General features: G+C 36.2%; 3 protein-coding genes and 2 non-coding genes across 6 annotated transcripts; 2 read left to right on the top strand and 3 right to left on the bottom strand.

Moving 5' to 3' along the window:
• The first annotated feature begins 18117 nt into the window (after window positions 1-18117).
• LOC113351214 (putative nuclease HARBI1) lies at window positions 18118-19768 on the top strand. Its single transcript, XM_026595241.1, has 2 exons — window positions 18118-18613; window positions 19311-19768. The coding sequence occupies exons 1-2, from the start codon at window positions 18118-18120 to the stop codon at window positions 19766-19768; spliced, it is 954 nt and encodes a 317-aa protein (XP_026451026.1).
• Window positions 19769-24449: 4681 nt separating this feature from the next.
• Window positions 24450-25670, top strand: LOC113347841 (NDR1/HIN1-like protein 6). Its single transcript, XM_026591522.1, has one exon. The coding sequence runs from the start codon at window positions 24625-24627 to the stop codon at window positions 25528-25530; it is 906 nt and encodes a 301-aa protein (XP_026447307.1). The 5' UTR covers window positions 24450-24624; the 3' UTR covers window positions 25531-25670.
• Window positions 25671-47031: 21361 nt separating this feature from the next.
• LOC113347840 (probable linoleate 9S-lipoxygenase 5) lies at window positions 47032-63509 on the bottom strand. Of its 2 annotated transcripts, none has more exons than XM_026591521.1 (9): window positions 63275-63509; window positions 62768-63057; window positions 49851-50070; window positions 49397-49729; window positions 49195-49280; window positions 49014-49121; window positions 48573-48880; window positions 48198-48461; window positions 47032-48109 (listed from the first exon to the last, which is right to left on the bottom strand). In XM_026591521.1, the coding sequence occupies exons 1-9, from the start codon at window positions 63459-63461 to the stop codon at window positions 47341-47343; spliced, it is 2565 nt and encodes an 854-aa protein (XP_026447306.1). In that variant the 5' UTR covers window positions 63462-63509; the 3' UTR covers window positions 47032-47340. The 2 variants fall into 2 exon arrangements, with proteins under 2 accessions (XP_026447306.1, XP_026447305.1); XM_026591520.1 differs by lacking the exons at window positions 62768-63057; window positions 63275-63509 and adding exons at window positions 50210-50499; window positions 50717-50952.
• Window positions 53387-53458, bottom strand: TRNAK-UUU. The gene has a single exon. It is a non-coding gene; the product is annotated as a tRNA-Lys (tRNA).
• Window positions 63510-65897: 2388 nt separating the features above from the next.
• Window positions 65898-65969, bottom strand: TRNAK-UUU. The gene has a single exon. It is a non-coding gene; the product is annotated as a tRNA-Lys (tRNA).
• Window positions 65970-72089: the final 6120 nt, after the last annotated feature.

Genomic DNA, 72089 nt, shown 5'->3' with positions numbered 1-72089 from the left:
CCCTGCCATTGTCGCCACCACCAGCTCGACCACACTCTGCCATCCCCACACCTCTGCCACCATCACCATAACCTCCACCATCACCCGACAGAACAATCCCCCTAAACCTAGCTGTTTTATCCTCTCTCATCAACTGCCCTAGGTGAGGTTGATAAAACATCTCGATTTAGGGAAATTAATGGTAGCAGAAGACTCAGGAGGGAGCATAAGGACGATTCAGAGCATGGGTTGAGTCCAATTGCATCAGAGGGTGAGTCAATTTCATTAATTTCTCGAAACCCTAATTTTCAAATTTGGGGATTTTCCAATTAGGGTTTGTAGAAATGTAGTTGCCTTGTAAAAACTATAAATGGATGATATGGGTGTGGTAGAAAAGCTCTCTGGACTAGCCAGTGAGCATTGTCGAATTTTTATTACTAACTTCAAATTCAAGTATTTTGAACTCAGTTGATTTTTGGGAATTATGTTTGCATTATTTATGTATGCTATTAGTAACATGTTAGCCATGAGCTAAGTCACATTAGCTAAGGGTTAGATGAAGCCTTAGTGCACAGTTGGGTGGTGGAGTGTAGGTTGTAATTCTTGTAAACTGAATTGATTGAGAAATGGGGGAGATTAGTGCTCAACTGTGCTTGTGATTGATTGTCCTGTTAAAAGACAGTCAATGCTAGGAGTGAATCAGTTGAGCAAGCTGATTATCCTTCCATTCCATGTTTGTATGCCCTGGAACTTAGGCAGGCTTGAATTATCACTTAGCTCCATTAGGGACAGGAATTTAACCTAGAACTACACTATCTGGCTAGGTCATTAGGTGGATTCAGAGCCTTAGTTTATCCCACAATCTCATTTTACAGTCACTTGTAACTCTCTCTCTGTTTTGCTTATTGCCTTCTTAAGTGTTTCTTTACTGTTTGGTTTAACTTGTGCAACTCCAATCCTGCTGTGCACTGGATATAGTGCACTGCTCTCCTCTGCCCTTGGCTCATAGCTTTGGTTTACTTCATTGCCATCTTTGTTTCACTTCCACTGTGACTTAGTGAACTTTTATCTTTGTTTTGCTGCCACTGTGACTTATTTTAACTTCAATTACATCCTCCTAATCCCTGTGGAACTGACCCTTCTTACCCACTAGCTACAACTTATCCCTGTATACTTGCAGGCAAGTTGTGAGCAGTCTTTTCTCTTCACACCAAGTTTTTGGCGCCGCTGCCGGGGATGTGGTTGTGCTGTTTTTGAAGTTCTCCTAACAGCATCTTAGCTCCTCTTGCATTTTAGCTGACTCTATTGTTGTTGCTGTGAACTAGAAGCTTCTTTCTCTTATTGCTTTGCCATTGTCCTCACCTGCCTTGCCTTGTATCTTCCTGCCTTGCCATAGTTGTGTGCTCATTGCTATTGTGGCCTTGCTGTGCTCATTGTCCACTCACCTGTTGCTGCTGCCAAGGCTGCTGCTGCTGTTGCTGCTGCTGCTGTTGCTGTTGCTGCTGCTGCTGGTGAACCAAAGCAACTGCTGCTGCCAAGTGAAGCTGCTGGGCTGCCAACTGAAGTGAAGCTGCTGGGCTCTGCCTTCTTCTGGTGGGCTTGTACTTTTCTGAATTGGGCTTCACCAAGTGCTGCTGGGTTTGTACTCCTCAACTAACTGGGTTCCTGGTCTCTTGTTACTGAGCTGAACCCAACTCAACTGGGCTTCACTACTGGTTCTGCCTTCTGCTGCTGGGCTTGAGCGAGAGCTGTGTAGGACGATCCTAAAGCCCAACTGGGCTGTGCAACTAAAAGGGAACAAAAGCCTAACTGGGCTTCCCTCCTTAACCAAGTAAGCCTAAAACCATGAGTAACCCACTTGGGCCTCATTAAATATTCAATTTGGGTATGTAATAATTATTTTATTTTTAATTTGGGCTTGTAATAATTATTTTTGTTTTTATTTTCTTTTTCTTTTTCTTTTATTTTCTTTTATGGGCTTGTAATTATTATTATTGTTTTTATTTTCTTTTATGGGTTGTGCTAATTTATGCTAGGTTTAGTTCAAAAACTCTTCCAAAGCCCAATTTTAGACCAAAAACAAAATCCTTATTTAAAACCAAAATTCCACTCCTTAAAACCAAATTCCACTTAACCCTTTCAAAACCAAATCCTTATGGGCCCTGTTTTCTTCCTTATCCGTGGGCTTGTTATTTCATGAGTGGGATATGATTGTAACCTTTAGAGACCAATCAAATAGACTAGTTAGAGTAAATCAAATAGACCCAATTGACATACCCACAACTTCTGAGGAAAACACACCGGACCAATCTGAAACAATGGGAGAACCCCGTACCCTCAAGGATTATATGTACCCAACTAGAGCCAGTCAACCTTCTTGTATTGTGCTACCCGAGGCTAATGGCCATTATGAGCTGAAATCAAGCACAATACAGATGCTCCCTATTTTTAGAGGTGTTGAGAATGAAAACCCTTACCACCACGTGAGAGAATTCGAGGAAATTTGTGGAACTCTGCGTTTCACTCAAATGTCCGACGAAACCCTAAAGTTAAGGCTCTTTCCTTTTTCCCTGAAAGATAAGGCAAAGGCCTGGCTGTATGCTTTACAGCCTCAATCCATCATGACATGGGATGACCTCATAAAGGAGTTTTTCAAAAAGTTTTTCCCGAATCACAAGACTGCGACAATTCGTCAAAGTCTGAATAGCTTTGTGCAATTAGAGGGTGAGACCTTAGCTAGATACCTGGAGAGATTCAATGAATTATTGCTCCAATGTCCCCATCATGGTTTTGAAAAATGGAGACTTGTGCAAATTTTGTATGAGGGTCTAGATGTGTCCACCCGAACAACGGTTGAGTCAATGTGTAATGGTCTATTCGTAGACAAAACCGCTGATGCGTCTTGGGACTTCTTGATTGAAGTGGCTGAAAAGACGCAACAGTGGGAATCCATCCGTGAACCCATAAAGACTACTTCCGAAGCTAGGGCTTTTAGGATTGAAGCGGATTTTGAGGGAAGAGCAAACATGGCATCAATAGTTAGGAGATTAGAAGAGTTAGAACTACATAAAAATTCAAAACCTTCCACCACTACTCTCCGAGAACATGTCGCTTCGTCTGTATGTGCCGCTTGTAACGATCCCAACCATCAATTCCAAAATTGTCCCGATTTGCTTGCAGTCCAGGAATCTAGGCTTGAACAGGCACAGGCCATGTTTCAAAAACAAGAGCATAACCCCTATTCACAGACCTACAATCCAGGATGGAGAAACCACCCTAACTTTTCATGGTCCAAAGGACCCACTCAGGGAGGACCATCTCAACCCAATCAGAGCTATCAAAACAATCAGGGATATCAGAACAATCAAGGTTATCAACACCCTAGGAACCCTCAACAACAATCAAACTCTCAACAATCTTATCCTCAACACCATACCGACAAGAGATTATCCGCCCTAGAGGAGATGTTCCAGACTCTGATGCAAAGTCAGAAAAATCTAGATCAAAAGATGGATCAAATATGTGAGAGGGAAAAGGGTAAACTTCCTAGCCAACCCCAACAAAATCCAAAGAGGATATTTCAAACAGGCACAACATCCTGCACCGAAACCTCACCTGATCAAATCCATGCCATTACCACCCTCCGAAGTGGTAAAATCATCGAGAACAACGTGGGCGAACCTAATGAATCTGATACAAATTCCACGTTGTCTCCACAACCCCAAAAAACCAAAGAATCTGAGCAAGTTGGAAAATCTGACAATTCTACTGCTGTGAATGTCCCTTTGCCAACTCATCTTCCTGTTGCTCCATTTCCTCAGAGATTGATCTATCAACAGAAAAGTACCCATTACAATGAGATGTTAGATCTGTTCAAGAGAGTCAACATCAACATTCCTTTTCTTGAAGCAATCAAGCAAATCCCTGCTTATGCCAAATTCCTCAAAGACTTGTGTACTCAAAAGCGCAAGCTCAATGTGCAAAAACGTGCTTTCTTAGCTGAGCAAGTGAGTTCCATCATTCTGAACAGAACTCCACCCAAGTTTAGGGATCCAGGATGTCCAACAATTTCTTGCACTATAGGAGAACACACGGTCAATAAAGCGTTGTTAGACCTAGGTGCAAGTGTTAACCTACTGCCATATTCTGTTTATGAGCAGTTAGGTCTTGGGGAGTTGAAACCAACATCTATCACTCTACAGCTGGCAGACCGATCTGTCAAGATTCCTCGTGGGGTGGTGGAAGATGTTTTGATCAAGGTTGACAAATTCTATTTTCCCGTAGACTTCATTGTCTTAGACACTCAACCTGTACAAAACCCAGACTGTCACATTCCTGTCATCTTAGGACGTCCTTTCTTGGCTACGTCCAACGCGATCATTAATTGTCGGAATGGAGTGTTGAAATTGTCTTTTGGTAACATGACGGTAGAATTGAATGTGTTCGATATTAGTCAACAACCTGTGAATCTTGATGATGATGATGTACATGAAGTTAATATGATTGAAGGATTAATGCAAGATTCGTTGACTAACATTCTATCCGTTGACCCCTTTCAAGCATGTATGGAGAACTTTAACCCTGATTTCTATGATGATGCATACTGTAGTGACGTCCTATCTCTGCTCGAATCTGTACCTCAAATGGACGTCACTGAAAGGAAATATGAAGTGGAACACCCTATTCTCTGATTCCAAGCTTATTCCATCCATTGTTGAGCCCAAGCTTGAATTGAAAACATTGCCTAGTACGTTGAAGTACGCATTCCTAGGTTCTTCTGATACTTTACCTGTCATTATTTCATCATGTTTAGACACGGAACAGGAAAGTAAGCTTTTAGAAGTACTTAAGGAACACAAAGAGGCCTTAGGATGGACCATCTCAGATCTCAAAGGAATTAGTCCCACCATTTGCATGCACCACATTAACCTTGAAGAGAATGCCAAACCATCGAGGGAAATGCAAAGGAGACTTAACCCTAACATGAGAGATGTAGTCAAAGGAGAATCCTGAAACTACTTGATGCAGGTATCATATACCCAATTCCCGATAGCAAATGGGTTAGTCCCATTCAAGTTGTGCCTAAGAAGTCAGGCATTACTGTTGTTCAGAACGACAAGAATGAATTAGTCCCTACTCGTACAATCACAGGATGGCGAGTATGCATCGACTACAGGAAGTTGAACACAGTAACAAGGAAGGATCACTTCCCGCTCCCTTTCTTGACCAAATGCTAGAACGTGTGTCTGGACACAGTCACTACTGTTTTCTAGATGGCTTTTCCGGTTATAACCCCATTTTGATTGTGGAGATTTTTGATGTTTGGGGGATAGACTTCATGGGTCCATTTCCCATTTGACGCAAGTTGTACATCCTAGTCGCAGTTGATTACGTTTCTAAGTGGGTAGAAGCCATAGCAACCAGAACAAATGACCACAAGGTGGTACTTTCATTTCTAAAGGAAACATATTTGCACGTTTTGGTACCCCTAGAGCTATCATCAGTGACGGCGGTTCACATTTTCGTAACAAGTACTTTGAGTCTTTAGTACGCAAGTATGGCATAACTCACAAGGTTGCTACTCCGTACCACCCTCAGACTAGTGGACAAGTGGAAGTGTCTAATAGGGAAATTAAGCACATTCTGGAGAAGACGGTCAACCCGTCCAGGAAAGATTGGTCATTGAGATTGAATGATGCTTTGTGGGCCTATAGAACAGCTTATAAGACACCAATTGGCATGTCCCCCTATCGTCTAGTGTATGGAAAGCCGTGCCATCTACCTGTGGAATTAGAACATCGTGCCTACTGGGCAATCAAGAGCTGAACTTCTCTCTGGACGAAGCTGGAATTCAAAGGAAACTTCAACTCAACGAGTTGGAAGAATTGAGAAATGAGGCTTATGACAGTGCCAAGTTATAAAGCAGAAGATGAAGATGTTTCATGATAAGCGTATTCTGCGCAAATCCTTCACTCCTGGTCAGAAAGTCTTGCTGTATGACTCCCGATTACATCTTTTTCCAGGAAAACTGCGTTCCAGATGGAAGGGTCCGTACCTAGTACGCACAGTTTTTCCTCATGGAGCTGTAGAGCTGGAGGATGTCTCCAACAAGAACGTTTTCAAAGTCAACGGGCAGAGATTAAAGCCATTCCTTGAGCCATTTCCACCCGACATTGAAACAACCACCTGGAGGACCCAGTCTATGTGGACTAAACTGGTCCACTCTTTCCCTAAATAACCAAAAGTTTTCCAAATGTTTCCCTAAAAACCAAAATTTTTCTTTTCCCATCAAAACCAAATGTCTCCCACAAACCAAATTTTTCCAAAAAGTCCAATCCCATTAAAAACCAAATTTTCTTGTAGATAATGTGTTAGTTAAATTTCCTTTTGTATATATTTTGTGCTCATCCATTGTGACTGCTATATGATGGATTTTTGCCTTGAAATAACGGAGTTTTAATCGAGCTACCACCGTACAATCGGGTATTCTCTCTCCTTTTACTCTACTCAGCATGTTCCTCTTCATATATTGTTTATAATTCTTTCCATATTTTGAAACATTGAGGACAATGTTTAGTTTAGGTTTGGGGGTATAGAGTAGATACCATGATAATGCTATAATTGAAAACAACTCCTCTTTTTGAAAAAATTGAAAAATTCCAAAAAAATTAAAAATCAAAATTCAAAAAAATTAAAAATGAAAAATCATAAAAATGGAGCTCATTTACCTTGAAATGTTGACTCTTGTGCAAATATGTATTTTTTAGGAGTCTTAGTCTAGATATTTAGGCACCCTGATTCTAGCACAATTCACATAGTGATAAGAAATTTGCACGCGCACGATCTACCAATACATGTATGGCCTCGATCTTCAAGGTGTTGGATAGGAAGTTACGATTGCCAATCACTTTAGAATACTGAACGAAACTGGACTAGCTTGTTCTTTGGTTGGTTGGGATAGAAGATGGAGGTTACATTAAGAAAACAACCATCGAATTTAACTGGGTGCATCAAAAAGGGCTACCTCTTGCAAAGTGTCATGTAATTTTTGTTTCTTTTGTTATGTATCAAAAGTGTATTGTAAAAACAATCAAAAAAAAAAAAAAAAAAAAAAAAAAAAAAAAAAATCAAAAAAAAAAAAAAAAAAAAAAAAAAAATCAAAAAAAAAAAAAAAATCAATCAAGTATTTATCAATTCCATCATCTCTTGTTCCAAAAATAAAAAGAGAATTGTCAATGTAAATAAGAGTCATGTAAATAGTCATCTTTGTGTTTTTGTGTTGTAAGCAAGGAGGGTGTATGCCATTGATGTACAACGCGAGCAATTGTGAAATACCTCCAACTCATTCACAATTCTCGTAAAGTCCGGACAGCTAGCTAGATTTCGACCTCAGTTCTTAGCCTGAGAAACTATCTCTTGGTGATTAGTAGTCATGACTTCAGATCTTTCTTTACACATGTGTAGATACACTTTACACTCTTATCACATGTCTTTATTTGTTATCAGTGCTAGGATTGTGCCTTCGATAGCTAGATTGACATCTCCATTTTGCTGTGAGCTTCTGTTTGCACATGTCACATTTGATGGAATCTGAGCTTATATTTTGACCTAGAACTTTGTAGGTACGTTCTAAGCAAACCTTCACGAGACTTCAACTCGTCCACTAGGGACACTTAGTGGTTTAAAAGGCTTAGTGCATACGCTAAATGCATTCGAGAGACCAGCGACAGTGGTATAGTTAGGATTTCCTTAGTTTTTTACTTGAGGACAAGTAAAATTCAGGTTTGGGGGTATTTGATGAGTGCCAAATATTGTATATATTTATCCCTTTTTGTTGGCATTTAACTCATCTTTGTGCATTAATTCTACATTTTATCCCATATTCTGTATTTTCATTGTTTTCAAGAATAAATATTTTTCTACTTAATTTTATATTTTTAGGTAATAAATAAAGTCTGGATGAATTGCGGAGCGGAATAGAGCAGAAAAGTAGTGAAAAGCCGGGAGGAATTACGCAAGGAAGCCGCGAAGAATGTTGTGCACAAGACCAAGAGGGTAGAAATGGGCTCAAGAAGGAAGAATTGTTCTTAAAGAAGTTATGGGCCTGGCATACCCAAGGCCCAAAACCCTTTCTCAAACCCATTTCCACTACCCAAGCCCATATCGGATTTCAGCCGTCAGATCGAAGCATTTCAGCATCCTACGGTCGCTCCATCATCGCACATCAAACTCCGAAGCTCCCGCTTTACATCGCAACGCCCATCTCCATCTTGGGCCGTCCTTTTCGTTGCATTCCTCCATCCGACGGTCGCTACCCACAGCCTCCCATCTCATCGTTGGATCCACCTACCATCGTCACATCCTACGGACCAGATCGCGAAACATCACCCCTCGCTGCAACCGCCCAACACTACAGTACCAAACACCCTACACCTCTACCAAACGCCCCCCTCTCCCAAAATCAGTCGACCACCTTCTTCCCCAAAAAAAACTCTGCAACCCCCTGCCATTGTCGCCACCACCAGCTCGACCACACTCTGCCATCCCCACACCTCTGCCACCATCACCATAACCTCCACCATCACCCGACAGAACAATCCCCCTAAACCTATAGCTGTTTTATCCTCTCTCATCAACTGCCCTAGGTGAGGTTGATAAAACATCTCGATTTAGGGAAATTAATGGTAGCAGAAGACTCAGGAGGGAGCATAAGGACGATTCAGAGCATGGGTTGAGTCCAATTGCATCAGAGGGTGAGTCAATTTCATTAATTTCTCGAAACCCTAATTTTCAAATTTGGGGATTTTCCAATTAGGGTTTGTAGAAATGTAGTTGCCTTGTAAAAACTATAAATGGATGATATGGGTGTGGTAGAAAAGCTCTCTGGACTAGCCAGTGAGCATTGTCGAATTTTTATTACTAACTTCAAATTCAAGTATTTTGAACTCAGTTGATTTTTGGGAATTATGTTTGCATTATTTATGTATGCTATTAGTAACATGTTAGCCATGAGCTAAGTCACATTAGCTAAGGGTTAGATGAAGCCTTAGTGCACAGTTGGGTGGTGGAGTGTAGGTTGTAATTCTTGTAAACTGAATTGATTGAGAAATGGGGGAGATTAGTGCTCAACTGTGCTTGTGATTGATTGTCCTGTTAAAAGACAGTCAATGCTAGGAGTGAATCAGTTGAGCAAGCTGATTATCCTTCCATTCCATGTTTGTATGCCCTGGAACTTAGGCAGGCTTGAATTATCACTTAGCTCCATTAGGGACAGGAATTTAACCTAGAACTACACTATCTGGCTAGGTCATTAGGTGGATTCAGAGCCTTAGTTTATCCCACAATCTCATTTTACAGTCACTTGTAACTCTCTCTCTGTTTTGCTTATTGCCTTCTTAAGTGTTTCTTTACTGTTTGGTTTAACTTGTGCAACTCCAATCCTGCTGTGCACTGGATATAGTGCACTGCTCTCCTCTGCCCTTGGCTCATAGCTTTGGTTTACTTCATTGCCATCTTTGTTTCACTTCCAATGTGACTTAGTGAACTTTTATCTTTGTTTTGCTGCCACTGTGACTTATTTTAACTTCAATTGCATCCTCCTAATCCCTGTGGAACTGACCCTTCTTACCCACTAGCTACAACTTATCCCTGTATACTTGCAGGCAAGTTGTGAGCAGTCTTTTCTCTTCACACCATAATGTCTTCAGTAGCGTGCGGCTTATCATCTTCCACTATAGGAAACCTCCCTAACCCGGGAACATCGACCTCCTCAATTTGACCGGTAGAGATTAAGTTGTAATCAGCTTCGGTATATTTTTGTCTCTTGTTGGTCTTTTGGCGACCACTAAACCTCGATATAAACTTGTTCATTCTACGCACAAACATGTTAAATACAATTTCATAATTAAAAGACCAATCCACGAACCATAATAGACATAAATTTAACCGAACAAAATTTCAACATCATAAAATTCCATAAACATAAATTTAACCAAAAAATAATTATCCAATTAACTATATTTATAACTAACAAAAAATTCAATTAAATTACGAAACTAAATTAACAAAAAGATAAATTAAATTAAATCACGTAACTAAATTAACAAAAAATAATTATCCAATTAACTATATTTATAACTATTTATAATTAACAAAAAAATAAATTAAATTACGAAATTAAATTAACAAAAAAATATATTAAATTAAATCACGTAACTAAATTAACAAAAAATAATTGTCCAATTATTAATATTTATAACTATTAAATAAAACAAAAAATTAAAATAAATTCCGAAACAGTAACAAAAGTAATAACATTAACATTAACATATTATTGGATTAAGATGTGATTAACCCAATTTTAATAAAATTTGATTAACCCAATATGAATATCCAATTAGTAATAAAGTCTGATTCAATTTTCAACGTAAAAACCCTAAATAAATTCGAACAAAAAATACAATACATGATATTATTATTACACAAATTGAATAAAGAAAGTAGAAAATACATACCTTATAATGGAGTTTTTAGGGTTTTTGTGGAGTTTTTAGGGTTTTTGTGCGGTTGGTAGATGGGAATGGAGAAGAAGAATATGAACTGAAGAGGGGCGGTGAAGAGAAGAAGAATATGAACTGTGGAAGAATATGAACTGAGAAGAAGAAGGCTCGTGTAGAAGATATGGGTTGTGGTTGGGAAGGAGAGGCGGTATTTGTGGAAGGGGCGGTTGAGAGTACGCCCGATTTCATCCGACGGACAGGGGAAGAGTACGCCCTAATGAAAACCTAATGGGCGGAAATTTTGGATACGCCCGTCTCAGGCGTAAAAATATTTTACGCCTGACAAATTCATCACGCGGACAGCAGATGTCCGTCCGTACAATTCATCACGCGGACACCAGATGTTCGCCCGTCTGATCTCACACGTGCTGTGTGACCGTGTTTAACTCGGGCGGAATTTATTTTTACGTTTCTTCGAGCGGTCATTTGGAATCCGTCTGATAATCGGGCGGAATTTAAGATTCCGCCCCATACGAAACGTAATTTATATTTACGCTCGATAACAGACGTGATTTATATTTACGCCCGTTTGAAACGTAATTTATAATTCCGCGCAGAAATGAAACGTAACTAATACTTCCGCCCGTCTTCATGCGTAAAATTGTTTTACGCGCGACCAAATTTGGTCTTCTCCCCATAACGTCACAATACAGATTAAACTCATATTTAGTCTTTTTTTTTGGTCTTTGATCTTTGAGTTTAGTCGTACCATTGCAGTCGCTCTAAGGTTACAAAACTTCCCATATCATACAGATATTCTATGTAATACAAGATATATAAAGATATTTACTTACAAGACAAGTATTATAACAAGGGAAAGTTATAAAGCCGTGACTAATTAAGCCACGTCTGTTATATCTCTAACAGAGACATTTATATGTGTAGGTTTTGGTAATGTTAAAAAGAAAGTCAGCCTATCGAGAATTTTTGATAAAACTTCAACTTCATTGATGATTTTTTTGGTGGAAATTGAGTTGCCTTTACAAGCCAGTACTTTTTCAGCTTTCAAAACCTACTAGAGATTATTGAATTTGACAAATGGTTTCCCCTAGGTATTGTCATCAATATGACAAATGCTTTTCTTCTACAAATATATATAAAATAAATGTTGTAATTTTTTTCGAACATTTACCATTTTATGCTCCTCTTAATTATTGTTTTCCCATTTTCTACTTGTTTGCTGCTAGTCATTTTCATTGCCAATTCAATGGAATAAGCTCCATTCAAGAAGCTAATTTCTTGTTCAAAGTATCAACTAAAAAAACTTGCTGTTTCAAGTAAAAAGCAAGGATGAATTGGGGGTCATGGAAACTAATTGAGGGTCATGACACATTTTATACCCACACCAAAAGATATATGGGGCTTCCAAAATGACGGTGAAATAACTATTTTACCCTTCTCTAATAACTTCTTCTTCTCCCATTCTTCTTCTCCTCCCATTCTTCTTCTCCTCCGCTCCCTCTCTCCCACTGTTTCCCATTCTATTAACAACTTCTAGAAAAAAGAATTCTCACCGATTCATTGTCGTAAGTGAACTAAAAAAATTTAGGTTTTCAACTGCAAAATTGTAGTTACAGTTCCAGGGTCGTTAACCACGTTTTTTTATTGCGTAACGATTTTTGATATGCATGTTGAATTGATAAAAAATCGTTAACCATTAGGGTGTAGTAGATAACGACCCTAAACCTGGTTTCTGCCCTAGAATAGTGTCGTCTATGGATTTCTAAATCGCTGACGACTCTATATGATACAAAATTTGTTCCCTGTTCAAAAAATAGGAAGGTTCGTCATGTCAAATGGTTATAGTCGTTAACTATGTTGAAGGGTCGTCATGTGAAGTCGTTAATGATGTTGAAGGGTCGTTTGGTTTTATAAATTTTGCTTGCCGATCATTGATCTATGAAATGGCTCGCTAGGGTCGTCAGTATATAGGAATGCCTAATTAACGACCCTAAGAGTAACATCTTCAGAGAGTAAAAAGTTTTATAGTCGTTGGATTCTAAACGTATTAAGTTAACGACTCTATATGACCTAACTAGCTGGAGTCGTCAATTATATCACACTTGGTTGACGATTTTTCATAACCTGCAAAAGTTGCAGGTTTGAGTCGTCAAAAGTTGTGTCAAGTAATTGACGACTCCTTAGAGTCGTTCGTTTATTACCCTCTCGACTTAACGACCCTCACTCTGAGGAGTTGCATAGTGTACATGAATCGACCACTTGGGGCATCATTCATACAATTTGAAGAGTATAGGAAGTTTACCTGATTGTTTTGAGCTTCGGGTTCTTCGTTTTGAGGATTGGTTCCTTCATTTTGAGCAATATGATTCCTCTACTGGAATCCCCCAAAAACTCAACTTCTTCCTCTCCACAACACAAAAACACAATTTTTTTTTTATGAAAATTTTATCCCTAAATCTGATTTTAATCTAATTAAACTAATTAACAATTAATTAACTTAATTACCACTAATGATTTGGGAGTAGTTTAGCCATTTAAAAAAATTGGGGATAAGGGATAACTTCCGATTACTATTTCATGACATTTTTGTCCTGTAGTTAGAGTCCCCAATTATTTTTCCAGGACCCCCAATTTAGCCTTCGTAAAAAGGGTCGTTGAATTTTGGGTGAGCCTTTCCTTTTTCTTTTTCTTTTCTGATCGTGATGCCAAGATCACTTTCACTGAAAAATCAGAAAAATGCGTCTAGCATATCAAAAAAGAAGATAATAAGCGTGTTTTCGTTTTCCAATTCATTCACAAGTGTCATCCGGAAAAGACTTGTATAAAAGCGTGTTTTCATTTTCCAAATTCATTCACAAGTGTTTTCATTTGCCCTTGTAAAGTTCTACACCCGGTTCCACTTGAGATACTCCCACACTTGAAATAAAACAAAGTACAGTCTTGGGTTATCATTAGTTGATCCCATACTACGACTTAAGTGTTTTAGAACTACTAGCTAGGGATCCCAAACACATTGAATTCAACAATAATTATCGTTAACTTTTATTACTACCAAATGGTACTTTGAAAATTAAGTGTTTTAGAACCACTGTTTAGATAATCTCTCTTCACTTAATTATTCTTTTTTCTTTTTGGCAGGATCATGCTTTTCAATTTTCATTCTTAACATCAAAATCAGCAGTATTCTTCGTGTTTCTTTAGTTTTCTACTAGTCAACCACATTTTACATCATCAATTACAAATTCAACAAACTAAAACCCTTTACAAGGATAAGTCTTATGTGCTAGATATCTAGTTGTTAGATTGGTCATCCACGTCAGTATGGACAACCTTTTAAGTTTTATGGGTTAGATATCTAGCAGCTAGATTGGTCATCCACGTCATCTGGGACCACTATAAAACGCTGTTTGGTTCGGCGTTGAGCGCTGTTTGGTTCAGCGTTTTAAATCTCATCCGTTAGATCATAAAATTTATCTCCCAGCGTTGAACCGTTCAGCGTTAAAAACACTTTTTGAGCGCTGAACCATTCAGCTTTCAATCTCGCTGATAGTTGAACTGCGAGCAACTGTTAGGAGAGAGAACTATCAAATGCTAGTGTTAACTTTTTTTTCATGATTTGCAACACTTTTTGGCCAATCTAACAGTTCAATCTAGCCCATAGGGATTAGCCTAAAGAAAGATATGCACTCTCCCCCACAAACTTTATTAAAGTGATTCCGATCTCATATAAACTTCAGTAATGCTAGGATGACCGTGGATTCTCCCGTGAGAAATCCCGTGACATTAATAAGGATGGGACCCACTGATGGTTATGGGACCCACCCATATTAGTGCCACGGGATTTTTCACGCAAGAAACCACGGTCAACAAATCATTTCCATATAAACCTTTCCCTAATCAAAATATACCGACATCTGCAAAAAAAAAAAAAAAAATAGTATAATGTACATTTTACTAAAACGACACCATGCGATACAAATTAAAAGTAAAAAGGAAAGAGAGAGAATAAAAATGAATTGTTTGGGCAGAAAAGGGTCAATAAGAGTATTTTGGTGATAATTCTTTATGAATTAAAAATTTACTTCCTCATGCCTAATCCAGTGAACGTGAACAACATAGTTTGCTGCTTTTGCATCCATTATGGATATGGCTAACGTGAATGTCAAATATATCACTTAGACATACGCAACAAAATCTCTTTAATGATCAATAAGGATTCCATCGCTTGATGATCCGCACATCACCAACACTTGATCGCCGGTTTAACCACCCCCACCCCATCCCACCCCCGTCATAAATACTAAATTTCGAAATTATTTCAACTCACACCAAATTTTCTAAATTTTTTACTATTTTTTAATCTAAAGCAAGATAAACCAACCACTTTCTCAACGCTTCTCAAATTTCTTGTGATATGGATTCTTAATCTCAATTTCACGGTAAACGTAAAGGTAAAAAAGTAACAAAATTCGGGGTCCAAATTTCACTGTCTCTGAAGATGAATGTATTTATCGTAATTATGTCTTTTTTACTCAAGATTGTATCGATAGTGCACATCAACATGGTAACACCATGTGGTATAACAAATTTATGAAATATCAAGAACAAACCATGAACACCAACGATTATGATATGACTGGGTTGTCACAACGCTTCATTATGATCAATAAGGAAGTCGCCTCTTATGTTTTGCTGCGATAATGCAAGTGAAGAGATGTAGGGAGAGTGGTGTTGTGGATGATGTGGAAAGACAGTGTCGTATAAATTCGCAATACAAGTATGAAATAAATTTCCAACTCGAAAGTTTCTAGCATATTTTAAAGGTGTTGAACAAATATAATTCGGATATATTAACAGCTAAACCACAAGTACCTGAAAGATCACCATGCAAATATAAAAAATACAATGTACATTTTTACTAAAACTACACCATGCTATAAAAATAAATAAAAAAAACTGTATGATCGCAGAAAAAGGAGCAACAAGCTTCATTTTGGTGTTAATTCTTTAAGAATTTAATAATTCACTCTCTTAGGAAAAATGCCTGATGACTTGTCAAGGAGATGGATGTGTAGTTTGACACTCACGTCCTAAATTGGAAGTTGAGGGTTCGATCCTTCTTGATGACCGATGCACAATGAAAATACTTATATCAGGTCATAGGGGAGGAGTCATCCCACTCTCCCAGCTTACAACTTGGTTGTTTGCAGCTGACTCGGCGTCTGGGTCTGAGTCAACTCCTGATTCCACCGAGTCAGCAGTCAGACTGTTTGTTTTTCATTTTCTATAACCCCTGACTCACAAGCTGACTCGCTGCCAACCCCTGACTCGGGACCTATAGAGTCAGGTGTGAAGATGTCACTGACTCAACCACTCAAACCACTGAGTCGTAAGAATATAAAAAAATATCCTTGATCCTTTAAATCAGAGATTTCATTTCATTTTTCATTTCCTCGTTTCTTCCGTCAAGTTTTTCCATCGAGAGCAGAAATGGAAGATTGGGAAAAACCTAAATCTCCTTCTTAGAGAGTTATCTTCTTCATCCCTCTCTTAACAGATCTACTAGTTTCTTACTGATCGTTTGCTTCATCACTCACAACTAATTTCTCAACTTATCACTTTCAACTCATCAGCTTGTTTTAGAAGAATCGACATCAGGTATAATTTCGACATCCATATACTTTCTATCATTTTCATATGGATTTTTGATGATTTTGGAATATTGGGTTTCTTTTTTGATATCCTAATTTGAGTATTTGATAGTTGTTTTTGTTAGCTTTTTGATGTTTGTGAAAATGCCAAAGAGAGAACTGTTTTACTTAATTATTATGCATGATAGAATATGTCATCTTATATGGTTTTTGATGTCATGTCCTACTTTTCAAAGATTATCGAGAGTTTTGAGTCAAGATCAGTTAGCTTTAACCAGAAATTGTTGATGTCATTTTTTATGACTTCCATTATTGGATTTGTTACATTTGTATATCTAGTTATAAGTTAAAAGCAATTGGAGTAGTATTTGCTATAATATTTAGTTTATATACAGGTGTATATGGACTTGAATAAGTGAAAAACTCTAAAATATACATGTTTGTGTTTCGCAGTAACATAAAAGAACATTTTAATTTGTTGCTACATAGTATTTGGTTTCGTGCATGAACACAATATAGCATCTAATTGTTGTGTCAATGATATCTAAGAAAGGGTGCTGGGTAAATGGTGTGCTAAAACCTTTTTTGCTTTCTGTCATGTCAGTTTCTTTATACATTATCAAGCTAGTAATTTCAGCAGACATATACTGTCAAAGTAGGAAGGAAAAACTAAGTTAATGGTCAGCAGTTGTGATTTTAGTTGCATTCTTTTGGCGAATCTCTCTTTTGATATCAGGACAGTAATGAGGATCTGGTGCCAACCATTGCTTTTACTTTTCGCTGTCAAATATTCTATCTTCATTTTGAAACCGTATATTCTGAATGCATAGAGATCATGCCTAGTGGTAAATTACTTTGTATGGTAATTCTCTAAAGTTAGCACACTCTTTTTGTTTCAAATTACCCACGTCTTGTATTTGTTTTACTTTATGCTAGTTCTCTATGGAGAAAAAGGAAGATGAGAAAGCAAATAAGATAACTTTTAGGAGCATCCCAGAATTTAGAGAGATATTTAATTTAGAGGGCTATTTATTGACCAGTGTTTGACACAAGCTACTGAGTATGGATTTTCTGGAATTTCTTTGAAGCAAACTTCGTGGGGAAATTTGTGCAAGTTCTTTTCTAAGAAGTATGACTGCACCATCACACAAAAAAAGTTGAGAAACCGCTGGGATTACTTGTGAACCCAATATGTCACTTGGTCCAGTCTCTTAGCAAGAACCGACCATGGGTATAACGCGGAGACGAACACTTTTGATTGGAGCGAAGAGAAATGGATTGAATTAGACAAGGTAAGAGACTATTTCAATTTTGTTTGGATTTTATGATTGAATTAAATTTATGTTTGTAAGCCCTGGTCTGGCTTACTTCTATCGTTGTTTTTCTTTAAATGCCGCTCTGCCATCAGGTTAAGTCAGTTAAGGCAATGTGTTTTGGCTTTAGAGACAGTTAGCCACTTCAATTAGACCAATTAGTTGTTAGTTCTCTTGATTAAGTATAAATTAAAATTATACCTTGTCCTTTGACTTTAGGTTTATGTGCTCCTTTAGATCATCAATAACAAGGGTATATCCATATATGTGAAAAGAGCTAATGTTTAAGGGGCTTTGCTTGTACTAATTTTATTTTGCGCATCTTCCGTGTTAAATGTTTGCATAACCTTAATGAACCGATAATATTCCGTTTGGTGCATCTAATTATAACTTTGATTGTATAAACAACTGAACATATTTATTGATTGTACTTTCTAATTGATGCAGACAATCAAAAACGCTAGTCAATTCAAGAAAAAGGGACTGGAAGATGCAGAGAAGTTGCAGAATTTATTTGATGGGAAATTCTCCACTGGAGCTAATAGAGATATGCCTGGAAGAGTGGAACCGCCTTGTTCAGCTGGAACTTCTACAACCGCAGGGGTTTAAAAAAATGGATCCGAATCTCGTACAAGTCATGGAAAAGAAAAAATCATGAGGATGACAACGAGGTTGATTCTAGTCTCAATGCAAAGGGGAGTGGCAATGTTTTTATACACAATTGGGCACAACTGTAGGAATCGTGTAATTTTGTATCACTTTCAACATTCGGGTGAAACGGTTAGTAAGTATTTTCATGAAGTGTTGGCTGCTATGAAGATTTGGTCTGCTAAAGTTTTAGTTCCTTCGTCTAATATATTTGACAAGCCAGCTATAACTAAAAGGCATAAACGTCTTAGAGAAGGTGCTTTCAAAGGTGTTGTTGGTGCATTGGATGTCACTCTAATTAGTGCGAGCATTCCAGTCGAGAAGAAAACAACGTATAGAGGAAGGGGAAGAGGAGAATGTACCCAAAACGTGCTTGCGATATGTGATTGGGATATGTACTTTTTGTATGTAGTGGTTGGATGGGAAGGCACTGCTTATGATTCGAGAGTGTTGAACGAGGCAGTGCGTGATCCATCTTTCAAGTTTCCTTTACCTCAACCAGGTAATATCTCTATTTAGATTCTTGTGCACTGCCATCTTATATATTTGAATTGTAGGAAAAATAAAATGTGCTTCCATTATAACTAGGAAATTGACCACAATATTGAACTCTACTTAGGAATTAGGATCATTCTTTTTGGGTTTGGAGAAGTAAGATGTAGAAAATGCGAGTTCGCTTTCATCAATTACGGTGCTGTAGAAAATGCGAGGGTGATCTAACATCTCATTTAAGAATAACTTTCTGTTTCTATCATCATCAGACTGGATTATTTTCGAAAACAACCAATTTAGAGATTTGTAAAGGCCATCCATTAGTAGGTAATTTTCAGCTTGCTTTATTCCTATCTGTGTATGCACTATTGTGTTGTTGAATTTTTAATATCAATATTGTGGTGTTTAGTATTTGTAACGATTGAAATCTTAAGACCCTAGTTTGAATTCAGTAAACATTACATTGGCCATGCCATGAATAAGTTAATATGAGGGTGTGAAGTCCCGGTTCCCCTCTTTTACCACATAATATTGCTCAATGTAGTGACATGGATTCTTGTTTTACACTTTGGTCATTCGCTTGTCATACCTTATTGATTTACGCTTCAGTTTAATTTTTCTTTCCTTACTTTGGACTAGCATATATGTTACCTCTTGCTGCAGTTTCATCAGCATGATTTCATAATGTTTTTGTTGAAAATATGCAGAAAAATACTATCTATGTGATGCTGCGTACTCTCATACACATGGGTTTATGTATCCGTATCGCAACATAAGGTATTGGATTGGTGATTACCGAAGAGTACCTCCAACGGCAAAAGAGGAGAAGTTTAATCAAGCCCATGCTCGATTGAGGAATGTGATTGAGAGAGCATTCGGGGTATTGAAAGTAAGATTTCCCGTCTTAAGTAAAATGCCTTCTTACTCATTCGAGACTCAAAGAGATATCGTCATTGCTTGCATGTCAATACATAACTTTCTACGTCGTAATGCATTGGATGATTGGCTATTTAAAGACTATGAGAATGAGACATTTGATATGAATGAGACACAGTTGGAAGTCGAAGTGGAAGCGGAAACGAAAGAAAATGCACCTCGTCTGTTTGGACGACAAGAGCAGATATATATGAACAACTTACTTGATGAGATAGCTAGTCTCCTTTAGATTTTGTTGCTTCTTTTATGTTTGTAGGAATGAAATCTTTAGATTTATTGTTTGGTAATGTTTAATTCCATCAAAAGGAAAGTTGTTTAGACTGGAATGGAACAATTTGTGATGTTTCAGTAGTGATAAATGTTATGGTTTGAAATGTGCACAAGGGAATTTTCTGTCCAAAAAAATCCAGTCAGCTGAGTCAGGTCTGACTCACAAAAAAAAATATTTTCTGACTCAGACCTTAGTGAGTCAGATTCAGATGAGTCAGGTCATTTCACTCAGATCCAGACGACTCAGATCCAGATGACTCAGATGAGTCAGCTGCAAACAAACAAGGTATTTGTTGTTTTCCAAGCCTATTTTCTGGTAAAAGGGCTCCTAAATATAGTAAGGTTTTGAAGAAAAAAAAATTATACCCGCATCCATAACCTTAGCTTCGCCCAGACGTGGTGGCATATGGAAGTAAAAGTCTAGTGCCAAGGAACTAATGAGGTATTCTAAGAGCAAGCATTATAGTTCACTCTAGCTAGATTATAGAGAGATTGAACCAGATTTCATCCAAGATCTAAGCTATGACTCTGAAAAACTACAAATTTTTGGCACTCGTAAGACATGGCTAAACGTTTCTACAATGTGTGAAAGCTCACCTTCCACCCCCCATAATCGTTCAAGCGAATACTAAGTATCTGTCTAAATATACAAAAAGGTTGATGGTTTTTTTTTTATTATTTTTGGTTTTTTTTTCAACTTTTTTAAGCACGGCCTTCAAAAGGCTAGTGGTCCTCCTCAACAATTGGCAGAAGCCAAATTAGAGGTATAGACCAGTACATAATAGAAATATTTGTTTTAGTCGATTATGATAATGCATGAGCAAAAGAATTACATTTGGAAAGTAAACATACAAACAACTAAACATGAAGAGTAAAATTGAATATCCTTAAACATAACATCTGATCTTGGATCGTCATCGAACCTTCCAACAAAAAAAATTTGTCAATGAGATCCTTAACATCACTCTCGATGATAATGTGAGTAAGGTTTTGATCCACAACTTTCTTCAGAACCGCCTAAATTGCTCTAGCTTCAGTTTCAGACTCAACATCAAACATTATTGATGCACAAAATGAAGCTTTATTTGAGAAATTACTCATCACATAGCCTGCACTATTATCCAAGAAATTAAGTTTCATCAAAGGCTTCATCAGTATTGCATTTTATCCATCCAAAAGGGGGGTGGGCGGATCTATTAATAACTGCAGGATGAGTTTCCTTAAGATTATTGAAGACAAGATTGTTTCTGCTACTCCAAATAGACCATAAAATAATAACAAAACAAAAAAAAACCAAAAAAAAACAATGATATTCGTCAGGCAGTCTAGTAAAAGGATCAGCCAAAACACATGCCAATCGGTTAGGGATTTATCCAAAAGAAATAATAGCGTTCATACAAAAAGAAGATAGTAACCAAACATGGATAATAAAAATACGTAAGATAAGAGCATGCATAACAGATTCATGGGGATCAAAGCATCTAGAACAATCAAAGGAATTCATGGGTATTCTGGAAAGAATAACAATTCTAGCAGGTATAACATTTCTAGAAGCTTTCCAAATAAAAATCTGTCACGATATGAAATCTTAAGTTTTCAAATGCACTTCCAAAGTTTACTATAACAAGAAGTAAAAAGAAGAGCATGCAATGAAAAATTCATGGGGATAAGAGCATCTAGAACAATCATAGGCATTCTGGAATGAAGAACATTTCTAGCAGCTTTCCAAATAAAAATCTAAACACGGTGTGGAACTCTAAGTTTCCAAATGCATTTCCAAAGTTTACTACAAGAGGAAGATCTAAGTCCTATATGTCCCAAGTAAGCATATTTAGGAAAAAATATGTCATTCTTTGAAATCTCTCAAGCCCTCCTCTCAGGAGAACACACTTGGCTTAAGGAATAGATATAATCTTCTTTTCATGAGAATTATCAAAATGAGTATTTAATTTACCAATATTCCAAGTTCTAGTCTGTTGGTTAAATACAGTAAGAGACTTTAACATTAGGGTCTTGAGGGCCAAAGGATTAGGTGAAGTAGAACCCAAATTTGGATGAATGTTCGGCTATTTGGTTCATCAGATATCTGTCAAGTCTCTCAAGAATAAGGTTAGGACCATGTTGCATATTACACCAAGTGAATCTATGACCAGAGAAGTCAGGATCTTGCAAATCAAAAAAATTACAGAATTTCGTAAGATAATTGAAATCAGTATCATCAACCTCCAAACCAGCATTCTTATCATCACTACCTAGCATGGCGTTGAAATTACCTACAAATAATGGTTCACTAGGGGGAGTACGTGGAAATTGACACTGACTATCCCGGAAGGCTTGTCTAATGCTTCTAATAGGTTCACCATGGATAAAGTAAAGTTTTGAGGGAATTATATCATTAATCGTGACATATATGTCCTTTGAGTTGGAGGATAAAATGTTAAGGTCAATATCTTTTTCCCTGGCGAAGCTCGGACCACAACTTCTTTCAATCCAAGGAACGTTAAAGTGCAAGGAAAACCCATGTTACACAATTTCCTAACAGAAGTATCTTTTTTCATTTTACTTTCAGATAGGAAAATAATGTCAATGTTGTTGTTTTTGGAAAGTAGGTTAAGATCTTTATTAGCATATTTGTTACATGACCCACGCATATTTCAGCAAAGCGTGTTCACATTATTGATAGGATAACTGGAAGCAAGAACAGACCATTCATTAGTAGAGTTGTTAGAAGGAGGTATACGATAGAAGAATTCACTTGACTGGTAGAATCAGAACTACCATTGAGTTGTTAGCAGTATCACCACCTAGATGAGTTTTTGAGCATCATTCAAATCAAGACTTGGCAGCCACATGAGGAGATTTACTGCAGACGTTATTGTTAGCTAGAGAATCACTGGTAGGGTCATTGAAATTACCATAAGGATTAACAAGGGTATGGGTATTGAAAGTACAATTGGTAAGGTTGGGGGTAGGGAGGTTCCTCAATTTTGTGATAAGGGGTATAAATTGTTATAGTGTGGTTCAAAACAATCAGGGTTTTCGGGTGGAATGACAACAATGCTAGCAAGAATAAAGCTATTGGCTCTAGTTCTTTTTACGAAGATCAAATCTAGGATTAATTTTATGTTTAAGGTTATTTAAGTTTTACTGGTTTCTGAGCAGGAATGAACGGAGTTTTAAAACGCCTAGACAAGAGAGAGGTAGGAATCAAACCCAAATTTGGTGACTCAGAGGATAAACAAGAGTCAGAATCGAGTCAGCTAGCTTATGTTTTTGATCGGAAATCCTCTTGAGAATAACTGGTATTATCCATTGTCCAGAATAAAAAATGAATGAGCTTGAACATGACCGACATCAAACAATTTCAAAGTACTAGATCTATCTTGAAAGGACACGTATGGAGATTTCTTCTCAATAACTCTTCATCCACTATTTTAGAGCTTTGCTCAACATAAACTTCTTTTTCCTTTATCATTGTTATTCTGATTAAGAGTTTCGTCTTGAGTATCCAAAACTACATCTTCCTAAACCATAATAAAATCTTCCAATATCAAAGCTGAAGTCGATTTATAAAGATGGATCCGAAGTTGTGGTGGCATCCATCTTGACACTTTTGGAAAAGAGTAATTAGTACCACATGAACTTTCTTATTTAATTGGCATTTGTCTAGCTATCCAGAATAAAAAATGAATGAGCTTGAACATGACCGACATCAAACAATTTCAAAGTACTAGATCTATCTTGAAAGGACACGTATGGAGATTTCTTCTCAATAACTCTTCATCCACTATTTTAGAGCTTTGCTCAACATCAACTTCTTTTTCCTTTATCATTGTTATTCTGATTAAGAGTTTCATCTTGAGTATCCAAAGCTACATCTTCCTAAACCATAATAAAATCTTCCAATATCAAAGCTAAGACGATTTATAAAGATGGATCCGAAATTGTGGTGGCATCCATCTTGACACTTTTGGAAAAGAGTAATTAGTACCACATGAACTTTCTTATTTAATTGGCATTTATCTAACTATCCATCTTGGACATACAATATCTTTATGATCAATAAACGGGGCAGGTAGTATTGAAATACCTTGGTACCGTAAAATATCTACATTCAGTGAAAAAGGGTTTAATTCTTATTCTAGTAACCAGAGGTATTCCGGTTAGTAGAGCATGTTGAACAGAAATACGAATACATACTTTACCTTTCTTCTTTAGAGAGTGGTTGCGATAAGGATATTTTGCTTCAATAAACACACTGCATTTTAAAATGCGTTTCCGAAGATCTTCAAACTCACTGCATTCCTTTGACACGCTGCAAGTTATGCCTTCCAAAAAAATTCTTTCTCTCTTCCATTTTCCAAAAAAAAATCAGCAATACAGTACTTGTTCAAGACTGAACATCTTTGGCCTGGCAAAACAATGATACTAGCATGCATGAATCTTTCAGTTCACCAGAGTTTGACGGGGTCCAAGAACAAGAACAACTATAAACCCAAACGAATCGATCACCATCCGATGATTAATAACGCGTTTACTCAAAGACACACAAGACATGGAGCCCACTCACAGCACATCCTCCACGTGTACTAAACACCCAACTATGTACAACAGGTAATGAGTTGTTTTTATTTCTCTTCTTCTTCTCCTCTCTCTCTCTCACTCTCAAAACATCTTCTTACACTTAAAATCACTTTTCCACAGAAAAAAGAAAAAGATAACCACAGAAAGCAAGAAACAAACAGATCCCAATTCCAGCAGGAAATACAAATTCAAGAAATCATTCTGCAGCAAATTACTAATTCATCATCATCTATGGCGGAAAGGATTTATCCGGCAGCAAAACCGGCAACAAATCCAACACCAACACAACCGCTAAACGGAAATGCAAACGGAAATGGTAACCATGCAAATGTGATGAACGGAAACGGAGGTGTAAATCAAATCTTCCCACCACCAAAATCACAACTCTACGGAGCAAATCGACCAGCGTACCGTCCGTTACCGAGACATCAACGGAGAAGGAGAAACTACTGCTGCGCTTGTTTCCTCTGGTCAACATTCATACTGATCGGTATTCTTCTCTTAGCTGCTATTGCCGGTGGAGTAATTTACTCAATTTACCAACCTAAAAAGCCTTCATTCTCTTTAACTGTTTTCAAAATCACTCAATTCAACATCACAAATTCAAAATCAGACGATTCAGCTCATTTAAACTCCAAACTAAATCTCACAATCTTAGCCACAAGTGACAACAAAGATATGATTTATTATTTCAATCCGGTGAATGTTTCTGTAACTCCACAGAATCATCCTGATGTTGAGATTGGTTCTGGTTCTGTACCTGATTTTATTCTCGGTACGCATAATCGAACTTTACTGAGATTTGGTATGAGTGATTCTGATATTCTGTTGCAAGATCCAGCCACTGCGAATTCGTTGAAATCAGATCTGAAGAAGAAGAATGGATTTCCGATTAAGGTGAGATTGAATACTAAAGTTAAAGTGAAAATGGGTGTTTTTAAGACTAGGAAAGTTGGTTTGCAGATTACCTGTGAACATATTAAAATTCTTTCTGAAACTAAAACTATTACTCAAGTTAGTAAGGTTAAAGGAGGTAAGAATACTACTAGTTCTGTTACGACTTGGAATTTAGATGGAAAGAGTTCTGTTAATTGTAAGTTTAATCTGAGAATTAAGATCTGGAAATGGACTTTCTGATCCTTAATTTTCATTGATGATCAATAAATTCTTGTTTCCATTTCAGAATTAAATTCATTGGATTCTTTTTTTTTTTGGTATAATGTAAATTTTATTATATTGAGAGTGAAAAGAAAATTGAAATATAAATTTTTATTTAATGTTTTGTGTTTTTTTTTCGAGTTTTTTTTCTTCTTTTGATTGTAAGCTATCAGTGGTCGCGATCAACCGTGCGATCCAGACCGTTTAAATGCAGATGTCGTATTGGATGGGTCCTGAATTGACGGTTAAGATCCGTATGTCGGTGATTAAGGATGACGTTAAGTGGCCATTCATCGGATTTAATGGTGTTGATTCAGGGAATACACAGACAGCGATATTACTGCAGAGTACAAGAACATGGTACTGTATCTTCTTTGAAGGGTAAGACGGTAAGTGAAAAACCGAGTCACCGACTGAGTTACCGACATTTGGTTGGAAAAAATTACTAGTGGTAGAGTTGGTTACGGTAAAATCCGTAACGGTCGTTTTGGAGTGTGGTAAGTTTCAGTGCTGAATAAACAAATGGGATGAGATGAGGACCATGGACTGGTTGTGGGAGTAGATAAGAAGAAAGATTCGTTTGGAGAATGAGATTTTTAATGTAGTAAGATAAGTAGGTCATTGGACTCTGATTTGATATTTTTTTCCCAAGGAAGGGAGACGTCTTGGTTTTGTTTGTAGCAAGGTCACAACGGTTTATATATGGCCAAGACGAATGGTATCTTGCACGATTTTTGCAGGATCAAGCAACTTCAGAGTTGTCAGTTATATCCTCTGCGAAAATTGTAGCCTGAAACGGAACCACGTTAAAACAGTAATATCTGCGAAAATTGTAGCCTGAAAAGGGATACTTTTATTTTACATTTTTGTTTGAAAAATTGGACAAATTGAAATAAAATTCTTTTGAAGAAAATACCACTTTCCCCAAAATAGATGGTGTATATGGCTAATATTCCACCAGGCTCCCTGTTAGTAACCTTCACGAACATGAAATTGGTCAATTTTTCAATTATACTGAAGAGATTTTCATCTAGTTTTTCGGTTGTTTTATGTTTTTTTTTTTATCTTTGGTTAGACAGTAGAAATTAAGACGATGAAAAGTCTAAAAAATTTGCTTTTACAATTTATTTTAGTTAAATTTCACCTGGAAGATAGTTTCTTGTTAGGTGACTTCTTTGTGTTTGCACCACAAAAACCTATATGAAGGTCAGTAGACCGTTTCTTATCAGATCTCAGGTGAAGATACTACATGATATTCAAAAAGATTAGCCTGTGCCGCTCTTACTGTCCCTGACCTCTTTTTCGCCAATAATAGAGAGGGTTATATAAAAATGGATAAATCTATGGGGATGGAGAATTTATACCAAACGAGATCCAGTGTTCATGTACCCACGTTCTGTATGCGTGCTGCTCTTATGTTCTTCAGAAAGATACTGAATTTGTCGGATTAATTAAAAAAATAAAAACAAAGCCAAACGCCTATATCCTTGCTGCAAACAAATGCACCATTTCATTAGTTAATCCTATAGAGATGCGAAACGTGTCGGCACAGCTCAGGCCGCAGATGAAAAAGCATACACTGCACCAAGGTATTGAAAGCTTGAAACGATTTTTATTTTCAGGAAGCAATGCGTATGTCGAACCGTGATGGTTGATGTTTAAAGCGGATGCTTTCTTATAAATATATTAGTCGTAATTAGTAATTATAAATCTATTAGGAAGATAATATCTATATAAATATTATGTAAGTCTAATTATTATTAAAAACAAAACGTATGCACACCAGTTCAATCTTCTCTAGGCGAGTGGGAGGTGGTCGATTCTCTCTTAAAACATTCATATTTTTCTTTTAAAATTTTTAAAAATTAGGCAAGAACGGAGTTGAGTAAGTCGAAAAGTGCACTTTACATAATCGCTTCGCTCTGAAACGTGAAGCGTATGCTTTTAAAAACCCTGCACTGCATTCGTGACATGCTGCAAATAGTGCGGTGTCGTGCTATGTTGTGCCTGGAACGAAGATATATTACGTTGCCTGTTGCGACCTGTTATTTGCCTTCCCAGCTAGAGGAATACCACGCGTTTTTCTCTATAGTGGGAAAATATTTGTCATTGACTTCAACATTTTCAATCATGGTCGTCAAGATTATAGTCCACTGAACCTTGCTCATGATTATTCATTGATTTTATTTTTGTATTAAACATAAAATATTGTAAATTGGAATAAATATTAGGACAAGATTTAGATTAGTCAAGCTTTTCTACTCACAGCTGTTTGTGACAAAACATAGCTTTGTTTGGGGTACAGCCTACAGGCCATGTAGTGACCACCATTCTTTTCTTTCATTCTTTTTTTCGCATTCTGAATAGACTAATTACAACGTGAAAACCACAATCACGATATAGACGTTTAAAGGTAAAAGCAAGAGAACTCGAACTACTTCTTTCAGAATCCAGAACTGTAAGTACCAATAAAACTTTTCTGATTCGGCCTGATTCAGACTTCAGTACCACGATTGAGAAAGAATCCCCAAAGGCTCCAAACAAGTGCCCAAAAGTACTTCAAATAAAAGCCCAAAATGACACACACTTGCTAGCCGATGCGATCTGCCTTTTGATGTCTTTATCTGTATTTAGCTTCACAGATTCTCCGCTCAAAAGTGATTATACTGTATGTATCTGTAAGAGAGTGCACGAACGTGTATAATAATGGGCGTGTACCTCAGCTCAAAGTATTATACAAGAGTCAGGCACGACTAGTGAGAAATGAACATGAAGAAACATGCATGCCCCCATCATAAAATTCAATGATTTAGTGTAGATAGATGTCAATTAAAGAGTCCGATTAAACCCATTATCAAAGACCTAATCATGCAACTAGGAAATAAATGAATGAGTTGAGAAAAGTTTAAATTGTTCGGTTTTTGTAATTATTTTACATTAGTGTCCAATTATTTCTAAGAAAAGAAGGGATGAGATCATTGATAAGGTTGGGGTTTTTATAGTTTAATGATCTCTTGGAATGAAAAAGTCTCAAGAGGTTTATTCAAGTTTTAGTATTAAGTGTTCGATTTGGAAAAGAAGAGTAACCTCATAAATGTTTCTTTGTGTAAGAAAAAAAGAAATTTTGAGTTGTCAATTAAACGAAATGGACACTAGTGTTTTTGACATCTACTGAGATGGTGTTGTTTGGAGTATATTAGTTGGCTGAATGTTGAGTTTTAGTTTTATGCAACAAAAATGGTACACTCTTATTCCACGTCCCTTTGGAGTTCAGCTATTGGATATATTACAGTTTTCGGTTCAATTTTAATTTTTGAGTGCACTAATTAATGCTAGATTGACCTACGCTCTATTCCGACCAAAATCCCACATGAAGCCAAGCTAGATCCCGTTTTAGCCCATTACTTGTTGCCGCCGTAAAATATTTTTCAGACCACCGTTAAATTTTCTTTCAAGATTTTGTTCGGGATTTTTTGATCAATAAGTCTAGAGTCTTTCACAATTGACAAACCTGGAATTTATTTTGAAGAAGAGATTATGCACGACAAGTTTCACCATATGATAGTCAAAGTCGTTTAAAATGAAATAGCGTATTTATATATACATATATATTTATTTTTATTTTTTTATAAATAAGGAACCTTTTCATTAATGGGATTTCACGGTTACAATGAGTTTAAGATTGAAAATAAGAAAATACAAAGTAACAAGAACATACCGTACAATACCGAGAAATCCAATAAGAGAAAGAGAAGGATTACCGGGATAAGACAAATACAAGTATGAATGAGATCCGATTAAATCGGAAGAAGGATGGTTTTTCTCGGAATTAAATTCCAACCATTTAGTTTGTTTTTATTCTTTAGAAAGAAATGCTCCCAAAGTAGGAATGATTTGCTCAAATCTCTTGTAACTAGTGGTGAAGCTTTCATCGTCAAAAAAACCACCCATGAAGATTTCGTCGCCAGATAAGCTGATGATGAAGATTTCAATGAAGAGTTCGCCGAAGACAACAAGGATAGAGATTGCGTCACTGGAGAGCATCACTATTGATCTTATAGTCCAACTCAATAACCAAGAATCACCATTAAAGCGAAGATAAACCTCAAAAGAGTAGATAAAACCACCAAAACGGTGTAGATAAGTGGAAAACATAATAAAAACTAAAATAGTCTGCTAACTAATCTAGAAAGCAAGGAATAATGAAGAAATCTGCTCAGATCTAGTCCAAAAATGGACTAGATCTGAGCAGAGAAGAGCTATTTTTGATGGTTTTGTTGGAGAAGAAGAAGGAGAGAGAGAGAGTGGAGAGAGAGATTCTTTTGTACTATTATTTGTGTAATCTTAATTGAAAGATAAGGGATTACCAACTTGATGTATTAAATTGGATGACACGGCTGTACGAAAATGCAAGAAAGTACTCAGATTTGCTGCCTCCCTTAAACCCTTCTCTTGTCGATACTCAAAACAAATTCCATGGTCTTGAAAATGAGAAAAATGTCGCTACATCTCAGTTTGAAAATGAGAAAAATGTCGCTACATCTCAGTTTGATCTGGAGGTAAGTAGCTTGAAGCCGTTTTCTTCGAAAACGGTTCTTAAATCGATTAGAAAGGTATGCCCTAAATCCAAAGCTACAGGTCTTTTTCCAATCAGCTCTCTAAACTCAAAAAATAAATGGACAAACTCCTCATCTTCAAATCCCTCAATTTCCTTTGGCTTCAAACAGGAGGTCGCTTCATCCCATCTGGTTTTGGAAGCAACAAAGATAAGCATCACCAAACCACCTTTGTCTGAGCCAATTTTTAGAGCCAACACCAATCTGAGCATAAAGCTAAGCAGACAGGTCTTTTCCGTAATGACACTGAAAAGACGAGGGTACCCAAATACACCACAGTCTTTTTTTTTAATCAATCTATAAGTCCTTTACAAAGTGTAATCGTTTACGGACAGTCGAGACAATACAACAACTTCGATACACACTTCGTTTCATCGTCTATAGATACGAGATCGAGACAATACAACAACAAGATCACTTGTGTGATTGAAGATGGATTCAAATCGAGACGATACGACAACGAAGTGATCACTTGATAATAGGTACGGTAATAACAGAAACTCTATTGGATCAGTATCAAGTGTTACAGATTAACATACAAGTGCAATTTATTTTAATTATAATAAGACAATTATAATGTACAATAATAAAGTAAATGACACAACAAGATTTTGTTAATGAGGAAATCACAAATTCAGAAAAACCCAGGGACCTAGTCCAATTTTGAATACTCTCGTAGTTAAGCCGCTATACAAAAACTAAAACCAACTTCGTATAGTTAAGACCAAGTAGACTACCCTTAACTACTTAGTTTCCCCAGTATCTCTGAGCCTTCGACTTCTAGAGTCACGCACGTAAATCATCAATCCTTTAGATCGTATTCCAAATAGTAAAGGATAATTCTGTTTGGTAACTAGTCTCTTTAATATTGGTAATAAGATATTATGAGTCGTTGACAAAGGCTCTTATATTTAATCTAATAAACTCCTTTATCTGGTTAGATTAAGCTTTCTGTGACTGAACAATTTGAACTTTGGACAACACTAAGAGGAAAGAATCTAAATTCTAAAGTCTGGTCCATCCTCCCATTTGCGATAGTCAGGTCATCGTGGTCTGAGAGGAATCGAAAGGTAACGAGAAAAAAGAGAGGAAGTGATAGAGATGAAGTGATTATTGAAATCAAAAGACTGGTATATCAGTGGCGATCAAAACCAAATTGGTTCAAAAACCATGGTTTCAGGAAGGTGGTTATGATATGGGAATCGGTTATGGAATGTAACAAAATAATGGGCTAACATGTTGGGCTTGTAACTAGATACAAGTACAATCTACTTTTATCAATGTAGGAAATACCAATAGGTCCTACAAATAATATATGAGAGCTAGTTTGGTCTAGTTGACTGGGTCAACTGTCTGTTTGGTCCTTTTTAAAAATATAAATTATAGTTTGGTCCTAGAAATTATGGTTTGGTCCTAGGGTGATGTCATGGATGATGTAATTGTCATCTTGTAGTGGCAGAAATATCCTTTTGGGACCATTACATCATACATGACGTCACCCTAGGCATATATACTCAATTATCAAGAGAGATGAAATCATTTTCAAATTTACTTTCTCTCTCATCTTTTTTTTCTTCCAGATCTATTTTTTTCTCTACTTTTTTCTTTTCTGCCGCTGCGTAGAAAAGATAAGATTTCTAGGGTTTTAATTGCAGAGATGATGTGAAACAAGAAACAAAAAATGATGCTGCTACTGTTGAAGTTCATCTTCGTCACTGCTGCTGCTGAAGATGTAAACTAGTTTTTTTCTTGATTTTAATCTGCCACTGCATCTGTTTGATAAAGACGACGATGAAACAAATCTGTTTGATAAAGAAACAACACGAGTGGATAAAGACGACGATGAAACAGATCTGTTTGTTAAAGAAGCAACACGAGTTGATGAAGACGACGATGATGAAAACGAGTTTTTTTCTTGATTTTAATCTGCTGCTGCATCTGTTTGATAAAGACGACGATGAAATCGAGTTTTTTTCTTGATTTTCTTGCTACTAGTGTTGTTGAAGATGGTGGAGATGATGAAGATGATGAAGACGACGAAGATTTGTGACGAAGATGTTGTTAATGAAGATGAACTCGTGTTTTGTTGTTGAAGACGACGAAGATGATGATGCTGCAGTTCATTCCATAAACGAACTCCGTCTTTTTAAGTTTTTATATGGAGTTTATTTCTGGAATGAACTCTGTTTTTTTAGGTTTTTATATGGAGTTCATTTCTGGAATGAACTCTGTTTTTTTAGGTGATTTCTGAAAAAATAAGTAGAAATTAACAGGAGTTCATTTTGAAGAATGAACTGCTACAAAAAAAAAACACCGAAAGGTACTTTTGTCCATTTAATATCTTTAAATAATTATGGACCAAACAGTAAAGGCTTTTTCCCAAACGACTAAACAGACATAGGACCACCTAAAAAAGGACCAAACGATATTTTTCCCTTTCTTAATTCTTTTGTCAAAAATAAAATAAAATAAATGGTAGAACTTGGGAAACATGATGCAAGATGGGTAGCCTTACCTTGGTGGCTGGGTTGCACAAACGTGGATGCTACAAAATTCTCAAATATTAGGATGCGGACACGTATATACATATTTTATTTATATATACAATTATGTATTTACACAGCAAAGTTAAGTGTTTCGATTCTAAAAATTAGAAAATGATGCTACATGTGTATAAATTTCAAAAGAAAAGAAGAGACCGTTCGTTTATACACACCGAAGGTCAAGCAATCAATCTCTATTAAACACATGGCAATCAAAATGCATTCTTAGAACAACACATGCCCAACCAAGGGTATGCGTGATGTCATTTCCAATTACAAAACCTAAATAAAGACCTAAATGATTGATCTAAATGTTCGTCTTTCTTCATTTAGTTAATAATAGTAAAAATAATGGAAGAAGTTTAAAAGTGAAAAGAAAAGCGGCTTCAAATCCGAGTCATCAGTGCGTCCCAACCAGACGCGTGCAGGATGCGCATATTGGTGCGTCGGACACGCGTCGTTTCAGCGTCCAACGCACGTCCCGTATTCGACACGCGTTGGATGCGGACACGGCTCAAAAAATGCAGCGTCCGTGCAACCCAGCTTGATGGTCATGCTTTATGGAGACACTGTTAGGTAATACCTCTACGCACGAGTCCCACTGGATAGAGTGTATGGGACTTTTACAGGAACAGTTCTGTTTTTTAATGCCGCATCACTGTAAGCCTTATTTGCTGCAACCTGCAACGGTGTACACCATAGACCATAGTTCATTTCTTCAGATAATCTTAATACACTATTTGATCTTGATTGAGATACGGGATACCATATCCCTCGTGGATACTGGTATCCCCATATCGATCATGATATTCATATTCGTATATCATCTTGAAGCAAAATAAGGGCAAGTGCGTTTAAGTGTAGTTATTTGCCAATTAACTTCAAAGTTTTACTTCAAATTTTTTCCATGCCACTAATGACTAATCCTGGTTGCTGTATGAGCCGCTCAATAAAAAATTATCCACCCGTTTTTTCTCTATAGTGGGAAAATATTAGTCATCGACTTCAAAATTTTCAATCATGGTCGTCCAGATTAGGCTTTAGAGTCCACTGGTTTTTTTATTGATTTTATTTTTGTATTTAAATCAATAATCTCATAAAAAATTAGATTTGTCAAACTTTTCTTCTCACTGCTGTTCGTTACAAAACATAGCTTTGTTTTGGGTACAGGTATTCAAGCCGTGTAGTGACCACCATTTTTTCTTTCTTTCTTTTGGTAATTACAACGTGAAAACCACAATCATGATATGGACGTTTAAAGTTCAAACAAGAGAATTGGAACTACATTTCTTCTTTTATGATCCAGAGCTAGAAGTATTGATGAAACTCTTAGGATTCGAACTGATTCCGTACTACTATTGAAAATGAATCCACGGACAAATATGCAAATTTATTACAAAGTAATTAATAGAAATAAATAAAAATAAAAAATAGGCTAATTAAAGTGATTAAGTTGTCAACGTAAGTGAGTGCACGTAAATATATAAAAATTGGGTTAGTAAGATATGAATACGATGGAACATGCATGCCCCATCTTTTAATTCTAGGATCAACTATAGGTGTCGCTTAAGGAGTCCAATTAACCTCACAATCAAAGACCTAATCATGTAATTAGAAAACAGATGAGTAAGTTAAGAAAAGTTTAAATTATTTTGTTTTTGTAATTATATTACACTAGGTTTTGCGCGCGTGCTTTGTACGGGCCTAGATATCTTGAACAGAAAAATATATTTTGGTGCTAGTAAATTTTTAGAGATTCAAAATTTGAAGCATGAAACGGAAGAAAAAAATAGGTATCAAATATCCAATTACTAAAAATGATTATTTTAAAAGTAGTCAATTAAAAAATTAAAAATAAGAAATAAGAAAATTAATTAGAAATGACAAAGTCTATCATTGCTTCCATTTATCGTAATTGCAAAATCAAAGAAACAACAAAAGAAAAGAACTTAATAGAAGAGACTTACAAAACATGCTTTAGAGGAAGGTGTGTCTAAAATTGGTAATACGCAAGAACTCCCATTGTAACTGATTTCCAATATATAACCATCCCTTAAAAAGTGATGTTCTTTGAATTCCTTCCGACCTTTGTTAAACCGTACCTTGCCTTACCAAAAAAAAAAAAAAAAAGAGATTTACCAAAAAAAAAAAGTACCCTGCCTTTAGATCTCTTTTTTTTTCTTGAAAATGAGTACCAAAAGGAAACAACTAGCCAAGCATGGCGGTGACCTGCTCGGCTGAAAGTTCTGTGAAATTACAAGATTCATCCCGGGTTTCCTCTATTGTGGTATTGTTTGAGGCATTCCAGCGTATATCTTATAAGGAAATAAGTTTCGGCAACCAGTGTTGTCCGAGAGGGTTACATGAAATTGTTTTAAAATAGTAACAGAATTCGGCCGATTCATCTAAAGTTTCATTGTTGGTGTGCTTTTCTGGATTCTTCCACTTTTGCAAACATTGTCTCCCCAGCTTCTTGTCTTCTACTTCCAAATTGCAGCTCCTCATCCGACGTTGTTGTAACCATTTCATAGCCTGAATCAGGCCAAGAGACCTGGCTGTACCAATATCTGGCAGTCTTGTTTTGAAGACTTGCTGCTCCGGCTTGTTCTTTTTCATTCTTCATGAGTAAAAGGATACCTGCCATATTAAAAGATTCTTTCTTGCAATAGACCATTATGGTAATGTTTGGTATTTGGATTTGTATCTGCAAGTCTTTGACCTGGTTCAGAGTGGGTTTTCTGTACATTATTATCCGGTTGGTTTTGGAATTGGTGCTTTTGATATGGCTATGAACAAGTATGATTGTTCTTGCTGGTGAAACAGTTTCATTTTGAAAAACTTCGAGACATCGGGCTTTCCATATAAACCAACATACAACTGCACATAAATCTTCCCATGCAACATTTTCTATGGGGCTTAATCGGTTATTGGCAAACCAAGATTCTAACCACTGTCTAATATTCATTCTTAAGCAACCACTCATGTTACAACTCAGACCAAACCACACTGCCTTACTGGAAGGGCAGTGTAGCATTTCCAAATGAAGACCTGCACTCTTGGTAGCACACCTAATCCCCAATTTTTTTTCCAGATCGTGTTGTTTCTTCCATGTTGTGTGTTGCTATTATTTTCATTGATTAGGTGATTGTAGGCAGATTTGACAGTGAAATTTCCGGAGTTTGACAAAGGCAAAACAAGTTTATCAGGACGAGCATCATTGGTAGGGAGACCTAAACTTAGAATGTTTTCAGCGACTCTAGGGGGCATGACCTGGTTTATGAAATTCGTATTCCATTCCCCATTTTCGCTCTGGATGATATCACTCACCTCGAGGAGAGAGTTTCCAATGATAGGAACAATTTCAGTCCTACTTATTGAGTTTGGAGTATCTAGAGGAATCCAGTTGCGGGACCAAATTTGAATGTCTTTTCCATCCCCTATTATTCCCAAACTCCTACTTGTCGAACTAATCGGAGACCAAGATACAGACTTTTCCATAACCAAGAGCTATTCGGCTTAGCTTTTGAGATATTTAGAGGAGATACTCTTTTGAAGTATTTAGGAATCTCCTGCAAGAGACAAACCATCAATTAATCTAAATTATCTATAAAAAAAAAGAAAAGAAAAAAAAGTGCATTAACACCACGATGACCAACATGGTACATTCGGTTAGTTCTAACATGAAAAAAATGATATGAGGAATCTCACCAACTGATATTTCTTATTCACAGTCCAAATAGCGAGAAAATACGGCTTCCTTTTACAGGAACACTCTGCTTGATCAACCCTTGTTCTTGCCTCAATGACATTTGCCCTTCTCTTTAGTGCATGACGCTTAAACAATCCACCTACACATGCATACGCAAGAAAGATCTATCCAATGTTAGATAGGATTATGCGAATCGCCTGAGCCTATAAATAATTATGAAGAGACGAAGATACATATATTGCAAGAATAACTCACACTTCATTTTGTCCTGACCAAAAGAACCTCTTTCACAATCGCCTACACTTAGTAGTAAAGGTTTTTCTGTTGGTCAATTTGGTTGAGAAGATGAAGATCTCCCAGCATCATAAAAAGCTTATAACAAAATGAACAGAAACTTATAAACCCCACTAATTATGCATTATTTTTTCCTTTGGTGATACAATATTGAAAGAGAACTATCTTTTACCTATGACATATGCTGGTTACAATATTTTCTTTTTTCACCATGTTTCTTTCCTCTTATGACTCCTATGCTACCCATTTTCTGCATTGCCTTAGCAAATGCCTTGCGGAATTTCTTATTATCCCTTCCTAGCTCCATAATGATCGGCCTAGTCCTAGGGTAAAATACCAATTTCGCTTCCAGATTCGTAATCAAATGTAAAGGGTATAGTAACATCGAACGGTGCAACTACATTATTGCTACCACCAGAACGTGGACATGTCGATCTTAAATCTTTTAGGAGTCTTGGATCGATGGATGGGTCAGGCTTATTTGTTCCCTGGTGATCGTAAAGCATGTGGAAATTCACCTGGTGTGTGCCCCTCAAAGGGCAACTAAATCTTAGAGACCCAATCCCTTGGAACCAAAGAGATTGATAAGTTCATCAACAGTCACTACAAAAAAGAAGGCTTCTAGGAACGGCCAGTTTTGAAAAAAACGTCCCTAAAGAAGGATATTTGGGACGGTGATGGCCTGTCCGTCCCTAATAGTCATAAAATATTTAAATCAAGGCTAAAATATGGCCGTCCCAAAAAGAAAACATGGCCAAATAGTATTAGTGAAGGTGGAACAGGGGACGGTACATAAACCGTCCCTAATACCTCTTGGGACGGTTTTTTGTCCTCTTGGAACGTTTTTTGGCCGTCCCAAGAGGCCTTCTGTTTTGTAGTGAGTATTATTAGGTCTTGGTATGTTTGAGGAAATTCACCTGAAATATCGATTGTAACGTGCTTGATCTCTCGATATAAATGGCGTTGAGTTGATATCCGCAACCCGTCTCCCACGACCACTACGGCACACAATTAGTGATTGGTGTTTAGTTATAGCGGGAAAATTACCGTAGTCAGGCAAGTCTCTCTTATTTTTAGGTTTTTCATCGCTGTTGATTGAGGCAACAGTTTGGTCTTCCTATGCAACTTTGTTGGACAACAAAAACAATAAACCCATTAGAACACCCAATACATGAAAAAAGACAACATTAAGCAAAGTAATTCATTCACATAAGTTAGTTTCCTCTCATCTTCTAGTTTTCGTGTTCTCACTACACACTGCATACAGCTACACACTGCATACAGCTCGATCCCAAGAAGAGTTGTAGTATTCAACCTGCGATGTACTCAAACTATCCAGTGTTACAACAAACAAATGAAAATCTCATGAGAAGAGAGATTCCACTATTAAACTGATTATGCTTCTATTTTCCTCAATTCCATATCCATTACTTAATGCAATCACTTACAAAATCATCCATGCGTTCCATCAAATTAAATAATCCAAACTAATTAATCATTACAACAACCTTGTATTAAGAAAATGAGATAGACTGACCTACCATTCAGCAGTTAAAACCTCCTGTCGCAGTTAATCATAATCTTTTGTAAATCTAACCAAAAGATATCAAAACAAAAATTTCAATCAAACACTAAACCTTACAAAAGTGACAACAATCAATTTCAAAATCGAAAAAAGCAAAAAAAAGAAAAAAAAAGAAAAAGAAGAAGAAAGAAGTAGTTACGAAAGGAGCCGGCGAAACAGAAAACAGATTCTTAAAGACTTTTTATATGTCAGCCATTAGGTAATTGATCACCCAATCAGAACATGAATTAAACAGTAAGAGTAAAATAAGATCATAATTCATGAATTAACATGAATTATACTGTGCTTTTCACTACCCCTAGCACATAAGATCAGAATATAGAAGAACACAACGAAAGGCGCGCCTTGTGTTATGTTTAAGGGGTTTCTATTAGAGTATGAATGAAAAAGATCTGTAGAAAGGCGAGAAAGAAAAAAAGAATCAAAATAGGGAGAAAAGAGGTGATAGTATGTATTGTTAGTACTCGATTTTCTATTTATTTTGTTATTTTATGTCTTTATAGGTATTTTTAGAGAAATAAGCTCTTGCGGCAAAAATTGGCTTAAAAAGTGGTGTTTTACACCCTGGATAAAGTAATAAAGACACTCCAGAAATGCACCGGAAGAACCCCAGAAATGTCCCGGAGGAACCCCAGAAAAATTACTGTTTCAGCCCCAAAAATTACTATTTCCACCCCAATTGCTAAAGGGACCCCAGGAATGGATTAGGGGGAGGTCACTTTCTTCCCAGAATTTGAAAATATTTTTGGCGGGAAAATTATTTCATACACTTGCAGATTTTACGGGCATGATTTGAAAGGGTTATGAGTAGACTAAAGAGCTGAAATTCAAGGGATAGACTCCTTATGGGTATATGAATATATTTTGAGTGTTGGAATGGCCTGAGTTGGGCCCAATCGCCGGATATGTTTCACAACAGTTAAAAAAGGAAAATAGGGTTTCAAGTTGATTTATGGAAATTAAAGGAGACTAAAGGCAAGAAAAATAATTCTGAGGATTCATATACATATTTAAAAGATATTGGAATGATCGAAACATCTCAGAAACGCGTGGAGAAAGAAAATATAGAAATTATTGCCCGTGGAAAATATTTGTGTTCAGTGAAGATTATTTGGAGTTATGACGAGATTCAATGCGTGATATGGGTATAAATAGTCTCTTAGGGTGATGTAGAAGCGGTGTCGAGAGTCTTGGGGGCTGAGGAGAGCCAGAGAAGAAGAAATTCGAGTTTTCCCAAACTCGGTTTCTGCTGCTGCTGATGAACATGAAGAACACGAAGAACGGACCTGCAACAACAGTCGTTTTTCTACAGTAGTAACGACTAACATCTGTGGGTCGTAATCAGGCAGTCTTATTTTACACAACGTTTGCGACAGAGGTTCAACAGTCTTATTTTATCACTGGGGGTCGTAGTTCTCTGGTTTTAATGTATTTCTCATATTCTCATCATTTGTAAACCATTTTTGATCCATAATGAATTATTTTGAGAGCATTTTTACTAAGATGAGTTAAACCCCAACACTGGGACGACGGAGGAGGCCGAGCTTCATACATGGGTAATTTTTTTAATTCTTTTATTTACTTTTTGCACTAATTTTAATTGAATTAAGATTTTAAATTAATTACTTGTGATTTCATTTGATGGAGTATGCTTAGTCCTAGGGATTTTTGATATGCCATGCTTAAGAAATACAAGTAATATTTTATAAAATCTATCTTGGCAATAAACTAGAGTTAATATTTGTTTTGTTTTTGAACTATAATTGCTAGAATTAATTTCTGAACCATTTGAAGAAAAAAAAACGGCCGAATCTTTAGTCCCAGTACTCTTGCCCATATTGTTAATATTTTTTGTATATATTTATTAAATCTAAAAATTCCATTTCCTTCACAAGTCTGAAACGAATCCTAATTACTACATCCCATGAAAAATCATTAATCATTTTGGCGCCGCCGACGCGGATTTGTGCTTAGGTAGAATTTTTAGGTTTTTATTTTTTTTACTATTATTTGTTCCTTTTTACGTTTCTTTTTGTGTCTTTGATTTACAGGTTCGAAGTGGAGCACTAAGGACTTGGAGAGGAAAAAGCTTAAAGCGAAAAGCGAAGAGAAGAAAAAAGGACAATTTTAGGATTTAATTTTTAATTTTTAATTTTTTTTTTTAGAGTGTGTGAGGAAAACTATAATTTTTTATTTATTTATTTTGGACTTTGGACTTTAAACAATTGGACTTTATTCTTTTTTTAACCCTACGGAAGGGTATTATTAAAAAAAAAATAAAATTTTTTTATATAAACTGTGTGCAGGGAAGGACGACGATTACTATATCGTCTAGGCCCCTCGGGTTCGTACATGACATAGGAGTCGTGGCCCGAGTCGACTTCAACGGTTCATCCCCCGTCTGGTACGGGAGGTAAGTCCATCGAAACACTCGCGAATCTTCTGTAAGAGAGTTACTGTATTCCTTAAGGTGATTCATTGATTGAGGACGAATTTGGATTGTTTTTAAATTCCTAGTAAAGGGCAAGGCCTGGCCAATACAAGATAAGGGTTCGGATTTCGTCACCGCTCCCTTCTTGCCTGCCTTAGGAAAACGAAACCTAACGCAAACCCAAGCTTAAAACTTGACTAGAACGAGACCGATAGGGTAACGCGCTTATTAGGAAAAAATTTCGAAGGATATTGGTTACTTTCTTAAGCACACCTCGAAGTTCATGATGGTTTCTGTGAGTTGAATGCGTGACTGCGCCGCCTTGTGATAGCGGTGAGGCCTTGGGTATCAAAGCTCCACTGAGCTTCCGTCGCCTCAATTCAATTTACTTTGACTCGGATTGATTCCAGAGGGGTTTGCTCAAATTTCAACGAATTCCCTTTCGGAAGATAGAAGCTGGTCTAAAAACAATCTAAGTGGAGCCATCATGCTTTTTGTTTGCTAGATTTTATAGGTTTGATTTTGTCGAGTCAGTCTTGTTTGTGATTGTGTAGAATTCCCTTGCAATTAAGAATGTCGAACTGGTATGATAGAAGCCAATACAATGATTATCGACCTGATTTTGAATATGGACATCATCCTTTTTATGACCATGTTGGGAATAGTGGTTGGGAACGCCATCCTTTGGAAGGATATGGGTCATACCCTGGTGAGCCCAATTACTATCCACACATGCATCAGTCTTACGAGCAAGAAGATTATAGTACTAGTTCTTCGTCTCTAGAGGATACAATCAAACTAGTAGTCCTTTTTATGATCCCTCTGTTCCTATTCCTCCTTTAGAAGAGTCCCTCATGAAGTTAGCTGAGTCGACGCATAAGTTAGCTGAGATGAATAGTATAATTATAGACGAAAGAACTACAATAATGAGTGAACCTTCTTTATAAGACTACCTCAAGCGGATAGCTGAGACGAACGAAAGAACTGCTCGAAATTACTTGAATTTCCAATATAGTGTATCCAATAATACCCTTGAGAATAAATATAGTTATTTACATAATCAAGATAACAAGGTTAGAATTGGTATCACTACTTGTTTTGATGAGGTTCGATCTTTTTCATGTTATGATGATGAGGATAGTAGTAATGAAGAAATTTATAGGCATAATAATGAGGAATCTGTTACTCCCAATGAGATTTATAATGATAATATTATTTCTAGTTCAAATCCAAATAATTTTAATAATTATTCACCTATTCAAAAGGACGAGGATTTGACTAGAGATACAACCGTTTTAGACGAGGATTACGAAGCCGATAATGGTTTAGAGGAACGAGTTTATTCTGAGAATATTTTTTTAGAGTCTAGCGATTTAGAAATATTAGTCTTAGACGAAGAACATGAACTCGTAGAGATTTTAAATATGAGTGAGGATGCATCACCTGAGTATAATTTACAAAAAGCAATTGACCATTTTCAGGATTCTGATGATCTAGAAATTAGGGAAATTGTAGCTAGTCTATCTAGAGACACCCAAAATTCTAAGTTTGGGGGTGGTTATCATCCATGTGCTTTCACTCTTAGAAAGGTCCCTCACTTGGGACTTGACATATGCTCCTCAACCATTTTACAAGATTACCTTCATACTCGTTTTCCCGAACCTAATGATGTCCAGGAAGAAGTTCAGTCGTTAGAAACCCATCCTCTGGTTGATGTGGTTTGCCCAGGCTATGATCCCCAGATTGACTTTGTTTTCCCACCAAATAGTTTTCTTCCAACTGTGGGAACATTTATATTCCAAATGTGTCGAATATTAAGTTGTGAGACTAAACCTAAATGCTTTAGGAAATTAGAATCGACACATTTTCTTAAGAATGACCACTACTCTCATTTTGGTCAATTATGTAAGTCAAATCTTATTGACTTAGAGGATCCTCAGTTATTTAGATTATTATTGTGCGCTTCTAAGATCATATTTGAGCTTTTCCAGACTCTAGGACCTAATGATTCGGATCCCACCTATGAAGAAACGCAGCCAATGAAAATTTTCTATTTAGACCCTTTTATAGAACCTGAACCTGAACCACAATTAGATATAAATTTATTAATCAGGAAACTAAGTAAGGGCATGCTAGTCTTGTTCACTTTCTTGGTTCATTGCAATTTCCTTTGGTCAGCTCTATTTAGTTTTGAAGACCCACAGTTATTTCGACTGTTATTTTATGGTTCGAGTTGACTAATCCTTTCCTAAGTCTGGCTGAAGACTTTAAACTTAGCACTTCTTGGGAGGTATCCCATGCTCATGGAACACGGTAATATCTTTCCTTAACTCTTCCACTTCAAATGGTAACAATTTCTCCTTGTTCATGCTTTTAGTTTCATCTTTAGAACATTGAGGACAATGTTAGATTTAAGTTTGGGGGTATGGGAGAAAATTTTTAGTTGCAGTATGAATAAATAAACTCCAGAGCCTAGAAATTTATGCGTATATAGGATGGCACTAACCAATCTAAGTGGATGGAAGCATTTTGGTTGTAGGAGTTGAGGAACCAATCTGAATAGATGAAAACATCTAAAAAGTCTATTCATAAAAGCACAGAGCTCAGGTGTTAGAAATAACATGATAGTTTCACCATATCTCGTTGAGTCCTTTTCACTTCTATTTTTATTTTATTTTGTTTTTAAACCATGTTTCTCTAAGTGATAGGTGGGGCCCACGATTCAAGTTGTTACCAATGCTAGGATGAATTAGAGTGATTGAGTTACAAAAAAAAGTTGAAAAAAAAAAATAAAAAATTTGAGACCAGACCATTCGACCAAAAGGAAAATTCAATAAAGTCGACCATTGGTACCCTTGTATATGCCAGTTGTGTTGACCTAGAGTTAGGTTATCGACCACTGGTACCCTTGTATATGCCAGTGTGTTGATATTAGTCAGACTAGTATCTCAATCCATTAGGATAGGTTCATTTTGGCGGAGGCCTTCAGACAGATATGGGAAACGCCGTTCACTTAGTAAACATCAAAACCATCTATGTTTTTCTATATCCATCTCTTAATCTTTCCATGTGATTAGTTTGACTCCGAATATGATGTCCATAGTGCAACTATCTGAGTAGAGCTCTGTCACTTATATATGAATTTTAGTATGCTTGAGTGCAAACTCGTGTACATCAATTGGAATTTCGCATCAGGGTACTTCCTCTTGTAGTCAATAAGTATGCCAACCAAGGAGATTCTTTAGTGCCTTCCAAGGTTCGTTGTAGATAGCTAGGGTCTGGAGTATTGGTTTTGTGGGTACACCTATGGTAAATCCTCCCGAGATTAACTCGGTCACTAGGGACACCTAGTGAGTTAGGATTTTATTTTCAATATTAGTTTTGCTCGAGGACTAGCAAATAATAAGTTTGGGGGTGTTGATAGACACATTTATGTGTCTAATATGTCGGAATTGTATGTATTGTTAGTACTCGATTTTCTATTTATTTTGTTATTTTATATCTTTATAGGTATTTTTAGATAAATAAGCTCTTGCGGCAAAAATTGGCTCAAAAAGTGGTGTTTTACACCCTAGGATAAAGTACTAAAGACACTCCATAAATGCACCGGAAGAACCCCAGAAATGTCCCGGAGGAACCCCAGAAAAATTACTGTTTCAGCCCCAAAAATTACTATTTCCGACCCAATTGCTAAAGGGATCCCAGGAATGGATTAGGGGGAGGTCACTTTCTTCCCAGAATTTGAAAATATTTTTGGCGGGAAAATTATTTCATACACTTGCAGATTTTACGGGCATGATTTGAAAGGGTTATGAGTAGACTAAAGAGCTGAAATTCAAGGGATAGACTCCTTATGGGTATATGAATATATTTTGAGTATTGGAATGGCCTGAGTTGGGCCCAATCGCCGGATATTTTTCACAACAGTTAAAAAAGGAAAATAGGGTTTCAAGTTGATTTATGGAAATTAAAGGAGACTAAAGGCAAGAAAAATAATTCTGAGGATTCATATACATATTTAAAAGATATTGGAATGATCGAAACATCTCAGAAACGCGTGGAGAAAGAAAATATAGAAATTATTGCCCGTGGAAAATATTTGTGTTCAATGAAGATTATTTGGAGTTATGACGAGATTCAATGCGTGATATGGGTATAAATAGTCTCTTAGGGTGATGTAGAAGCGGTGTCGAGAGTCTGGGGGGGATGAGGAGAGCCAGAGAAGATAGAAATTCGAGTTTTCCCAAACTCGGTTTCTGCTGCTGTTGATGAACATGAAGAACACGAAGAACGGACCTGCAACAGCAGTCGTTTTTCTACAGTAGTAACGACTAACATCTGTGGGTCGTAATCAGTCAGTCTTAGTTTACACAGCATTTGCGACAGAGGTTTAGCAGTCTTATTTTATCACTGAGGGTCGTAGTTCTCTGGTTTTAATGTATTTCTCATATTCTCATCATTTGTAAACCATTTTTGAGCCATAATAAATTATTTTGAGAGCATTTTTACTATGATGAGTTAAACCCCAACACTGGGACGACGGAGGAGGCCGAGCTTCATACATGGGTAATTTTATTAATTCTTTTTAAGACTTTTGCATTAAAAATTAATTGAAATATGATTTGATTAAATTGGGTATTATTTGATTAGATGGGTCATGCTTAGCTTAGGTTATTTGATGTTCCATGCTCAACATTTACAATCAATGTTTTGAGAATCTACTTTGGCAAAATAAGAGTCCATATATGTTTTGAGCGATTATTGTTGAGAATAAATCATTGATCCCTATGTTATGAAGATTGACCGAATCATTAGTCCCAGTACCTCTCTACCAATTTGTCAATATTTTTGTATATAATTTTTATAAATCTAAAAATCCTTCACCTTCACAGGTCTTAGAGTTCGAACCTTCATTACTACAAACATCAAAAAAATCTTTAATCAAGAGGATGCGGTGAAAGAAACAAAAACGGGGTTGGAAAGAAGATCTAATATTGCGAAAAGGGAAAGAAGGGTGCTTCCCAGGTCTGATAGCCGGTGGTGATTGAGAGGCAAGATTCGGGGTGCTACGGGTGGTGTGAAATAATAGAATGATTTTATTGGCTGAATTATCATCCGGTGGGGTCAGAAGTTCTAGGAATAGATCTTTGTTCAGCTTTTAACCTTAACAAAGGAAATTCACATGAAATCATATTATTATTAATTGGAATTACTCAAAGAAAAAAACGACGATAAGGTTGGGGGATTTATAATTAAGAAAAAAAGTGTAACCTAAGAAATGTTTTTTTGTGTAAGAAAAACAGGGATTTTGAGTTGTCAATTACACAAAATGGCCACTGCCCACAAGTGGTTTTGACATACACTGAGATGTTGCTGTTTGTAGTATTATTAGTTGGCTGATTGTTGAGTTTTAGCTTTTTTATTATGCAACAAAAATAGTACTATTCCATCCCCTTTGGAATTCAGCTATTGGAGATATAGTGGAAATTTTAGTTTAATTTTGAGTTTTGAGTTCTCTAATGCTATATTAACTGAGAGTTTATCACGAAAATCCTCAAGATAGAATAACTTTTCGAACCGCTATTGGATTTTTCTCAAAATTTTAACCGAAATTTTGATCGGTCAGTCTATAATTACTAGGGTTGAACATGGTTTCGGTTTTCCGCCAAAACCGGACCGACCCACATCGATAAGGAAGAAACTAAACCGAACCATTTACGAATGGATTGGTTATGGTAAAAAATTTGAAAACCGACATTACTTGTTTGGTTTTGGTTTGACTCCAAAACCGAACCAAAAGCAATGGAAAACCGGTTATGTTCAATCGTTAGATTAAAAACTAATATTTAATATACACCCTTCGTCTTTCTTAACCCTAGTACTAGATTTCATCGACCAATTTCTTAACCTCACTTTAGTTCTCTATTTTTTTCTTCGCCTCCTTCTTCAGTTATGAACATTGAATTTGGAACATGCAGAATTTGGAGTTTATGTTTATGTTTTTTGAATTTGTAATGTTTATGTTTTGAACTGTGCTTCTAAACTTGAAATATGAACTATGCTTGTATTAATTACATTCTACAGGTAGGTTAAAATTCTACTGTGATTATTTTCTTTTTAAGATTTGAATTGTCAGCTTCAGAAAACTGACATACAGTCGGTTTTCCATTAACCCAATGGAACAAACCGAAACCGGCTAAAACCATTAAGAAACCGAACCAATGGTTAATGATTCGGTGATGGTAATATATTTTAGAAACCGATGGTATAGGTTTGGCCAGAAACCGAGCCGAAACCGACCATGAATAATCCGAGCATTTCATTTACCATGGATAAAGAAACAAGAAAAAACAAATATAAGGAGTAAAGAAAAACAAAAAAATTACAAAAAAAAATAGCAATCAATATATCGTACCCGATTTGCAACACAGGTTGCTTATAAGATTTCTTGTTGCACATTATTGATTCAACAGGAGTCATAAATGTGCACCGAGATTTCAGAAACTTTGCAAATTCAATATCTGGTCTTTTTCTCTCTCGGCGTGCAGACAACTCTTTTTATTACCAATCCATTACTACTCAGCCGGAAGAGCGCTTATTTGGTGGAGTAGCTATATGGAAACACTGTTGGGTATTCCTCTACCCGTGAGTCCCATTGGAAATGAAGGCAAGTTGTAGGGACATAATAAAGTGTAGGGAACTTTTACAGGCCCGGTTCTGTTTTTCAATTTCTCATCATTGTTCATCGTCATTATCTTATCCTCAACCTCGATTAACTTCTGACCAAATTTCTTAAACGCTTCCAGTGCTGCTGCATCTTTAGTCCAGTAGTCCGGGCATTCTCTCTGTCCAAGATAGATTTCATCCGCAGAATGCCTAGACAAAATTTCGACGAGAGAGATACCGAGGAGTGATGAGAACCGACTGGTAATTGTTTTTAAATAAACCACATCCGGGGTTTTCTCGAGTTCCTCATATTCAGGAGTACCTGGCTCAGGCATAAATCGACGGCTCATGGTTGGACGGTTCGGATGGTAACCTGCATATGGATATTGTCCAAAATTCATTGCTGCATGGAATGCTGAAGCTATCCATATTATTGTGCTGCATGATTGAGTTAGTTCTCCTATGGTTTGCATTTTTGGCCACCACGTCGCATCTTTCAAGTCACCGTGACCCTCAGTTCTAACCTCCTCCCACCATGACTGCAGCTCTGTGTCACTTTGGACCGACTCATCAGTAGGATAATAGATTGAGCAGTATTCACGAACCCAATTGTCAATTGCCGACCAAATTTCTAACCCGTCCACCGCGTATGGATAGTCTTCGATCAGTAACCTTACACCATGTGGTTTGCTTGGGTCTCTAACTGCAATTCCTCTGAATGAAACAAAATAATTATCAAGTTCGAGAGGTATATATACATATGTTTTCATCAAGAGAAAATTAATTATATTGCGCAAGTCACCTTTTAATCAGCTCTTCTGGATGTGAGTTATCTGTGAAAACCCATTCTTTATACGCCAAAGAAGAAAATTCCATAGAGTATTTTGCTGGAAATACAATTCTTTCTACATAACCACCTTCACTAATAAGAAGTTCGCGAGCAATACCATTGATATTCATAGTATCTCTAAAATGAGGCTGCAAAAGCTTGTAAATTGGATGAAGGGCACTTAATTGTCTATTAGTAGCAATTATGAATGGCTCAATTGCTGCATGTGTCATCAACCTGCAACATGGAAGAGTTACACCATTCGGACAAGTTAAAAAAAAAAAAAAACTATTAGCAATTCAGGTTTTACGGTTGAAAAACTAATTAATTGAACTCGAGACTTAGTACCAGTGGCTGATAAGTTGATGGCAAGAAGAATCATTAACAGCAGCAAAAGCTTTGGCCAGCTGCCAGATTGAACCCTCTACGCCTGCTTCGGTTGGTGTGACAACTTTATTGACAGCACCATGAATCTCCCCATCTGGGTGAACCAAACTCAACTCAATAGCCAAAGGTTTTAAGGTTCCATCCTCTTGCAATAAGAGGATTGTTCTAGTACCATAGCATTTTGTTGATGTTTCACCATTTATGCGCTTCAAGTATGGTATAGTTTCATCATTATGATCTAGTATGAACAACTTATGCGTCTCCAGAGCCTGCACATTTGAAAATGTTAGACTCACGTGATAAGAACGTCCAAGTTGGAACGTTGACTGTTTGCTCGACCAAGTACATAGTTGTTCAGAATGCTGTAAATTTTTTTAGCAGGAATCATATCGCATGTAGTACCTCTGTTACTGTTAGTCCATTCATGTTCGGCTCAATATGTTCTTTGGTTATTGAACTGGTGTGGTCTCCATAGACTGCTGGATCAAGCTTGCTAGTCGGGGGAAACTCCTATAGGTATATCAAAATTAGTATCAGATTTATATACAATTAGGCGACAATTAAATTAAAAGTTTCTTTATACTTTGAGAAGGGTAATTGCAACAGGGTTTAATCCGGCAAGCATTTCTCTTGCAAATTCTTCGTCGCTCCTCCAAGCAAACTCATCATCTGTAAAATATCATATAGTTCATGAATGTTAAAAGTAGCTATATATATTCATATACATTTCGAATTCGGTAATCAAAATGATCTTTCTTCGTGATTTTAAAATATGATGAACATACGCTGGATCACATCAGCCTTCGGGTATTTGAGAGGTAATTCACCATCAGAGCGAAAAAATTCTTTGAGTAACTCAAAGCCACCGCTTGACTTCAATGAATTTGGATCTATCCGCTCCTTTTCCCATCCATTGTAAATCTGCAGCACGTCTTCGAAGCTGTCGAATTCGTTGCATGTTTTGCTACATACACCTGTTATTTCTGGGAGCAAGATCTGTCCCAAGGACTTAATAGAGACAGCTAGAAAATCTGAGAACTTTAAACGACTGAACTTTTCATCTCTTGGACAGTAGATGTCTATGTTCAGTATACACAATCTGGTTTCGTGCGTTGAATCTGCAATAAATGGGTAATATCATTGGTATACAATTTTCATTTCACCAGCAACATAGATATATAGGTACTTCTCAACAATTAATCAAATGAGTCAATGAAGATATATAGTGGTATGTGATACCTTTTGGGTTTGGTTTTCGACCAGTCCTTACCCTTCGAGGATAAGGATACTCTTTTGACCCCCCGAGAACAGGACGGTTAAGTCCCAAATCATTGTACGTTGCATAGTCATACACTCGGTCCCAAGTCTGTAGTTCTCCAGTTCCATCGCCTCTAAGATTTTTAAGCTCATCTTCTCTGTATTTACGTAGAGATCCTGGTGTGCTACTTGTAAGGTAACTCTGTTACCGTCAAAAAAATTCACTACATTACCGTTCAATATTTTTAACCATGGAAAAACATACAAATTTACCTATTATTGGTGATGATATTATAAGCCCAAATAAGAGAAACTAGAGCTAAAGGGGTTTCTGTGTTTACCTGGTTAACGAAGAAAATACGAGTATACTTGTAGCATTTGGTAGGGTAAACCCATGAATTACAAACAAAGTGAGCAGGACCAGAGCCAGGGACATCTTCTAGGATTAGTGTTTTCAGAAAGAACTCACCATGATGATTATTTTTGATAAAAAACGCACCAGGATGTCCAAATGATTCATCCCATTCAAACGTAACATCAAATTCTACTGTTTCTGCAGTGATAGGTGATATCCTGCAACTCCAGTTTTCCAAATAAGCTTCTTTACCAACCTTCCCTCGCATTTCATTTTCTACAATAGCAAAACAATTATTGGTCAATATCATTAGAAAAAAGTATATACGGATCTGTGCCAGTAGTTGGTCAATATCATTTGAAAAGTACATGCATGCATGCATGGCTGTTTTATAGTTTCATCATTATGTGGCAATGCAAATTTGATAGATATATTAAGATTTATAACTAATTTTAATGAGTAATTAAAAAGAGAAATCGGTTAGTTATGTTACCGGGATCGCCAACATCAGAACTGATGAGTTGCAAACAAACTTTACAACCAAACAACTCATGAGCTCGATCTAACATAGAAGCACCAAAGTCATTGAAATCCAATAGATTCCTTTTCATTAAAGCAACCTTTCCTTTGATCTTGATAACCTTTTCATCTTTGTCATCTTTCGCTCCAAAACAACTCATAGTGATTAATGAATAGGTAGCAGTATATACTGACTGCTCTGAAAGATCTTTGGGATGATATATAATGTTAAGAAGACTGATTTTTGATGCACAATTTATAGACCCATGCAAAGAAGTGAAGTAAGAAAAAGATTAAGTAAAAAAATAATAATAATCAGTTGTTAATTAAAAAATAATCATGGTACTAGTTCACCAACTTTGGATTATAATTTTCTGTTTCGCCTACTAGCTCTTCAAAGTTCATATACCCAATAGGAGCGGTACTAGTCTGTAAACTACCAGCAATCAGACATGTCCAACAGTAACTCCATGACTGAGGGAGATGAGGACCCATTTTAGCTAATATATGGGATTAAGAAAATAGGGATCGGTATAACTTGAACTAATAATCATGGTTGATGCAGGACACCTTATAGAGAGATGAGGTCATTTTTATTTTTCTATTAGAAAAATAAAAGATCCACCTTTTGTAGGACGGAGGTAGTATCAGTACTAGTGAACTGCAGTTCCTGGACGACTATGAGATGAGCAACTCATGACCTCATCGGTAGGGCAGGAAAAGGGAAGAGGCAGCTGCAACCATAGGAATGATAGTTGGAATTGGAAGCGCAAATGTAAGCGCAACTCTGACTTTCCAGCACAAAACCGCAATGGTACCTTTCTTTTGAGGACCCAATGACCCATGATATTTGTTAGACAACTTTGCTGCAAAAAGATAAAAAATCCATGCTTTGAATCTTCACAATCACAAAATCTCGTTTTCATTGTTGACATTTGTGTTTGGTTAACCTTATATGGGGAACCGGGCCGACGTCCTATGATGTATTAGTATCTGGGTACAACAGCTACGTACTAACCACTAATGATCAAAGACTACGTACAATATATATGCCATAGGTTGCAATTTTAAAAGACTTGCTTTATGCCAGGCCTTCACAGCTTCTGGAGCTGTCGAGGACCCTAATGAAATAGGGAGTACTAAATATTACTAATACATTTACACCCTAGTAGAGTGTCCAATGCTTACAATTCTGTTGAGAATGCCTTTTATTAATTCGATGTAAGCAGACCTTGAACCTAGGGCAATAAATGGCCAACAATATACAGAATATATCAGCAAACTAACCCCTGAACATTCATCCACCAATGTGTAGCCTCGTTTGGTCTCGGGTGACGCGGAGTAAAGGCGCGGTCAATGACTCGTCGCGAATAGCCTGCTCTGCCCTAAGAGATTATAAACCGCAGGATTTTTGATTGTCCAACAATGTGGGACTAATAATCTCAACACTCCTTGAAAATGTCTCGATATAGTTTTAACTAAGTTACTCAAATATGCTGCTAGACTGCTAGTACCTGAATATAAATTCAAAAGGAAAACTTTAGAGTGGCAATAGTATATAGACAAAGATTTACATAATTTATCAACTACATATTCTAGCAGATTACTAAAACTAGTTCCGCTAGCTGAATCAGTTTTCTATTGAGAATGGGATTGTGCCATTTTTCTCATATATAGTTTCCTTTAAATTTACTTACACTGCGGTCGGTCAAAATAGCAAGTACTCCATCCAGATGTTCCTCTCGGACGTCATCTCTTGCGGCACTTCCATTCATACTAGTCATCATCATCATTTTCTCATCTTCTTCTTCACAATTTTTTCAATTCTGTTGCTTTCAAGCATGCGGCTTACGAAGTCTTCCCTATTATGCTGCTGTTGTTTACTCTTTACTCTTGCCAACAGCTTTCATCCAGCCAGCATCAGTGGAGTTATCAGGAACCCAAAGTGGAAACGAGTTGCAATCGTGTAAAGCTAATTAGCATTATGGATACCTGTAGTCATAGGTGTCGTCCTTAGGAGGTCTTCTCTTGTTATTTCGTCACGTGTCACCCCTTTCTCTGCCAGAAATTATTTCTACACATCCGCTAGTCAAAGTGTCAAACAGTGCTGTTTAATCTTGTGAGCGTTTAGCCCATAATGTAGTCCACCCGAAGGGAGCATTACAAATTACCTCAGCCCAGTTAATATAATCTTGAGTAGCCACACCACTAAAGCTTCGATTATCTTGAAAATATTTGGTGTTAACCAGGAAAAAATAGGAGGATTAAAGAGAGGATTTTACAAAATTAAATGGGATGTTTTTCTTCTCAGAAAATATGATTAAAGGTTTTCTCAATTATTTTTTCTTAATATGCATGTAAAAAAAAAAGAAAAAAAAAGATCATATTCGTTCAAACTGGGATGATAGGTGAGCTTGTGTTTCCAAATAAGAACAAACATTGAATGGTTATGGTATATCATTGGATATGTCTTTTGGTTGCGAATGGATTTAAGTAGTTACACTATGTTATCAAGGGTTGATGATGTGGGTTCATCGAAAATGAACCAAAAAGTTTCCATATTCCTCCACCATTTAATTCATTCAGGATGAAACACAAAATAAACACAAAAAAAGAAAGCTAGGAAAAAGACGTGTTTGGGTGACGCCGACTAAGGGGATCGAACCCTTGACCACGGGATTAAAAGTCACGCGCTCTACCACTGAGCTAAGTCGGCTTTGGAAAGCTAATCACATTTCCGATTAATTACCTGTACGGAACTCTCTTCCGAGTAAAAAGTTAGTTTATCAAATTTTTTCCAAATCCCATCAACTTAAGGTATTACCGGGTGCAAACTGCAAAGAAATAGAAGCATAGTTATGCATTTAAGTAGTCAGTGAAGCATATGTATTGACATTCCAAAGGCACAAGAGTACATGAGTTGATGTCTCCAAAGCTCAAGAAGATTTGGAGTGTGCTATTAAGCTAGATATACACTTACGGAGTTCTTCTTCCGATATTTTTAGTGGTTACTCTATGAACCAAATCTTATTTCACTGGGAAGAGATAAAGGAATTTCAGATGGGTTTTGTTAGTCTTTGAGTTGGACTAGGAGTCTGTTTGCTCCTCTGTAAATATCTTGTACATATCTTCTTTTTAATATATACCCTTTTCTCTTCAAAAAACTAACTAGTTCACTGATAAGCACATATCTCACCTTATTAAGTTTTCCATGGAAAGTAGAAAGGAGTTCGGGGGAAGACAGATATTTATGGCTGCTTGACAAAATAGCCATACATGAAAGATTCAGTGAAACAAACATGATCTAATTCCACCCTTCGTTTCTTAACAACCAGACCCATCAATTTCATTACTTTCAATGCTTGTTTGAGATTCCTCTTCCTCAAATTTTTCCAGGACAGTGACGACAGTCCCGCTTGTTAAAGTCGTACCAACATTTTTCAGAGGCTTCTGTTTGACTACTTTTTGGCGATCTTCAGTAGGATGTCGAATTTTTCTATAGGCCGGCAACAAAACTTGCTATGGGCGGGAAACTACTTCCATGCTAGCTCTCAAGACTAAAATTTTGAAAAATTAGATGATTCTCAGGTCCATTTATCTTTCACGGCATCTTTTACCACCATTTACTACAGTTTCCTCTACCATCTCATTCAACGTTCCTTTGTCCACTTTTCAACGTTGCTATAATTTTAATTAAATTTGTATCCGAGGCGACTTGTTTGGTAATATTGCAACTCTGGTAGAATACAAATCTTTTGTTACGACAAGTAAAAATCTTTCAAATAGATGTATTTATAGGTCAAAAACATGCAATGACTATTTCACATAGTATTCATTGTTCACGAAGTTTGTTTCAATGGCTTCAATGAAAATGTTGCTCAACTATTACTCATGCCTCATCTGTTTGTTATCGGTCTGTTTAATCACAATAGTATGCTTTAAAATTTCCTACATCATCTTGACCTCATAATTATAGGAGGATTAAAGTAAGAGACCAATCTTATTAGTTCTAAAGAGATTGTAAAATTAGAGAGATGTGATTGGATTTGTAAATCACTGACAATCACAAATTGTCATTGTCATTGCTGTTGGTCCTCTTATTATCATCCAAGCTGTATTCTAGCGTACTACTGTGAATAAACAGACCGATAACAAACATTGGTGAATCTCTTTAAAATTAAGTTTCAAAAGATTATTTGTTTCCGGTTGTCTCTTCATTCATCTTTGAGAGTTTTAAAAACTTAGATCTATATAGCAAAGCAAAAAGTTTTCATCTCGGAAAAGAAGTTTTCATTAATAGCATTTTAAGTCCTTTGAAGAACACCTTTCTCCTTTGTCAAGAAAATATATTGTTACAGGAACAGCATATGGCGAGACAAACAATCGCAGGAGAACAAGTGACGCCAGTTAGAAGGAGCAGAAGAATTGCAGAAAAAAAGGAAGGCGAAATCGCAGAATCATCAAGGATGGGCGAAAGATCCAATCAACATCGACAAGTAGGGCATTTGCTAGTTAGGCATTTACACCGTCTTTTTGGAAAAGGCAATAAAGTGTACATCCTTCCCAATGTAGTCAATATCGGCCGTATTGGCCGATATATCGGGGATATTTCGGATATCGGCCCAGAACGATACGATAAGAAAGATATCGGGGATACGATATTCGCCCGATAATATCTGCCGTATCGGTCGAATATCGGCCGTTTCGGTAAAATATCTGCCGTATCGGTCGATACGAAATTTTCCTACATTTCCCGATATGAGACGGTATTGGTCGTTTTCTATAAAGTTTAAGGTTAATTTTGGCGAAGAAAGTCTTCCAGGTGGAAGTAGAGGTGCATGTAGCTCTCGAAGCAAGTTACTAAAGTTACTCTTTTTTTTTTGATAAAATTGATGTTATCTATTATATCTTATCCGAAAATGTGTGGAAAAAATGTTTAATATAAAATTATAGTCTCTAAATGTAGAACCGATATTATATCGATATTTCAACGATAATATCCCTGATATAAAATCGTACCAGTGTATCGGTCCCGGTCGAGATGAACCGATATCCGATATTAACTACATTGATCCTTCCATAGTTACCAGGAATCCAAAGTGGAATCGAGCTCCAATTGCGTGTGAAGCTAATTAGAATCGTGGATAACTGTAGTTATACGTGTCGTTCTTGCAGTCGCGTGTGTCTTATTATTTCGACATGTGGAGGAATTATTTCGACACATTACTACATTAGGCCATTAGCTAGTCAAACAGTTCTTTTGAATCTAGTGATTATTCAGCCCATATGTAGCCCACTCGAATGGTGTAATCTCAAATTACCTCAGCCCAGTTAATGTAATCTTGAAATGAGGAGCCATTGAAGCTTCAATCATGTCTAAGTTGTTCTTCTGGTTCTGGTGGTGATACTATCTTGGAAACATTCGATGTTGATTTTGATAATTTAACCTGGAAAAATGAGTAGGATATTATGAGGATTAAAGAGACTATTTTATAATTTTTGCAACTTCTCGTCTTATACTAAAACTAGGAGAATTACTTTTTCTTTCCTTGGAAAATATAATTAAGGGCTTGTAATTTATCCTTTCTCATTTTTCTTCCTGAGAAAATACGATAGACGTATGATTGTATTGCGTTTCGAAATTAGAACTCATATTCTATATTGGTTATACTCCCTCCGTCCCAATGTTAAATGATCTAGTTCAAATTTGCACAATTTTTAAGGCAAACAATGGAAAAGAATATTTTTAAGCATATTTTACAATTATACCCTTATAGATAATAATTAGTGAAATTTTGAAATGATTTATCTCTCAAACTACACCATTGATGTTCGCAAACTTTATACCGTTGAAAAGCATTTTAAAACACCTACTTAACGAATATAAATATGCCTATCAAATTATGTATATTTCATATATTTCTTATAATCAATTAAAAGGATAATTTAAAAAATATCTCTTTGTTTAGTGATATAGGTCACTTAACAATGAGACAAAATCTAAAAGTAAATAGGTCACTTAATAGGGAGACGGAGGGAGTATAATATAATGTCCTAAACAATGAAAGATTGTTCACCTTAAAGGGTCACAGGTTGTGGTGTGTCATTGAGTATGTAAGTGCAGATAAATGTGACCTTTATGTTCAGACATCCTCTACGTAGTTACACTGACATCTGATGACATGACAATAATAAGTGTTAGAAATTGAGTTCAATCAAGATTATGTGATCTTTGAACTATAACAGGATAGTGTGAGTCTGTTCTAGAAAGAACTAGAATGTTCCGATAGTTTTACTTGCATAAGAAGTTGTTTGGTTTGCTTGGTTAGTATGTATTTCCTTTGTTAGGAGTTTAGTATTTTTGGAATTGTTCTAGGCGGTTTGGTTCAGTATAAGTACTGTCTTTGAGTCATTGAGTTTTGTAAGCTAAGCACAACTTCTTAATAGAGTTTCTTGGCTTCAACATTGTTCTTGAGTTACGTTCAAAGTTTTTCTCTTTGTTATTGTGTGTTGCATTGTTTTCTTGATAAGTAGGAGGAAGATTGGGTTTAACATTTGGCATCAGGAGCCGGAAGAAGATCGTGGGTTGTTAGGGTTGTTAAGAAGATGACTTTCAACATGAGTTTGATCAAGGTACCAATTTTCGATGGCAAGAACTTTGAGCATTGGAGAATACAGATGGAGAATATTTTTACGTTTCAAGAAGTTTAGGATATTGTCAGCACAGGATATGAAGAATCAGTTGCAGCAACTGCTCTTACTGCAGAACAGACGACTGCTCTCTAGTTGATAACAGGAATTTTTTTTTTCAAAGGACACGTATATCCTTCATCAAGGAATCCATGAATCTATCATGGATAGAGTTGTGTATATCAAGAAGTAAAAAGAGCTTGGGATTCTTTAACAAGCTATTACAAAGGATCTGATAAGGTGAAAAAAGTACGTTTGCAAACCCTAAGAAGAAAATATGAGCTTTTGCAGACGGATTCAACTGAGTTAATATCAGATTTTTTTCTCTAAAACTTTAAATCTTGTGAATGAGGTGAAAGCTAATGGAGATACAATTGAAGACACTACAATTATAGAGAAGATATTACGTAGCTTACCTGAAAAATTTGAATCAAAAGTAACTGCAATTGAAGAGTATAATACTGTTTCAGATCTGAGTATTGATGAAGTATTGGGATCTTTGCAAGCTTATGATCAGAGAATGTTAGAGAAAACTGTCACTCGACCAGTTGTAGAAGCACTTCAAATTCAGATAAATTGGAATAACAGACAACAGTCTAACTCATCTACAAACCAAGAAAGATTAAACCCATCTCAAAAACAAGGTAGATTTAATCCATCTCAAAATCAAGTAAGAATGAAGTACAAGACGAAATTCAACAAAGCAAAGATTCAATGCTGGGAGTGTGGTGAATTTGGTCACTTCTCTTATGATTGGGATACTGTTAAAAAATCTCTTAAGCAAGATGGTGTTGATAACAAGGTGAATCTGTTAGAAGAAGAATCTGAAGTTTTGTTAATGGCTTGTCATCCTAGTGAATAACAAGCACGACAAAAATGGTTTCTAGATACTGGATGCAGTAATCATATGAGTGGATTAAAGGAATTATTTGTTGATTTGGATGAGTCAATAAGAAATGATGTGAAGTTTGGCAACAATGCTTTAGTACCAGTAATGGGAAAAGGGAAAATAGCCATTATTATGAAGAATGGTGCTCAAGCTTATATAAAAAATGTGTTTTATGTGCCTGGACTACATCAAAATTTGCTGAGTATTGGACAACTTTCTGAGAGAGGATATTCAATGCATATTGAAGGAGGTGTCTGCATAATTCATGATAAAAGGAAGAGATTCATTGCAAAGGTACAGATGACCAAAAATCGTTTGTTTCCACTAAATATTAAATACAATGAAGAACAATGTTATAGTTCTTCTATGGATGATGATACTTGGATATGGCATAGAAGATTGGGGCATGTAAACTTTGATAGTTTGCAACTACTTGAGAAGAAGGAGATGGTCTCAGGATTATCAAACATAAATCTTCCTAAAGACAAGTGTGAAGACTGTATATTTGGGAAGCAACATAGAGACCCTTTTCCAGCTGGGAAAAATATAAGATCTGAAGAACATTTGGGATTAGTTCATTCTGATCTATGTGGACCAATTGAAGAAATCTCTAGAGGTGGTAACAGGTATTTTATCACCTTTATTGATGACTTTAGTAGAAAAAATTGGGTTTACTTGATGAAACAAAAGAGTGATGCTTTTGAGTATTTCAAGAAGTTCAAAGCTTATGTTGAGAATCAAGTTGGTAAGAAGATCAAAATACTCAGAACAGATAGAGGTATTGAGTATATTGCAGTTAACAATTTTTTGGAAGACAATGGAATTGAGCATCAAGTCACAGCAAGATACACACCACAACAAAATGGTGTGGCAGAAAGGAAAAATAGGACTATCATGGAAATGGTTAGAACCATGAGAAGAGCTAAAGGATTGCCAAAAGAATATTGGGGAGAAACAGTTTCTTGTGCAGTATATATATTAAATAGGTGTCCAACTAGGAGCTTATTTGAGAAAACTCCAGAAGAAAAGTGGAAAGGAAGAAAACCAAGTATTAGACATATGAAAATATTTGGGTGCATACCATACTCACATATTCCAGATCAGATTAGGAAGAACCTTGATAACAAGAGTGAAAAGTGCATATTTGTGGGATATAATAGTGAAACAAAAGGATATAAACTATTTAATCCCATAACAAACAAGAATATTGTGAACGAAGATGTGATTTTTGATAAACAATGTCAATGGGATTGGAATGAGAAAGCACCAACACAATCAACAGATACATCAATTCTAGTTGATATTCAAGAAGAGAATGCACAAGTAAATACTGAAGTTGTGTTTCCAGCACCAACACAATCTACCACATCCGCTGCTGAAACTCAAGAAAGGGTGACAAGACCATCTCGAAATCGTGTCTTACCAGCACGTTTACAAGATTGTATTCTCAACGGGGATAATGACAATATTGATGAAGAATTGATCAATTTTGCACTTTTTGGTGACTGTGATCCTCTGACTTATGATGAAGCTTCACAAGATCAAGGGTGGATACAGGCTATGAATGAAGAAATTCATGCAATAGAGAAGAACAGTACTTGGGAGCTTACAATAATTCCTGAAGATAAAAAGGTAATAAGTGTAAAATGGGTGTTTAAGACTAAGTTCAAACCCAATGGAGAAATTGAAAGATTGAAGGCCAGATTAATGGTTAAGGGATACAAACAACAACCTGGCATAGATTACTTTGAAGTATTTTCTCCCGTGGATAGACATGATACTGTTAGAATGATTGTTGCATTGGCAACATAGTATAAGTGGAATATCTTTCAAATGGATGTGAAATCTGCTTTCTTAAATGGAATACTTGAGGAGGAAGTTTATTTAGAGAAACCTGTTGGATATATTGTGGAAGGAAAAGAAGATCAAGTGTATAAAATCAAGAAATCTCTTTATGGCTTGAAGCAAGCACCAAGAGCATGGTACACTAGAATTGATGAATATTTCATGGATGCTGGATTTGAGAAATGTTCACTTTAGCACACTTTATATGTGAGATTTGGATGTGAAGATGATTTTCTTATTGTTTGTCTATATGTGGATGATCTCATATTCACAGGCAACAATATGCAAATGATTGATGAATTCAAGGAGGCTATGATTCAACAGTTTGAAATGACAGATTTGGGTAAGATGTCTTACTTCCTTGGGATAGAAGTTCTACAGACTGCTGATGGAATTTTTGTTTCTCAACAAAAATATGCAAGGGATATCTTGAAACGATTTAACATGAGAAACTGCAAACCAATTCTAACTCCAGTATAAGGGAGATTGAAGTTAGTAAAAGAAGGAGGAGGAGAACTTGTTGATACAACCTTGTATAAGAGATTAGTTGGTAGTCTAAGATATCTAACTTCTACAAGACCAGATATAGTACATGGGGTTGGAATAATTAGTCGTATTATGGAAGCTCCTAGACATTCTCACTTGCAAGCAGCAAAACACATATTGCGTTATCTTAGTGGCACTATGGATTTAGGGATGTTTTACACATCATCTGAAGAATCTAAGTCGGTTGGATATACAGATAGTGACTGGGATGGAGATATTGAAGATAGAAAAAGTACTTCAGGCTATGGTTTTCATATTGGATCAAGTTTCTTTAGTTGGTCATCCAAGAGACAACAAGTGGTTGCTCTTTCCACAACTGAAGATAAGTATATAGCTGCTTCATATTGTGCTGCTCGTACAGTATGGTTGTGAAGAATGTTAGATTTTTTGAATCATAAAATGTTGGTCCCTACAAAGATAGTGTGTGACAACAACTCAACAATTGTTCTAACCAAAAATCCAGTTTTCTATGGAAGAAGCAAGCATATTAATATTAAATATCATTATATTGGTGAACTGGTAACAAATAAAGAGATTATTTTGAGTTCTGCAGAAGTGAAGATCAGATTGCTGATATTTTTACAAAAGCTTTGAACACTGAAACTTTTGTAAACTTAAGAGATATGCTGGGAATGACAAGTTTACAGAGTCTTGGATTGAGGGAGGCTGTTAGAAATTGAGTTCAATCAAGACTCTATGGTCTTTGAACTATAACAGGAAAGTGCGAGTCTGTTCTATAAAGAACTAGAATACTCTGATAGTTTTACTTGCATAAGAAGTTGTTTGGTTTGCTTAATTAGTACATATTTCCTTTTTTAGGAGTTTAGTATTTGTGGAATTGTTCTAGGTGGTTTGGTTTAGTATAAGTACTGTCTTTGAGTCATTGAGTTTTGTAAGTGTAAGCACAACTTCTTAATAGAGTTTCTTGGATTCAACATTGTTCTTGAGTTATGTTGAATGTTTTTCTCTCTGTTATTGTGTGCTGCATTGTTTTCTTGATCAGTAGGAGGAAGATTGGGTTCAACAATAAGTTATCAAGGCTCGTACTACAAATCAAAACGAATCAAAGAGTCTCCGCACCAAAATGCATTTAATTCAAACTGGAAAATGATAAGGGTAACAGTTACTAATTATCATTGTGGCGAAACTAATAAATATTACAAAACTGTAGACGATGTTTGAACTTGTCTTCCATCAGAAGCGATGGTACTCCCGGGCTGGTTCATTCTTTTTCTTATAATTATCATTGTCATCAAAAAAAAGAAACCAAAAACCTATGGACTTAACACCAAGGGCCACATACTTATGTGTCTTCTACCACAGTCTATTTCCGTTTGTACATTTTTTAGTTTCCTCCGCCATCTCATTCAAAGTTCATTTTTTTTAAACCTTGTTGTGTTTTAAAAAAAAAAACGGTAACCAAATCATACTTATTTGTTAATGTTGCAACTCTGGTACAGTACCAATTTCTGGTCACAAAGCTGGCGAAAATATTTCAAATGGATGTATTTATAGGTCAAAAAACATGCAATGACTACTTCTATCTTTCAGGATCACATACTCTTCATTGTTCACAAAGTTTGTTTGGGCGACTTAAATGAAAATTTTGCGGTTTTGAATTGTAAGAGTCTTAAATTTGATGGTTATGTTATCTTTATATCCATCTAGCTGCCTATCCTCTAATCCTAAAGCTGCTGCAATTACAAGCAAGTACATAGGATGCAGTCATGAAGATCTTTGATCTGCATTTGTCGTAAGCGTGAGTCATTCAGTCTCTTCTTATATCTGTTTATTGTCTTAAACTCTTAATTATACCTTTTAGTATCTTATCTGTTTCTCGATCTGCATTTATCATTATAAATGTAAGCTACTCTCTTCTGGTGGTCCAATACAATTTAAATGCTACTTGTAAGGTAACTCTGTTACAGTCAAAAAAATTCACTACATTACGGTTCAATATTTTTAACCATGGAAAAACATACAAATTTTATTATTGGTGATGATATTATAAGCCCAAATAAGAGAAACTAGAGCTAAAGGGGTTTCTGTGTTTACCTGGTTAACGAAGAAAATACGAGTATACTTGTAGCATTTGGTAGGGTAAACCCATGAATTACAAACAAAGTGAGCAGGACCAGAGCCAGGGACGTCTTCTAGGATTAGTGTTTTCAGAAAGAACTCACCATGATGATTATTTTTGATAAAAAACGCACCAGGATGTCCAAATGATTCATCCCATTCAAACGTAACATCAAATTCTACTGTTTCTGCAGTGATAGGTGATATCCTGCAACTCCAGTTTTCCAAATAAGCTTCTTTACCAACCTTCCCTCGCATTTCATTTTCTACAATAGCAAAACAATTATTGGTCAATATCATTAGAAAAAAGTATATACGGATCTGTGCCAGTAGTTGGTCAATATCATTTGAAAAGTACATGCATGCATGCATGGCTGTTTTATAGTTTCATCATTATGTGGCAATGCAAATTTGATAGATATATTAAGATTTATAACTAATTTTAATGAGTAATTAAAAAGAGAAATCGGTTAGTTATGTTACCGGGATCGCCAACATCAGAACTGATGAGTTGCAAACAAACTTTACAACCAAACAACTCATGAGCTCGATCTAACATAGAAGCACCAAAGTCATTGAAATCCAATAGATTCCTTTTCATTAAAGCAACCTTTCCTTTGATCTTGATAACCTTTTCATCTTTGTCATCTTTCGCTCCAAAACAACTCATAGTGATTAATGAATAGGTAGCAGTATATACTGACTGCTCTGAAAGATCTTTGGGATGATATAATGTTAAGAAGACTGATTTTTGATGCACAATTTATAGACCCATGCAAAGAAGTGAAGTAAGAAAAGATTAAGTAAAAAAATAATAATAATCAGTTGTTAATTAAAAAATAATCATGGTACTAGTTCACCAACTTTGGATTATAATTTTCTGTTTCGCCTACTAGCTCTTCAAAGTTCATATACCCAATAGGAGCGGTACTAGTCTGTAAACTACCAGCAATCAGACATGTCCAACAGTAACTCCATGACTGAGGGAGATGAGGACCCATTTTAGCTAATATATGGGATTAAGAAAATAGGGATCGGTATAACTTGAACTAATAATCATGGTTGATGCAGGACACCTTATAGAGAGATGAGGTCATTTTTTTTTCTATTAGAAAAATAAAAGATCCACCTTTTGTAGGACGGAGGTAGTATCAGTACTAGTGAACTGCAGTTCCTGGACGACTATGAGATGAGCAACTCATGACCTCATCGGTAGGGCAGGAAAAGGGAAGAGGCAGCTGCAACCATAGGAATGATAGTTGGAATTGGAAGCGCAAATGTAAGCGCAACTCTGACTTTCCAGCACAAAACCGCAATGGTACCTTTCTTTTGAGGACCCAATGACCCATGATATTTGTTAGACAACTTTGCTGCAAAAAGATAAAAAATCCATGCTTTGAATCTTCACAATCACAAAATCTCGTTTTCATTGTTGACATTTGTGTTTGGTTAACCTTATATGGGGAACCGGGCCGACGTCCTATGATGTATTAGTATCTGGGTACAACAGCTACGTACTAACCACTAATGATCAAAGACTACGTACAATATATATGCCATAGGTTGCAATTTTAAAAGACTTGCTTTATGCCAGGCCTTCACAGCTTCTGGAGCTGTCGAGGACCCTAATGAAATAGGGAGTACTAAATATTACTAATACATTTACACCCTAGTAGAGTGTCCAATGCTTACAATTCTGTTGAGAATGCCTTTTATTAATTCGATGTAAGCAGACCTTGAACCTAGGGCAATAAATGGCCAACAATATACAGAATATATCAGCAAACTAACCCCTGAACATTCATCCACCAATGTGTAGCCTCGTTTGGGTCTCGGGTGACGCGGAGTAAAGGCGCGGTCAATGACCGGATTTTTGATTGTCCAACAATGTGGGACTAATAATCTCAACACTCCTTGAAAATGTCTCGATATAGTTTTAACTAAGTTACTCAAATATGCTGCTAGACTGCTAGTACCTGAATATAAATTCAAAAGGAAAACTTTAGAGTGGCAATAGTATATAGACAAAGATTTACATAATTTATCAACTACATATTCTAGCAGATTACTAAAACTAGTTCCGCTAGCTGAATCAGTTTTCTATTGAGAATGGGATTGTGCCATTTTTCTCATATATAGTTTCCTTTAAATTTACTTACACTGCGGTCGGTCAAAATAGCAAGTACTCCATCCAGATGTTCCTCTCGGACGTCATCTCTTGCGGCACTTCCATTCATACTAGTCATCATCATCATTTTCTCATCTTCTTCTTCACAATTTTTTCAATTCTGTTGCTTTCAAGCATGCGGCTTACGAAGTCTTCCCTATTATGCTGCTGTTGTTTACTCTTTACTCTTGCCAACAGCTTTCATCCAGCCAGCATCAGTGGAGTTATCAGGAACCCAAAGTGGAAACGAGTTGCAATCGTGTAAAGCTAATTAGCATTATGGATACCTGTAGTCATAGGTGTCGTCCTTAGGAGGTCTTCTCTTGTTATTTCGTCACGTGTCACCCCTTTCTCTGCCAGAAATTATTTCTACACATCCGCTAGTCAAAGTGTCAAACAGTGCTGTTTAATCTTGTGAGCGTTTAGCCCATAATGTAGTCCACCCGAAGGGAGCATTACAAATTACCTCAGCCCAGTTAATATAATCTTGAGTAGCCACACCACTAAAGCTTCGATTATCTTGAAAATATTTGGTGTTAACCAGGAAAAAATAGGAGGATTAAAGAGAGGATTTTACAAAATTAAATGGGATGTTTTTCTTCTCAGAAAATATGATTAAAGGTTTTCTCAATTATTTTTTCTTAATATGCATGTAAAAAAAAAAGAAAAAAAAAGATCATATTCGTTCAAACTGGGATGATAGGTGAGCTTGTGTTTCCAAATAAGAACAAACATTGAATGGTTATGGTATATCATTGGATATGTCTTTTGGTTGCGAATGGATTTAAGTAGTTACACTATGTTATCAAGGGTTGATGATGTGGGTTCATCGAAAATGAACCAAAAAGTTTCCATATTCCTCCACCATTTAATTCATTCAGGATGAAACACAAAATAAACACAAAAAAAGAAAGCTAGGAAAAAGACGTGTTTGGGTGACGCCGACTAAGGGGATCGAACCCTTGACCACGGGATTAAAAGTCACGCGCTCTACCACTGAGCTAAGTCGGCTTTGGAAAGCTAATCACATTTCCGATTAATTACCTGTACGGAACTCTCTTCCGAGTAAAAAGTTAGTTTATCAAATTTTTTCCAAATCCCATCAACTTAAGGTATTACCGGGTGCAAACTGCAAAGAAATAGAAGCATAGTTATGATGCATTTAAGTAGTCAGTGAAGCATATGTATTGACATTCCAAAGGCACAAGAGTACATGAGTTGATGTCTCCAAAGCTCAAGAAGATTTGGAGTGTGCTATTAAGCTAGATATACACTTACGGAGTTCTTCTTCCGATATTTTTAGTGGTTACTCTATGAACCAAATCTTATTTCACTGGGAAGAGATAAAGGAATTTCAGATGGGTTTTGTTAGTCTTTGAGTTGGACTAGGAGTCTGTTTGCTCCTCTGTAAATATCTTGTACATATCTTCTTTTTAATATATACCCTTTTCTCTTCAAAAAAACTAACTAGTTCACTGATAAGCACATATCTCACCTTATTAAGTTTTCCATGGAAAGTAGAAAGGAGTTCGGGGGAAGACAGATATTTATGGCTGCTTGACAAAATAGCCATACATGAAAGATTCAGTGAAACAAACATGATCTAATTCCACCCTTCGTTTCTTAACAACCAGACCCATCAATTTCATTACTTTCAATGCTTGTTTGAGATTCCTCTTCCTCAAATTTTTCCAGGACAGTGACGACAGTCCCGCTTGTTAAAGTCGTACCAACATTTTTCAGAGGCTTCTGTTTGACTACTTTTTGGCGATCTTCAGTAGGATGTCGAATTTTTTCTATAGGCCGGCAACAAAACTTGCTATGGGCGGGAAACTACTTCCATGCTAGCTCTCAAGACTAAAATTTTGAAAAATTAGATGATTCTCAGGTCCATTTATCTTTCACGGCATCTTTTACCACCATTTACTACAGTTTCCTCTACCATCTCATTCAACGTTCCTTTGTCCACTTTTCAACGTTGCTATAATTTTAATTAAATTTGTATCCGAGGCGACTTGTTTGGTAATATTGCAACTCTGGTAGAATACAAATCTTTTGTTACGACAAGTAAAAATCTTTCAAATAGATGTATTTATAGGTCAAAAACATGCAATGACTATTTCACATAGTATTCATTGTTCACGAAGTTTGTTTCAATGGCTTCAATGAAAATGTTGCTCAACTATTACTCATGCCTCATCTGTTTGTTATCGGTCTGTTTAATCACAATAGTATGCTTTAAAATTTCCTACATCATCTTGACCTCATAATTATAGGAGGATTAAAGTAAGAGACCAATCTTATTAGTTCTAAAGAGATTGTAAAATTAGAGAGATGTGATTGGATTTGTAAATCACTGACAATCACAAATTGTCATTGTCATTGCTGTTGGTCCTCTTATTATCATCCAAGCTGTATTCTAGCGTACTACTGTGAATAAACAGACCGATAACAAACATTGGTGAATCTCTTTAAAATTAAGTTTCAAAAGATTATTTGTTTCCGGTTGTCTCTTCATTCATCTTTGAGAGTTTTAAAAACTTAGATCTATATAGCAAAGCAAAAAGTTTTCATCTCGGAAAAGAAGTTTTCATTAATAGCATTTTAAGTCCTTTGAAGAACACCTTTCTCCTTTGTCAAGAAAATATATTGTTACAGGAACAGCATATGGCGAGACAAACAATCGCAGGAGAACAAGTGACGCCAGTTAGAAGGAGCAGAAGAATTGCAGAAAAAAAAGAAGGCGAAATCGCAGAATCATCAAGGATGGGCGAAAGATCCAATCAACATCGACAAGTAGGGCATTTGCTAGTTAGGCATTTACACCGTCTTTTTGGAAAAGGCAATAAAGTGAACATCCTTCCCAATGTAGTCAATATCGGCCGTATTGGCCGATATATCGGGGATATTTCGAATATCGGCCCAGAACGATACGATAAGAAGGATATCGGGGATACGATATTCGCCCGATAATATCTGCCGTATCGGTCGAATATCGGCCGTTTCGGTAAAATATCTGCCGTATCGGTCGATACGAAATTTTCCTACATTTCCCGATATGAGACGGTATTGGTCGTTTTCTATAAAGTTTAAGGTTAATTTTGGCGAAGAAAGTCTTCCAGGTGAAAGTAGAGGTGCATGTAGCTCTCGAAGCAAGTTACTAAAGTTACTCTTTTTTTTTGATAAAATTGATGTTATCTATTATATCTTATCCGAAAATGTGTGGAAAAAATGTTTAATATAAAATTATAGTCTCTAAATGTAGAACCGATATTATATCGATATTTCAACGATAATATCCCTGATATAAAATCGTACCAGTGTATCGGTCCCGGCCGAGATGAACCGATATCCGATATTAACTACATTGATCCTTCCATAGTTACCAGGAATCCAAAGTGGAATCGAGCTCCAATTGCGTGTGAAGCTAATTAGAATCGTGGATAACTGTAGTTATACGTGTCGTTCTTGCAGTCGCGTGTGTCTTATTATTTCGACATGTGGAGGAATTATTTCGACACATTACTACATTAGGCCATTAGCTAGTCAAACAGTTCTTTTGAATCTAGTGATTATTCAGCCCATATGTAGCCCACTCGAATGGTGTAATCTCAAATTACCTCAGCCCAGTTAATGTAATCTTGAAATGAGGAGCCATTGAAGCTTCAATCATGTCTAAGTTGTTCTTCTGGTTCTGGTGGTGATACTATCTTGGAAACATTCCATGTTGATTTTGATAATTTAACCTGGAAAAATGAGTAGGATATTATGAGGATTAAAGAGACTATTTTATAATTTTTGCAACTTCTCGTCTTATACTAAAACTAGGAGAATTACTTTTTTTTTCCTTGGAAAATATAATTAAGGGCTTGTAATTTATCCTTTCTCATTTTTCTTCCTGAGAAAATACGATAGACGTATGATTGTATTGCGTTTCGAAATTAGAACTCATATTCTATAATGGTTATACTCCCTCCGTCCCACTGTTAAATGACCTAGTTCAAATTTGCACAATTTTTAAGGCAAACAATGGAAATGAATATTTTTAAACATATTTTACAATTATACCCTTATAGATAATAATTAGTGAAATTTTGAAATGATTTATCTCTCAAACTACACCATTGATGTTCGCAAACTTTATACCGTTGAAAAGCATTTTAAAACACCTACGTAACGAATATAAATATGCCTATCAAATTATCCATATTTCATATATTTCTTATAACCAATTAAAATGATAATTTAAACATATCTCTTTGTTTAGTGATATAGGTCACTTAACAATGAGACAAAATCTAAAAGTAAATAGGTCACTTAATAGGGGGACGGAGGGAGTATAATATAATGTCCTAAACAATGAAAGATTGTTCACCTTAAAGGGTCACAGGTTGTGGTGTGTCTTTGAGTATGTAAGTGCAGATAGATGTGACCTTTATGTTCAGACATCCTCTACGTAGTTACACTGACATTTGATGACATGACAATAATAAGTGTTAGAAATTGAGTTCAATCAAGACTATGTGATCTTTGAACTATAACAAGAAAGTGTGACTCTGTTCTAAAAAGAACTAGAATGTTCCGATAGTTTTACTTGCATAAGCAGTTGTTTGGTTTGCTTGGTTAGTATGTATTTCCTTTGTTAGGAGTTTAGTATTTTTGGAATTGTTCTAGGCGGTTTGGTTTAGTATAAGTACTGTCTTTGAGTCTTTGAGTTTTGTAAGCGTAAGCACAACTTCTTAATAGAGTTTCTTGGCTTCAACATTTTTCTTGAGTTACGTTCAAAGTTTTTCTCTTTGTTATTGTGTGTTGCATTGTTTTCTTGATAAGTAGGAGGAAGATTGGGTTTAACATTTGGCATCAGGAGCCGTAAGAAGATCGTGGGTTGTTAGGGTTGTTAAGAAGATGACTTCCAACATGAGTTTGATCAAGGTACCAATTTTCAATGGCAATAACTTTGAGCATTGGAGAATACAGATGGAGAATATTTTTACGTTTCAAGAAGTTTAGGATATTGTCAGCACAGGATATGAAGAACCAGCTGCAGCAACTGCTCTTACTGCAGAACAGACGACTGCTCTAGTTGATAACAGGAAAAAGAATTCAAAGGACACGTATATCCTTCATCAAGGAATCCATGAATCTATCATGGATAGAGTTGTGTATATCAAAGAAGTAAAAAAAGCTTGGTATTCTTTAACAAGCTATTACAAAGGATCTGATAAGGTGAAAAAAGTACGTTTGCAAACCCTAAGAAGAAAATATGAGCTTTTGCAGATGGATTCAACTGAGTTAATATCAGATTTTTTTCTCTAAAACTTTAAATCTTGTGAATGAGGTGAAAGCTAATGGAGATACAATTGAAGACACTACAATAATAGAGAAGATATTATGTAGCTTACCTGAAAAATTTGAATAAAAAATAACTGCAATTGAAGAGTATAATACTGTTTCAGATCTGAGTATTGATGAAGTATTGGGATCTTTGCAAGCTTATGAGCAGAGAATGTTAGAGAAAACTGTCACTCGACCAGTTGAAGAAGCACTTCAAATTCAGATAAATTGGAATAGCAGACAACAGTCTAACTCATCTACAAACCAAGAAAGATTCAACCCATCTCAAAAACAAGGTAGATTTAATCCATCTCAAAATCAAGTAAGAATGAAGTACAAGAAGAATTTTAACAAAGAAAAGATTCAATGCTGGGAGTGTGGTGAATTTGGTCACTTCTCTTATGATTGGGATATTGTTAAAAAATCTCTTATGCAAGATGGTGTTGATAACAAGGTGAATCTGGTAGAAGAATAATCTGAAGTTTTGTTAATGGCTTGTCATCCTAGTGAATAACAAGCACGACAAAAATGGTTTCTAGATACTGGATGCAGTAATCATATGAGTGGATTAAAGGAATTATTTGTTGATTTGGATGAGTCAATAAGAACTGATGTGAAGTTTGGCAACAATGCTTTAGTACCAGTAATGGGAAAAGGGAAAATAGCCATTATTCTGAAGAATGGTGCTCAAGCTTATATAAAAAATGTGTTTTATGTGCCTGGACTACATCAAAATTTGTTGAGTATGGGACAACTTTCTGAGAGAGGATATTCAATGCATATTGAAGGAGGAGTCTGCATAATTCATGATAAAAGGAAGAGACTCATTGCAAAGGTACAGATGACCAAAAATCGTTTGTTTCCACTAAATATTAAATACAATGAAGAACAATGTTATAGTTCTTCTATGGATGATTATACTTGGATATGGCATAGAAGATTGGGGCATGTAAACTTTGATAGTTTGCAACTACTTGAGAAGAAGGAGATGGTCTCAGGATTATCAAACATAAATCTTCCTAAAGACAAGTGTTAAGACTGTATATTTGGGAAGCAACATAGAGACCCTTTTCCAGCTGGGAAAAATATAAGATCCGAAGAACATTTGGGATTAGTTCATTCTGATCTATGTGGACCAATTGAAGAAATCTCTAGAGGTGGTAACAGGTATTTTATCACCTTTATTGATGACTTTAGTAGAAAAAATTGGGTTTACTTGATGAAACAAAAGAGTGATGCTTTTGAGTATTTCAAGAAGTTCAAAGCTTATGTTGAGAATCAAGTTGGTAAGAAGATCAAAATACTCAGAACAGATAGAGGTATTGAGTATATTGCAGTTAACAATTTTTTGGAAGACAATGGAATTGAGCATCAATTCACAGCAAGATACACACCACAACAAAATGGTGTGGCAGAAAGGAAAAATAGGACTATCATGGAAATGGTTAGAACCATGAGAAGAGCTAAAGGATTGCCAAAAGAATTTTGGGGAGAAACAGTTTCTTGTGCAGTATATATATATATATTAAATAGGTGTCCAACTAGGAGCTTATTTGAGAAAACTCCAGAAGAAAAGTGGAAAGGAAGAAAACCAAGTATTAGACATATGAAAATATTTGGGTGCATACCATACTCACATATTCCAGATCAGATTAGGAAGAAGCTTGATAACAAGAGTGAAAAGTGCATATTTGTGGGATATAATAGTGAAACAAAAGGATATAAACTATTTAATCCCATAACAAACAAGAATATTGTGAACGGAGATGTGATTTTTGATAAACAATGTCAATGGGA

The sequence above is a fragment of the Papaver somniferum genome, chromosome 2, assembly GCF_003573695.1.
Source record: "Papaver somniferum cultivar HN1 chromosome 2, ASM357369v1, whole genome shotgun sequence".
In the NCBI taxonomy this organism is placed as follows: Eukaryota; Viridiplantae; Streptophyta; class Magnoliopsida; order Ranunculales; family Papaveraceae; genus Papaver; species Papaver somniferum.
Note: the sequence above shows the minus strand (reverse complement) of the source record. Positions and strands in the feature narration are given on the sequence as shown.

Excerpts from the sequence above, each read along its gene's own strand:
- LOC113351214 (XM_026595241.1), top strand. The coding sequence starts at position 18,118 with ATGAGGATGACAACGAGGTTGATTCTAGTCTCAATGCAAAGGGGAGTG. Across the intron at positions 18,614-19,310 it reads GTTTCCTTTACCTCAACCAG|AAAAATACTATCTATGTGAT; the intron begins GTAATATCTCTA and ends GAAAATATGCAG.
- LOC113347841 (XM_026591522.1), top strand. The coding sequence starts at position 24,625 with ATGGCGGAAAGGATTTATCCGGCAGCAAAACCGGCAACAAATCCAACA.
- LOC113347840 (XM_026591521.1), bottom strand. The coding sequence starts at position 63,461 with ATGAGTTGTTTTGGAGCGAAAGATGACAAAGATGAAAAGGTTATCAAG. Across the intron at positions 48,881-49,013 it reads ATGGACTAACAGTAACAGAG|GCTCTGGAGACGCATAAGTT; the intron begins GTACTACATGCG and ends TCAAATGTGCAG. Across the intron at positions 48,462-48,572 it reads CATCAACTTATCAGCCACTG|GTTGATGACACATGCAGCAA; the intron begins GTACTAAGTCTC and ends TCCATGTTGCAG.